Here is a 60,948-nt window from a genome sequence, read left to right as displayed (position 1 = left end):
CGTAACATTGCGCCTTGATCTTGCCTCTTGCTTTTATATTCGTCGCATCCCCGTTTGTTTTCATATGGAGGCTCCGTTGATTTAAAGTCACTTCAGGTTCGCACTGGATTATGGGTCAGAATCGCCCAAATAGGATGCTGTTTTCAGCACTAAAAATCTTGGCTGGATGTATTAGACATCCGGGTCTTTCTAACCATCCTAAATCTGGCCACAAAAATCGGGACATCCTAAATCTTTTTTCTACCATACTAAATCGTAGAACATATGCGATTCGGAATGCAGGGTAAGTATTCTTTCTATATTTGTCAGATGTTTTATAGATTTAGTCTTTATTAGGAACCAGTCGGGGAATCAGGCTGGGAGCCACAAACCACCAGACCTGTGCGACATGAAACATATTGAATAACCCCAAAAACATAAAAAAAGTGTGAATATTTCTATAAAGGTTGATTCATCCCTTTAATATCCTTTTGACCCAGGTTTGTGAGCAATAGTTTCTACCTTGTTTGTTACACGTTTCTACACACATTAAATACATTTATTTCAACTTATTCACAATAATCATAAAGGCCTGAATTGGTTATAATATGTACTATATAAATGAAGTGTTCTTTTCACTACTGTTTTTTTTAGTCATTTTTACACTTCAATAAATGTCATCAGCACGGTCAACATGTTTCCATAAATGTATTCCTGATCCCATTCACTCAGTAAGGAGGGCGTCCACATTCAATCCAGTTTGAAATTGTTTCAATTCTTCTGTTGCACATGTGGCCAAAGCATTCTGATCCTGCTTTGATTTAACAGAGAAGAGCAAGGTGATTGGCACCATCTTGTGGGGAAGAGCGGAACTATGACTGATTCTAAATAGGAATGATAAGTATTTTAACAGGAAAAAGAATTGTTCTTTATTTTCTAATATTATATTGCTCTAGTGTGAGACGAGATCAAACAGTTCAATGTTTAAGAGGATTTCTATTACATAAAGTTTTTTTCAAAATGTGTATGCATTTTTATAATAATGATTTGAAAGGTATAGTAGGCTTTTTGTTGTTTACAACAACATTTCCAGTCCATATATTTTTGAACTTAGCCTAGCCTGAAGTTATTGCTTTTTCCCACTGCGATGTTCATTGTATATTTGCCGACATACTGTATATATTTGAGCATTTCCTTCTGGTGGCCCTAGTAATTGCGATGCTCTTGTCTGGGTAATATTTATGGCTCTTCTTAGGGGGGGGGGGGTTCATTATATGATGTTTAGCTGCTAGTCTATATGTATATTCATTATAATTAATTGTGTTTTTCGGTTTTCCAGTTGCTCAGCAATCAGAGCTGCCCTCCTATTTGGCCTTTGCAAATTGGGACAGCCTCTATACAGTATAATATGTATTTGCATTTTATAAATGTAGCACATATTTTGTATTTAAATTCTGTGGCGTGGTGAAAAAAACTTCATTTGCGCAGAGAATTTTAAGTAAACTTTCCATAATCTGTTTACAAGACTTCAGTTCAATAAACACAGTTTCTGGAATGTGGAATGCCAACTGGTGATGAACCAAAGCCAACCTAGTGAACCTACCCATGTATGAGCTACTTTCACAGGTCATAGCCAGCACAGACCCCGGATACAAGATGCTGCTCTGGAACCCATCAAGGGCTGCCCCCGTCCACTCAGGGAACAAAAAAAACAAGGGACATTTATGTAATGTTTGCTCAGTAATAGTCGTAGTATGTTTGGTCAAATATATATAGAATAAGTATGAAGCTTTGATTCAACATGTTGATGCTTATGATGCAGGGAATGGTTTACACATATCAACTTTTTCTGGGGAACATGAGTTGGTTGTTTGGACTCTATTCATAGGTCATCATCATATTACAGGCTTTGCCAATTGGGTAAAATGCAAGTTGGAATTCCATTTCTGCCTTAACCAGAGTCTCTGTGTGTGTGTGTGTGTGTGTGTGTGTGTGTGTGTGTGTGTGTGTGTGTGTGTGTGTGTTGTTATTATCAAGCTTTAACGACCAATTTTTATTTTTTTATTTTTTTGCAAAAAGTGTTAAGAAATCATTTTAACATTTGTTGTGCTTACGAGCTGCATATTCATTAAACAGTTGTTTTTGACATATAGAAAAAACCTGTAGTCACATAGCACTTTCCCAGCTCAAGACTTTTGTGCTGGCCGTGCATGATAGGAACTTGGAGGTGTCAGAATGCATAGACAAAGGATGGGGGGGGGGGGGGGGGGGGTTAGGTTACCCCAATGAGGACAGGCTAATGCAGCCATGCAAAGTATGTGCCCTGATATACTTCATAATAGATGCAGACAAGGGCAGCAGGGGCAGACCGGGAATGCGTCTCTGTTTATACTGCTTTGGGTGTTGTCATACAGTGCAATAATGGCTGCCCAAATCCATGTCATGCAGAACAACACAGCTATACAGACGCAACCATTATTAACATTACTACAGTAATCTCTCTGTTAGACACAAAGGCATGAATATAAAACTCCTAATAACTGACTCCAAATTAGGGATGTAACGATATGAAATCTTGAGTACGATACGATACGATATTGCGATTGATATCACGATACGATATTAAGCGCGGAATTCATTTCTACCCTCTCAAATTAAATGGTGTACCGCTGATTTAAATAAAACACACACGAATAATTTTCGTATCTTATTATGAAGAGATGTCTGAGAGATTTAAACAACTTATCACCAAAACAAAGACACTGCTTCTCTACTGCTTTTTTAAGAAGAAATAGGAATTTTAAATCTAAACTTAATTTAGGCATTTGTCTGTAACTGTAAAAGTATGCATAAGATAAAATAATTTAACAATAGTGTGATCATTTTCCAATTTTGTAATGTTTTATTTGCCTATCAACTCTATTTTATTCAACACTATTTTTACAAGCCATGCTTTTACCTTTATATGCCTACATTATGACAGGCACAATGAACTAAATAAAATATTAAATTATGATTTTTATTTGTTATTAACTAAAATTGCAGTCTCAAAATCAATGTTTTTGCAGTGCACTCCTCTCCCCCCTCCCTTCCTCACACTTTCGCAACATCACCTATGTTTGACAGTAGTGTCAGCTTGTTTGACCTATAAGGGATTCCATAGTATTGCGCAACCTGCCGGTATAGCTGAGTTCCTATGCTGAATTCACGTGAAGTTGTGGTGAACATATTAAGGATCTTTGGACTTATTTCCTTCATCTGGCTTTCACGGAAGTTCGCCGACTTTACCGGGGATTTAACGCGCGGTCGCGGTGGATGCTTTTATTTTTTATTTTTTTTGTATCTCATTTCCTCCCGTTCGCCTGGATTCATAATGATATAATTCACCCGCGACAACGTTGCTCACCAGACTCTCCACAATGACCGAGTGCATTTACCATGCAAGCTCGCCTCTTTACCGTCACACGGTATTACAAGGAAAAACGTAAGGTTGACATTCGTGGCCTTTTCATATCGCGAACGACCGTTTTGCAGTATATTGTTACATCCCTACTCCAAATGTATGCTTTAGTTTAGATGAATGTACGTCAAACTCATTGATACTGTGCATGATAAAAAAAAATCACATTTTGTTCTTGTTTGTCCAATTATCATAGGCATGGGAACATTGGATGTGTTCGGAAAGCCATACTAACGTCCTCCCTCCTAAATACTCAACATCTATATACTACATTCTGTCTACTTAAAGATTGATTGTGTATGCGAGGTGCGTCGAAACATTCACACTGAAGTATACTCAAGCAATAAAGAATTTATTTTTCTTCTTATAAGATTCCGGCCGTTTAGACGCTGTTTAGCGTATTATCGCCCTCCACAGGTTAGATACAGAACTAGATTTTGACATACAGTCCTGTGTTGTGCAGGAAATTCAGAATTGAAAATAATGAATTTAAAAAAAAACTTCCTTGTCATTTGAAAAGACGCAATGTTGTGGGGCGTTTGAGTAGGAAAAGTATACAATCGATCCATACCCAAAATCTTCCCGGAAGTTAGAACTCATCTGGGCATTTCTCGCCTACCCAAACTCGCATACCCAACTGTCACATACTCAAATTGACGTCAAAATGAGTATGAGTAGGATGTTAGTATGGCCTTCCGAACACAGCCATTGCCAATAGGAGTTCATATCTGAATCTTTCCAGTGACATGGTAGAATTGTTCTCTCTTTCAGCTCTTTCAAACTTCACAGGCAAGATGGAAACAAATGACATGTTATTGGTCAGCACACATCGTGTTGTGTGTATTTTTCCTCTGCTTGTTTGGTCTGCTGGTATCTTTATGACTTGCAGGGCGGTGAAGTAAAGCGCCGCCAAAGTCAACACTGTGGAGGGTTAACAGAGTCACAAACAGCTCAACGTCTCTTATCTCTCCCTATTCAAGTGTGTAGTCCAGACGCACTATAGGTCACGTTCCGAAGAATAAAAAATCAGACTTATTTGCTTATTTTGTCCTTCCGTTTAGGATGAAATGTATTAACGATTGTTCTATTCAACGCGATTTCGGACTCAGATGAATTAGTCATTACACAGAGTTGAACGGGACATGTTCTTAGGTGGATTGGAGCCTCCATAGCAGCCGTTCCTGTCCCCCTTCTCTCCGGCCGCCCGTCCATTGGCCAGCTTGTGGCGTTCCTCTCCTTCGTCCTCCGCCGTGCTGCTCTCTTCATCCTCCTCCTCCTCCTCTTCCTCATTGTCACTTCTCTCGTCTCTGGTCAGCTGTCACATGAAAAAAAACAAAAGGAAAACACAGTCCATGAAGAGAGGTAGAAAGAAAAGCACATATGAGATGAAGGGTGAAAGAGAGAGAGAGGGAAATTGAAGCAGAAGAAGGCTTTTTTAGTAAATACAACAGAACAGCAGCTGGTGGAGCCCAAAGGCAAAACAAAAAGAACTAAACATCCAGCAGAGAGCAGATGAGCTGCAGCAGAAAACAATAGACAATAGACAAACAACCGAGATTTGTAATATTCTGCAAGGAAAAACGGTGAAGCTTTTTCCTTTATGCTTTTGGAGTCATAGTGCTACTGGATTTGTTGTATCACAAACCTATTTCTTCATACAAAAAAAAAAAAAAATGCATATGTCAATGGCAACTGTTAGTCTGAATAGTCTCATAGTCTATTAGGGTGAGTTTGCAAATGAATGTCTGACATCTAGGAATTTGGTGACATCACTGCAATGAAGTCCAACAGGGCAAAAAGCACAATAGAAGCAAGCAGTTGGGATGTGTTACTCTGCTATGATAGAACCGTGTGTGTGATTTGGCATTCTTGAGGCAGCAGCGAGGAAGACGCTGGAGGCAAGATGGTTTTGACTGGTATAGTGAACACGGTTGTTACTTTCAACTATGAAACATGTTTTGTGTATACACTTTTGACTCGAATAACCGAACTGGGGTCAACCTTACACCTACCCCGTCAAACTGGAGAGATTGCAATTGAGGGCTCGTCCGGAACCTGAACCTGGGATATGTCGCACCCGAAAGTGAGAATCATACCCACAATTGGAGCCCACAATTGTTACGCTGCTATGCTTGTCTTACTCGCTCCAACTCGGATCTCCGTATGACATGAACATCAGTACCTGTGCTTCCCTGGATGAGTGCAATCCTACCAGGCCACAGTTTCCAGGAATGCGACCAGCTCTCTTGGGCCCTGCGACTCCTCTTTACCCAACTTTGGGGCAGTTCCATTGGTCCAGTCGTGTGTCATACACAGAAATAGTTTGTATTCAGCCAAAGCTGTCTTGGCGCCCTCCTAGCCTTGACCTTAGCCTCAGAATGCCAAATCCTCTCTCTCTCCACGGGTGATTTTTACATTGCCAAGCAAACAGCTTAAACCAACACAAAAAGATTTGCATATCTTGATATGACGCAGACGATTATCACAGAGCAGACTTACAGTGCCAAATACAAATTTCCGGATCATGCGAAGAATAAGGTAGGCCCAGAATATGTGCAGACAGAGAAGGACCACTAGCATCACATTGAAGAAGTAGTAGCCAAAGAAGGCAGGGTAGTGTTCAAGGGGGTAGACCCATGTACAGTGGATCAGCCTGAAACACAAGAGAACACACACAGATTCGGGTTCAAATGTTTAATATCAATGGTACATTAGATTGGAAGAAATGAATCGATGTTAGAACACTTATGTGAGCAGATGGTGTCGGGATTGGCTAGCTTGGTGTTAACACAACATGAGGTTGGGGACATGCCACAGTTTCTCAGGCGAATAGTTTAATCATGTGTTTTTGGCTAAGGGCTTCTTAAACAAATACCATAAACACTCAGTTAATACATCCACCAGAATTCTGTCAAATCCCTAAAATCCTGAAGGTTCTAATGTTTCCCATTCATTTCTCTCCCACAATCGGTCTGTACTTTCTCCAATCTGTATGGGTCTAATCTCAATGACCTCCGAGTCTAAGGGACAACCTGATCAGGATGGCAGCATATACTCAGAATGTCCTAAATAGTTTGTCCATCCATTTCCATCGATTAGGATAGACAAAATAAGCATCAACATGTAACTCACCATCAACACAAACGAGAGCCTCGGAAATGACAATGAAGCTGTGTCAATAACTTCTTGCAAACCATTCCAGCACAAACTGAACATTAAAACCTTCATTAAACCAGGTTTTTTCACACACGGCTGTTGAATTAGTCTTCATTTGTTTTTGCTCAGTGCCGCTATAATCCGCAGACAACCGAGTGGATGTTTAATACTGCGTTGTATTAGGACAATGCACCAGTAGGGTGGCAATAATGTGCTACGCTCAACAGAAGGTGAATGTCAGAAAGATGTTTCAGAATTTAAAAAAAACAACCACATTTTTCTGTTGATCAAATTGATTTTGTTAAAAAAGTTCAACATAGAACTTTAAACAAAATGTTTCCTTTTGAATATGAGCAGCTGAACTATCTATTCAGTCGTATGCAGAAGTGTTTACAGCACAGTAAAGCAACGATGAATGAAAGAGGCAAATGATGACGTAACATAGCGTCCGCGGTGTGTGATCAACATCAAAAATAGATTTCTCAGTTTATAAGTCCAGGTTTATATAAAGTTTAAATATCAAAATCTAACTGATTTTATGGAAGTTAACTGAATTATACTTCTCAAAGTCAAATATAGACATAAATGCATATGGAATCCTTACACACACCCCCACCCCCACGCCCACGCCCACACCCACACCCACACACACAAACACACACAAACACACCTCACATGAGCTTACCAGAAAGGGAAAATGACGAGTCGGGTTACCATAAAAGTTATGGCAAACAAAACAAAGAGAGTTTTGCAGGCGGTCTCCCATTTGGCATAGTTGAATAATTTGGCAGACTAAAAGAAAAATAAATATGTGTTGTTACTCAACCACATTCAACACAGCACAAGTTTGAACTGAATTACCACTTTTCCATTTCCATTTTTTGCAGCACAACATACACACTACTAGTCATTGTAGAGCCTTATGGTAATCTAAACCAGACAAGTAGCTATTGGAATTACATTAATGTTGGCCACGCAATTTACATCTGATGGCAACATTCATTGCTATAGCTGTGGTCACTTTGGTCTTACCTGGTTGTGTTAACTCACTTAAATAGTGAGTGACTTTTTTTTCTTTTTATAATTGTTGTTGTTCTTTTTAACTCTGCCCTGTAAGGTGACCTGAAAGGCTCCTATAAATAAAATTAATTATTATTATTACTACTAATAATAATAATTACTTTATACACATTAGGAACCATACATTTAGAATTAGTGAGTTACAAAGGGCTACCTTGGGTATATTCTATTAATAATTCTACTACTAGACTTGCTACAATTACTAGTACTACTGCTACTGACAATACAAGAATAATATAAAAATGGATATTGAGGAGCCGCCGCCATTGTTTCCAATGTACTAGTATGTTTTATTAAAGAAGGAGTCAGCGCTTCTGGAGAACACTTGTTGTAAACAGAAAGGCGACTGTGGCTCAGATGTTAGAGCGGGTCGGCCAATGTTCGAAGTTGGTTGGCGGTTAGATCCCCGCCCTGCCACCTGTGTCATGGTTTTTGTGTCCTTGGGCAAGACACTTCACCCACCTTGCCTCGTGTGAATGTCGATAGTTAGCCTGCTATCGGTGTGTGAATGTGTGTGTGAATGGTAACGTGGGAATGGGAACAGGTCTCCCTTGAAAAAGAGTCTCCGGTCTCAATGGGATTTACCTGTATAAATAAAGGTTAAAAAAAAGTGATTTTGACAACAGCATTCCCCAGAATCGCTGACCCGACCTTTAACCTGAACCAGGTACGCTCCCTTAGTTTAATCATACTGCATCGTGTACCATAAACACAATATTTCCCTAACCTTAGCCACAGTTTTCAGTTTCATTGTAGAAAGAAAAATGTTGGCACTGAACATAGTCAAAGGGTTCTACAGGTGTTTCCACTATCAACATGCTATCAGGTGAAAGGGCTGTTTAAAACCTGTGTTTTCTGCGACTGACCTCCAGTAAGACATCGGATGCATCATGGATGAGCATGACCAGTGTTCCTATACGAATGTAGTTGACACACCAGGAGAATGACAAGAGGACCAGCGTGGCCAAATGGTGGATGACTTGTTCTTTAAAATCCTGAAGGAGTGAAAAAGAAATCAAATAAATAACATCAGTCAATTAATTAACATGCTTAACTCATAAAATACTTTACCTGACTATTAAACTATAGTGATTCCCACTTGCACCGCCTTAAATGCTATATTGATATTTCATTTCATTTATATTGATCTTAACAGAAGTGTGGCTAAAACTGTAATGTTGGTAACACTTTACAATAAGGTACACAAAATTGTAGTACCTACTACATAGATATGTGTTACCTTCTAAATAGTTTTTTTTGTGCTACCTAACACATAGGTTTTTTTTTATTGTAAAGGGTTACCGGGATGTTTCTCCTGCGTTGGTTCTAGAGGGCAGGTAAAGGTGAGTGCTGAAATCAAAAGAGCTCATCCCTTCTAGGAAGCTTGAATTTCCCAGCAAACATCACAGCAGTCTACCAATGAGGTGACAAGGTTTCTTGTTTACACATGGGAAACCTTTGGGATAATTAGCATCTCTTTAAAAACCAAAAACCGTAATGTTGGATAAAGCCAGTGTTAAAATCTTCATTTAATTTTGACATATTAGAGTCAAAAGTTTTAACGGAACGGTTTTGGATACGGCCTCATTTCATTTTATGAATAAAAAAATACTAATATACAGATGTGAAAATGCAATTTTTCAGCAGGTTTTTTTAAGAAGAACATTTATCATAAGGGTAGTGGCGGCGGTGGAAACGCAAGCCAGACCTAGCGTAACCGAGCTGTCCCGTGCCATGCTGCTGGAAGCACACCGCTCAGGAGGGAAGCTAGGCATTAGCTGAATGGGACTAGAGAAGAGAGAACCTGAAGAATTGTGCACACCACATCCCTTGCAGTCTAACTTTATTCACTCAAAATAACTCAATAATTGTATGGCAACAAATGCAGTGTGGAAATAGTGGAAACTTGTTTTAGAAAACAATGGAAAACACATTGTAATATGTCTGTAATGCGTCATGACCATGTCAGAGTTGGTCGCCAATTATGTTGCCAAGGTTTCTTTGCAGACTTGGAGAGAATGAGGCAGAGCTGAGATCAGTTGTAATGTGCTGACAGAGGGTCTGGCTGGGATCACCACAGTTCAATCCTAAAGAGATTGAAGACTTAAAAGGTGGTGTGCTGTCATTTATTTTGAGCTGTTACTTGGGCAGGCAGATTTTGTAAAATGATTTAATGAAACAGTCCATGTCACTGGTTAAATGTAACATTGTGTAGGCTTTACATGCCATTCTAACTGTCTTTGCATTTGTGTTGTTTCTGATTCCAAATAATATGGATATGAAAGGTTTTAATGAAAACTTCAAAATATGTGTACATACTGTGTGAAAATGGTATATGTCAATTCTAATGTGGGAATTAAAGAGGAAAATGTTTTAAATTAGAATCACAAATACAAGCAGTGAATGTATACAGCCCTGGAAATAATGAACTTACATTACTTATTGAAAATGCTCTAAATAACAATATTTTCATTCAGATGTTTTGTAGAAATGTTGTCAGTAGTTTATATTATAAAATCAAAATGTTCATTTCCCTTAAATATATGCCTCTTAAGAGTTAAACAAGAGACACTGAACATTTGGAGTGGTCTCTTCATTTTTTCCGGAGCTGTACATCAAAGTTGAAATGTTGGTCCGAAACAGCCACTACACACCTTTCTCTTGACATCAAAGGTAACCACGCTGAATAGCAGTGAGCCATAGAAGCTCATCTCCAGGATATAGTACCAGTACTGAGACTCCAGCATGGACTGAGAGACACAGAGAGACACAGAGAGACAGAGGCAGAGTCATAAAATAGATTGACAACATGTAACACGATAGACAGGTAGAGAAACTGCGCTATATAAACTAAAGGTTTGTCCTTAAGGCAGTGTTCTTTGTCCACACGCCTTTAGCTGCAGGGAAGAAACTGTAGATGTATCTATTGTTCACTCTTAAACATCGGCTCCCATTTTCAATGCCATAGCAAGCTAATATACGAGGCTTGGGATCATATAGACACCCAGCACAGTGTGTTAGATGGAATGACATCACAGCATTTGTAAGGTCCATTTTACATAAAACTGCAGCAAGCACAAGGCCAGAGTATTATTCCTTTCAGTCATGAAAATTGGGCTCTATTTTTTTTAAATAAAGATCTAAGTGTTGCTTCACCTTCAATCAAGGTAACACATCTTTTATGTAATGGAGAAGAATGCTGTTAAATGGCATTTACTTAGCTACTACTTCTAGTATTTTGTAACACCAGAGAAAATGGCGTGTCTAATACGCAACAGGATCAGAGGCCTTTCAGCCGTGAAATAACAATGAGAGACTGAAACAATCCTCTGTATTGATACATGGAGAATGAATTAAGCGCTTTCCTTTCAGCAGCGCTGAGTCGGTTGAATTAATTAATGAGTTATCACCGCAGTTGCAACTTTCAAAGAGGTAAACATGTAACGGAACAGAGCTCTGTCCACGGCACTACAGCTGATCATTCCCTTTGATTTTACAGTCACTGATGTGTTGAACGTAAGAGAAGCACAATATACCGGGAGATACGTTGTCGGACGTAGTGTAGCTGCGCCCGGTCCTAATTTTAGATGCTACAACCGCTGTAAACATTTATCACTAGGCTGGACATAGGTAGGTCCAACGTAGGGCTTACACCAAACAACTTTATTACATCTAGCTGGTGCAACCGGCCCCTGAGGGCTATATACTCTGGTGTCGACAGATGGTCTGTTCCCAGAATCTTCTTACAACACAAAGATTCTGAGTGACAGTGCCGCTGAGTCGTAGGCCTTTGAAAGCAGGTCGTCTGTGACCCTGCACTGAGGCCGGGGACACCTGGCATCTGGCCTCAAAGCCTGATCTGGAGCCCAAATGAGGGGGGCAATGGCAGGCTCAATGGGTGGCATGAGGCCCAGCCCATCCTGCCAAGGTCAGGACATCGGCAGTAGAAGGGCCCTGGTGTCCTTCCAGCACGCATGGAGCTCCTTCAAGTACTGAAGGAGGAACAGAGAAAGAGGTCTGGCCGGGCTGTGCTTGAAGAAGGCACTAGCCTGAGCCTATAGTCTGTCTGTGGAACATGGAGCTGCAGGCTAGCCAGGGCCATACAAATGATGGCCCCATGGAGATATCCTCCACACCCAGCAGAGAGCTCTGAACAGAGGAGTAGGAAGCCTCCCCCAAGGGTGTTCAAGCCTGTGTCCTCTGGTAGATCCTCATTGAATAGAGGTTGAAGCCGTAAGCTACATGGCATCATTCAGGACCAGGAGAGGTATATCTTCCAAGGGAGGGTCAGGCTGTGTGCCGGCCACCCCCACCAAACCCCAGGCTGAAGGCCAGGCTCAGGAACACCCTCATCTTTTCCATATCAGGCGACAAACGATCCACCTTAGAGCATAGCCACCGTTCTATAGCTAGATTCAGTGCCAAGGAGGGGAGGGCGTTGGCTGCCGCCAGACACCACTCAAACTCTAGCTGATCACCTTTGTTTTGTGTCAAAGGCTTAACTACATTCCTCAAAGAAGGTGAGGGATGAAATACATTGAAAAAGCTGCACGCTGTGACACTGTAATACTATCATAGATAGAAGATAGAATAACCCTGGGGCCGGGCCCAGCAGCAGACCCAGGTTCGATTCCCGCCCGGGTCGTTCTCTGCATGTCACTCCCCTCTTTGCCCCATTTCACCTTTGTCTCTTCACACTGTCAATAAAAGCATGAAAAATGCCAAAAAATATCTTCAAAAAAAGCAGCACTGTAATGGAGAAGGTCAAATATACTGTATCACACAGCTTAACACGTTCTTATTTGTTAATACAGCATTCACACTTAAAAAGAAAATCCAAATCAAGATCCATACTAAGGTATACTACTATGTATTATGTAAATGATATCATTCAAATGGTTTATAGAATTAGTATCAAAACTTGAATTCCATTCAAATAGTTCCTCTGATGTTAATATGATGATCATGGTGTATAAGAAGAGCATACAAACCTGCTTTGGAAAGTCTGTCCATACTTCCCGAAAGTCATAAAACCATTCTTTCTGCAAAAAACATGAATTTGTTCAAAATGTAGAAGAGTAATGTTTTTATGAAAGATAAAGTCACACCCATAAGGATTGCTTGTGCCTGTCACAGCTGTTTGCAGTCGCTCTTTACGGTCAAATATTTTCCTCCATAAACTAATTCTAGGTGAAGATGGATCAATAAGCTATACTCACATCGTACAGTGCTAACACTCCTCCAATGGATGCCGACAGATAGAAGACAAACCTCCAACTGCAGGAAGCAAAGGGGAGATTTGTAGATTAGGGCTATTGCATTACTATTATCATCTCCCACACACACACACACAATTGTGGCTCAGGAGGTAGAGCGCGTTGGCCAATGATCGAAGGGTTGGCGGTTCGATTCCCGCCCTGCCCCTTGTGTCATGGTTGTTGTGTCTTTGGGCAAGACACTTCACCCACCTTGCCTTGATAGTTAGCCTGCTATCGGTGTATGAATGTGTGTGTAAATGGGAACAGGTCTCCCTTGAAAAACAGTCTCCGGTCTCAATGGGAATATATCTGTAAAGGTTTAAAAAAACACACACACACACACACAGAGTATTGACCTGGCCTCTCTGAACTTTTTCAGGACTCCAGGACGGTCCTGTTTGTGTCTTCTTCTGAACCAGCGCTCAACTTGTCTCACCGGCAAACTGCTTTTCTTAGATAGCCCATCAATGTCCGCCTTAAAGAGAGTGAACACACACACACACACACACACACACACACACACACACACACACACACACACACACACACACACACACATATATAGAATGCTGCTTTTTGTCGTTTCTCTGAATCAATAAATGCTGTTGTTCATTTAAAAACAGTTAGATTTCTAATTTAACTTAAAGGAATACTTCACCCATACGGAACTGGCGTTCTATCATTATAAAATTGCTATTATAATATAATGAATGCGTTTTTTCTTCCCTCAGTCTTCCCTTGGCCCAGCTGTCCTGTTAATCCTACAGTGAAACCATGAAACACTCTTTCTGCCTTTTCTCAGGCTAAGATGAACCGATTTCTAAATTTTTTTGCACATTTATACTACATAGGATCTCAGAGTTCAAAACAACTTCATATTTCCACCGGTGAAGTAGGTCTTTAAGCAACAGTGTTTTTTTTCCATAGGTGCGCTATAGTGGCTTTCAACTTATTTAAATATATTTGTTCCGAAGCTTTAGGAGTCTTATATTTGCAAGGTTTTTGTGAGGGCAAAGACCAGTTACATGTACTGTTCATAACCAGCATCAAGATGGTGCAAAAGACATAATGGATTGTACTAGGTAATAAGATTAGAGATAATGTGTATACAGGGAGTGGAGCCAGTCCATTGAAAAGCCAAATATTTTGAAATCAGCTCTGGCCTGTATTGTAACCACTGCAAAGACACCAGGACAGGTGAAATGTGATCAGCCTATTAGATCCAAAGTCGACTCTGGTTGCTTCATTATGCCCCTAATGAGAGACCATTGTTGTTGCCTGAGAGAAATCTATTGTATCAATCAATTAGAGGCTACACATGGACAGATCTAAACTATGTAACATACATTTTAAAAGCATATTGGGTAGCATTACGGTTTCTATGCTGTTCACAGCTTTGAGGGGGCTGTGAGTAATGGTGCAGCCATTTAGGGTTAATGTTGAAACTGGCTATCAAAAAGAAACAATCCCTGCATTCCAAATCCCATACTTTTTCTTTTTACTAACCTATATACTAAAGTACAGAAGAGTATTACGGTCACGGGAGAGAAAAGACAATCAGATAAGGCAGATATTGTTTAATTATGTCGAGAAATGTCGAGAATAAAGACAAATACTGCAAAATAAAAATTAAACTAAGTGGGGCATCTAGGTATTCTTGGAATACTGCACTTGACATGCATGTATTGGGACATCCGAAATGTTTTTCTGGCGTACTTAATAGTATGAAAGTATGGGTATTGGAATGCAGGGTAAATGCGGCACCCACAATGTTATTGTATTTTTTTCACGGTTCTGAGCTGCTTGTAAAAAAGCCTGATCCAGTCAGTAGCTCAGTAGCTCTGCTATACTTGGTTACAGAACAGACTGTTTGGGTAATAACAATGATATAAAATATCAATGTTTTTGTTTTGACTTCCTAATATGATCTTGAGATCATTCAGGTATTCAGAGCCAATCAGAGCAGACTGGGCTGTTTTTGGAAGGCGGGGTTTAAAGAGACAGAGGCTCTTAAACGAAGCGTTTCAGACAGAGGCTGAAAATAGGAGATTCATCAATGGCGCTGTGAGAAATATAAAGGTGTTTTTTTTTGGACACTTCTCCATGAAAACAGTTTCTAGTAGAAACCTAAATTAAAATCTTCAACTTTAAAATGAGCATAATATTGGACCTTTAACAGTCAGAAGAGCTGAAGGCCTGCCTGCCTCCATATCCACAACTGAGATATGCACAGTGTAGGCTCACGGTCTCATGAAGTTATTTATTTATTTAATTATTTGTTTATTTGTTTATTTGTTTATTTATTGGTGTTGTCATTTATTTATTTATTTATTTATTTATTTATTTATTTATTTATTTATTTATTTATTTATTTATTTATTTATTTATTTATTTATTTATTTATTTATTTATTTATTTATTTATTTATTTATTTATTCATTTATTTATTTGTTGGTTTGTTTGTTTGTTTACTTATTTTATTTTTTCCGGCTAATTTCCATCTGTAGTCCATTAGGCAGGTTGATGTTACAATAAAGATGACAGAAGATATACAATAGAAACCTTTATCACACACACTCTACACAGCCAGTATTGCCTCTTACCCTCAGGCCACAGATACAGAGCCCCTACAGTGAGAACAAACAGAGCCCTGTCAAGCTTTGTCCCGGCATCCATTAGACTTTTGAAAGGTTAACACCCTTTTTGAACTGTCTCCTCTCTCTTTTTTTTTAACACCTGGACTATTTTTTTAAACTTTTTAAACTTATTTATTACTCCTCCTCTATGGAGGTACTATCTATTCACTAGGCTAAGCAAAGATTGTTTTTATCTGCCATATGTCGAGTATGGGCTGATGCTGTGTGTGTGTGTGTGTGTGTGTGTGTGTGTGTGTGTGTGTGTGTGTGTGTGTGTGTGTGTGTGTGTGTGTGTGTGTGCGTGTGTGTGTTTGTATATTGTATGTAATGTTATACTGTTGTACCCTGATGCTCCTCCACATATGAGGTTCCTAAAGGAAGAATAAAGTTATTTGAATTGAATTTGAATTTGTTATATTCAAATACGGAGAAACAGAAAGAATAAAAGTAAAACAGGATCATTCATTAGTAGGATTAGTAGGTCAAACAAATACACAATTAATACACAACTAATAAGGTACAGCAAGTTAAGTTATGAACTATGAATAGACTGTATTGATATTTGAAGTGTCTTGTTAATCACAATCAGTGCTATTTCAGTGGGACTTTCTCTACCTGAGCAGGGTTCCTACACTGAGTAGTGTAGTAGAGCTCCAGGATGGGGTTGTCCTCTGCTTTCATATGGATTCTCCTCTTGATTCCAGCAGAGAGGGCAAGTGGTGTTGCTATCCACCTGGAACACAGTAAAACACACACGCACGCACGCACGCACGCACGCACACACACACACACACACACACACACACACACACACACACACAATGTTCCTATTTTGCAAAAGATGCTAATAATGAGTTTTTACAAATGTAGATTTTTGTAGTCCATTCCAGAATTATGGATGCAACCGATGTTATCGAATCGCGAAGCCATTTTAAGATTCTCACCTCTACTGTGTGTGTGTCTAGTCTTGTATCGCTTATTTTCTATACAGGTATGATCTGTATGTGTGTAATGTTTCCCTTTAATTGTTATTTATTACAAAAGGGGGAAAAAAAATCTTACAGGCAGTATAATTAACCACGTGGGAAAGTAAAAGAAGTGTGGATCTTACCTTTCAAACAGGAACCTGATGAACAAGAAGGCGAAGGCGTAGGGGACGATGACGTAGAGGTGTGAGGCCTTGGCGTAGACCCGGCCCTCCCTGTCCTCCAGGTCAGCCCAGGTCAGGTTGACAGGCAGCCACAGTCTGTCCCACCAGAAGCACTCACACAGCCGGGCAAACATCCCTCCACCTGAGACAAGACAACAGGTCACACGCACGCACACACGCACACACACGCACACACGCACACATACACGCACACGCACACACACACACACACACACACACACACACACACACACGCACGCACGCAAGAAGAGGCATTTATGAATTAGTATTTTTTCCTCTTCCTCTTTTTTCCATTGTATTGTTGGATTGCTGGATGTTGGATTTGCTTATTGATGGTTAGACTTGAATTGTGATGTGCAGTATGTCATGTCAAAATAAATGCATTTTCTTCTTTTGTTTGCTTTTGTGTTGGTGGAATAAAAAAAACTTATATTTTTTAGATCATTAAAACGAACATGGAAGTTCTTAACTGGCTGAATATAAACATTTTAAAAGTTGAATTTCAATATATACTGTAAATATTTTTTAAACACAATAAGAGGTGACTCCCAAGAGAAATGCAGCACCATCTGTAGCTACAATATTTAAAGGGGCCGGACAATTACACAACAATGCACAGCAAATGTTTTGAGACAAAGAGGTTCCGAAATGATGTCGAATGAAGAAGGCATTATTTGGGCGCTCCGGTGGTGTAGTGGATAGAGCGCGTACCATATTAGCTCTGGCCTTCGTTGCAATGGTCGCGGGTTCGAGTCCGACCCATGGACCTTTACTGCAGGTCATCCCCCCTCTCTCTCTGTCTCCCCATTTCAACTCTGTACTATCTAATAAAGCTTGAAAATGCCAAATAATAATAATAAAAAAAAGAAGGCTTTATTTAGTCTGATTTTATTCCAACACGGTTCACTTCCATCTGAAGAGGCCTTTCAATATTGCCATGGAGCCTGGTGGTCACACAGGACATCTCTGCTTACTTTCTAACAACAGAAAGTTCCATTCCATTCGCATATAAAGGAAAAAGCCAAAGGTCACTTAAATCTAAGTTCCAAAAGGACAATAAAAGTAAAATATGCACAACTACAACTGGTTGGGAACCGAGAGAAACTGTATTGTACGTCCTGGATGAGCAGGTTTCCTTAAAGGTCACATATTATGTTAAATGCACTTTTTAAATGTGTTCTAACATATCCATGGGTCCACGGTGTGCCTAGAGACTGCCAAAATATTTAAAAAAATAACAATCTCTCCTTTTCTCACTCTCCCCCTTTCTGAAACCCCCACCCCTCCCCCCTAATATACTCCAGTCAGAATTCTCCTTGTTTCTGACCTCACAAACTGGAAAGCCAGAAGCTTCCACTGTGCAGCCCACACCCCTATTTCTTATTGGTCCACGGCCCTGACAGACAGAGGGCGAGGCGTATCTGGCTTCGCTTCCGGACAGGGGGCGGGGGGAGCTCAAAGATTGTATACGAGGGGAGCTGCAGCTCTTTTTAAAAAATAGGCCATTGTGAGATTAGCTGAACATCAGCATAGTACAATAAATTATCTGAAAGTTTTTTTCAGCAAACAATTAAAGAAAAACGTATTAGGGACCACTAAGACCTTATAATATGGTGTATAATAGTACCAAAAAGTGTATAATATGGGAGCTTTAAGATGTCAATGCTGCCATTTCTTTTACCCATTGTTTTCTCTTCTGCTGTTCCTTCTCTTTTCTGTTTCAAAATACATTTTAGGTAATGGCAAATTATTACATCATACTGAAAAATTATGAAAGTGTGACGGTTTACCTGTATATGACATTTCTTTCACGACAGAGATGGAGTTAAGCAGGGAGATATTATCACAAGCAGACTGCAGTCACACATGCTACAGTTACTGTAGTGTACATAAAGCTATATCTCCTAAACAAATATTGACCAAGTGATCCCTCCCTTATTCTCATAATACTACCATGCCGTTTTTCAATCGCCCAACCTCTGACACACAGAGAGAGACACAGGGTCAGGTGGGGGCAAAATGCTGACAATGAAAGCCTGGGTTGCAGCCTGGCAACACATCGCAGTACATATAGCAGTTATGCGTGTTTGTGTGTTCTGTAAAACTGACAATTCAGTGTCCCATCAACTTACAGTGGATGCTAAGTTGTTGCGTTTCCCTAAACAGTCCCTTTGGCTGAATACCAAATTTGGGTGATGTTAGGTGGAAAATCCATAAAGAAGATGCCATGATGTGAATGTATTTTAGTTTATTCAAACATTCCCAGCGTTCCAATAGCCATACCTTCTGCTATTTAGTACGGTAGAAAAAATGATTTAAGATGTCCCAATTCATGGGGTCAGATTTAGCATGCTTTAGAAATACCCAGATGCCTACTAAATCTTTTAGTGTTGAAATTAGCATGCTAATTGGGCGACGTGCTGCCCTAAATGGCAGGAACATAATGAAAATAGATTGGAGAAAGCTAGTCATATCATAAGAATGAATGACTACTAAGGAGTGTCTGCATCGGTGTCTCCAATCAGTCCGATCAACGGGGAACAATCCTTTTCTGTGGCTGTAGGTCTTTCCTTATCTTTGTTATCTAAAGTAGGGTGTAAGCATTCCCAGCCACTCTGAAAGCCACACCATAACACAACATGTTTAGCCCGCATGGTGCGATGACCACTCTTGACTGATGTCTCCTCTTGTTGACTAAACACATGAAGAGTCAGCTGCTTTGGGAACACACAATCAGCAGGTGTGTGCACCTTTAAGAAGAAAAAACACTGGGATAGCATACAATGAAAATGGATTGAACATAATAAGTACAGTGTTTCCCTCTGAAATAAAGAACTGAAAAAAAATGAAAGTCTCACAAATATTGAATGTAAAGCACAACTTAAGAAAAATGGCTGTTGTTTGTTTAGAGCCTGGAGATTTGCCTCCAGTCAAAGTTATTTTGAATTCATTCCCACCTTTAGATGGCTGCTGGCCCCTGCAGAGGTTACCCACAGCAGCAAGTCAGGCCCCTTGAAACTGTCAAAATTGAGTTCTCAAACATCTCTATCTAACACCCCACAACTTATCTCAACCTTAAAACCTTTGGATTTCAAGTGGGGCAGACAGACCACACACACACACACACACACACACACACACACACGTCACACACACACACACACACACACACACACACACACACACACCTCACAGGATCAGTGTGTTGATCTCTGTGAGAACAAGGGCCTTTATTCATCCCAACTGAGCCATGACAAAAGCTTGCATTGCCCTACTCAACAAACTTCACTCGTTGTAGAATCTCCTTGGATCAAAGAAGTCCCCCCCCCCCACCTTAGCAGTTAGCCTTGAACCTTTAACCTTAGCACAGCAGATACATGTACACTAGAATACAAAGAAAAATTGGAATAATCCATCCACATTGAAGGTTAAATCACACTCCAAGGTCTAAGGAAAAAACGCAGGCTTACCTTTCCACTGTCCCTAGCAGATAGGGCACTGTAAGGGCTTCTGTTTCCACACTGGCTCACCTGTTGTGTGTGTGTGTGTGCAGTGGGAAATGAGCACGGATGGTCAAATCCTCTATTGGGCAGCTATGACAAGCAGCCTCTCTCTCTCTCTCTCTCTCTCTCTCTCTCTCTCTCTCTCTCTCTCTCTCTCTCTCTCTCTCTCTCTCTCTCTCTTTGTTTGACATTCTTTAAGGTCCCACCCAGCACGGACACAATTACCTGGGAAGGTTTTTTTTTCTTCCCTTCCAGGAAGTAGCCTAGAGGTAAGGTAATGGACTGCCACAAAACACACACACACACACAAACAAACAGACACACACGCACACACACACACACAAGCTCTGCCCTGAAGGGATCTAATAACTTTGTTTGTTCTTATCCACCGACCCTTCAGATTTTAAAACCAGTTGAACTGCTTTGAGCACCTATTGTCTGACTAATTATTTGACGTGACTATTTTTTCATTGACAATTCAACTGCTTTTAAATAAACATTTTAGATTAAAATCTGGATTTATACGATCATGTCACTTCCTCCAGACTTATACTATTAACACACACACATCTGATACACAACGGAGAAGATAGCATTATTTGAAAAGGAACACCACATTTTTAGGCAAGCAAAAGTATTGGAACAGATAGACTTTAAATAAATTAAAGTGAATAAAACGTAATATTTTCTCGCAAATCCTTTGCTTGCAATAACTGCATCAAGCCTGTGACCCATTGACATCACCAAACGTTTGCATTCTTCTTTTGTGGTGCTTTTCCACGCTTTCACCGCAGCCTCATTCAGTTGCTGTTTGTGTTAGGGGTTTACTCCCTTCGGTCTCCTCTTTGGCAGGTAAAATGCATGCTCTATAGCGTTTAAGTCTGGAGATTGACTTGGCCAGTCTAAAACCTTCCACTTCTTGCCCCTGATGAACTCCTTTGTTGTTTTTGCAGTTTTTTTGGATCATAATCTTGCTGCATGAGGGAGCATCTTCCAATCAGTTTGGTTGCATCCTTCTTTAACTTGGCAGACAAAATGTTTCTGTAGACTTATTTTACTGCTGCCATCATGTGTTACTGTGTTGTTGTCAAGATGAACCTTTACCAAAGTGATGGAAAGGCGGAGAAAGAAAGGATCTGCTCATGACCCCAAACATACAAGCTCATCTGTGAAACACGGTGGAGGCAAAGTCATGGCTTGGGCTTGCATGGCTTCTTCTCGGATGGGCTCATTAATCTTCATTGATGATGTAACACATGATGGCAACAGCTAAATTAACTCTAAGTCTACAGAAACATTTTGTCTGACAATTTAAGGAAATATGCAACCAAACTGATTGGAAGATCCTCCATCATGCAGCAAGATAATGACCCAAAACACAACAAAGGAGTTAATAAGGGGCAAGAAGTGGAAGGTTTTAGACTGCCCAAAGTCAATCTCCAGACTTAAACGCTATAGAGCATGAATGAACAACTGAATGAGGCTGCGGTGAAAGCCTGGAAAAGCATCACAAAAGAAGAATGCAAAAGTTTGGTGATGTCAAGGGGTCACAGGCTTGATGCGGTTATTGCAAGAGAAGAATTTGGGACAAAATATTAAGTCTTATTCACTTTAATTTATTTTAAGTCTATCTGTTCCAATACTTTTGCTCACCTAAAAATGTGGTGTTCCTTTACAAATAATGCTATCTTTTCAGTTGTGTATCAGATCCAGATGTAAATACCTGGAAATGAAAGCTGAAATGTTGAGCTATTGTCTCCTAATCATATTTTGGTGTCAAACCCAAATGTTTCCAGTCTACAGCAAAAATAAAGGAATTGGACTCACCGTTCCGATACTTTTGGAGGGGACTAATACATATATACACACACACACACACACACAGGCCTACATATACATTAAGTATTACTGTCTTAAAGTCTGACATCATCATTACTGCCAGCTCCATAACTGGATGGTTATGGATGGGTGTGTGTACTGACAGAGCAAACAGTGCACTGGTACGCAACACCAAGCTAAATCAATAAAGCGCTTCAGAAAAAAATTCTCTCCCAATAAATGATTAGCATGACAGACACAAGGGAAAGTTCCTGTTAGGGTAAACAGAGCCATAACAAAAAAGGTTGAGCTATTCATCGTTCATTTGATCCTCAAATGTCCATACATACAGGATATAGAATTACCAATGGGCGACAACTGAACGCTATCATAATGTGATGTGTATTAATAAACGTTTGTTCCACCTCAAGCCTTTGTTTGTTTTTTATGCCTCCGCCCCGCGATAGACGAATGTATTTGAGTCGTCATACATACGCCTGTATGTACTGTATGCTTGTCCTGGACATTCTCCTGAGCGCAATATCTCATGAACGCTTTGAGGGATGATTTCTTCAAACTTTGCACAAATGTGGACTCTGCCTCTCAGGAAAAGTCTTGTCCTGGAGAATCCTAATGCGTTGACCCCTGTGTGGTCTCCACTATGGCTCAGGGTTATGATGGGCAGCAGTAGCCACTGTCTCAATGGTAGCAGACCCTGTACAGGGAGCCTTGGGCTATGGAGCTCACCTTTCTCCTGGCAAAGGAAGGCCATGATGTAAGTGAGGCAGTACAGTTAGTGGGCTGGCTTCTATTCATGTTGTAGACTGTGGCGAGGGTTCAACAAGCCAGCCTCCGACCACAAGCACCCCAACATATGTATATTTTACAATCCCAGGATGTTAACTTTAAAGTCGTCTTCTTAATTTAGTATGTTTTTTAGTATGTCATCCTCTTGTATTCTGGTACTGCTTGTTGCCGTGTTCATTTTGCACAATTGACTAGGGCTTAGTTAGTTCTGAAGGGGTCATAAGAATATTACAGAGATAAATATATCGAAGTGTACTGTCACTTTCTTTTGGGGAATTATTGAATGATTGGACCTCTTAGCTTAGGAGGGAAAATCTCACTTCTGTAATTCTTTTAATGTCTGGCAATTTGTAAATTTGTATTTTATTATGCTTATCACATTTTAAACTATTTTTTTAATCTGTGACGTGTTGAAAACATCTACAGAGAATTTAACTGACTGTGTTTGGAAACCTCTCTAGGTCAATATAGTGCAGCACATGACTAATAAAAGGACCTGCTGGACTCACAGGAGATGGCCAAAGGAATGTTGAGTGCCAACTGGTGATGAACCAAAGCCAACTTACCCATGCATGTTCTAAAGATCAACTGAGAGCACTTCTAACAGAGATTTTTGGCCAAATGATTAGAACTGCTTATCAAAGTCCATCTGTGTCAGTGGAACAACATTAGTTTTATGGACTAATCATTTTATCGCAATACCTTTCCTTTAGCCACGTGCAGGTCCCAGCATGCACTTGGGGGTAAAGGCAGGTAGAGAAACATTCCAAGTCACGGAGTGTGAATCTTTGTTTGTTTGAGTTATTCTAACATTGGACTGGGCTGATCTGTAGAAGGGAATTAGCACAGAGATGTTTGTTAACCTGCCTTAAATCCATGGGAGAACACACACACACACGAAACAAAACACGTTGCATAATCTTTATTGTTTATTAAAATGTAAAGGGATGTGATTGCTGGGAACATTTCTCAACTTGTTCTAAGAGCCTTAGGAGTGAGGCCGGGTTGTATGGGAAGAGTTTCTTGGTGTGCAGCCTGGTCACCAGCGCTGAGAGCTCGGACAGACACAGCACCGCTCTGGCCCACGGCTCAAGGGTCACCCGTCCTGACTGAGTGTTCCCGTTTGGACATAAGGTTTGCCCACTCCGTAACCCCGGCAGAGATGACCCTTCTGGGCTTCTTGCCAACCTGGACTCGGGTGCTCTCGATACGTTGGATACCTGGTATTGTTTCTCTGGGATAGTTGCTGGTGGTGAACTAATCTCTGAGGCACTCAACACGCTTTTCCCTGCTTCACCCTGAGAAACCTCCATGTTCTCTGGATCAGAGTCGTCCGAACTGCCGTACTCTACGAGGCGAAGCCCGGCGGCCAAGACGGTCACTTCTTCTGTTGAGATGACAGCTGTGGGCCGGGCACAGGCGCTCCATTCAACCGGATCTCGCTCACCTTTACGTCTCACTTTAAACACGTCACCGGAGGCGTTTTGTGACGGCCGCGGTGAAAGACGACGGTCCGACGCATGGCTGATTCCCCCAGCCGCGGCGGTGAAGCCCTGCCAGTCGGCCCTCAGGTACTTGAGGTAGCGCACAAAGTACTCCAGGAAGCAAGTCTCCGTGGAGATGAGGAAGTCCAGGAGGATGCTGTGGTCGAAGGAGATGCTCCGGAGCAGCAGCAGGAAGTGGCAGTGAGGGTTACAGCCGGAGGCGCAGGCCGCCTCCAACACAGCACCAACAGACAAGCCACTACACTGTCTGAGAGAGAGAGAGAGGGAGAGAGAGGTTAGCACCACTAGACAAGCCACTACACTGTCTGAGAGAGAGAGAGAGAGAGATAGAGAGAGAGAGAGAGAGAGAGAGAGAGAGAGAGGTTAGCACCACCAGACAAGCCACTACACTGTCTGAGAGAGAGAGAGAGGGAGAGAGAGGTTAGCACCACTAGACAAGCCACTACACTGTCTGAGAGAGAGAGAGAGAGAGATAGAGAGAGAGAGAGAGAGAGAGAGAGAGAGGTTAGCACCACCAGACAAGCCACTACACTGTCTGAGAGAGAGAGAGAGGGAGAGAGAGGTTAGCACCACTAGACAAGCCACTACACTGTCTGAGAGAGAGAGAGAGAGAGATAGAGAGAGAGAGAGAGAGAGAGAGAGAGAGGTTAGCACCACCAGACAAGCCACTACACTGTCTGAGAGAGAGAGAGAGGGAGAGAGAGGTTAGCACCACTAGACAAGCCACTACACTGTCTGAGAGAGAGAGAGAGAGAGATAGAGAGAGAGAGAGAGAGAGAGAGAGAGGTTAGCACCACCAGACAAGCCACTACACTGTCTGAGAGAGAGAGAGAGAGAGAGAGAGAGAGAGAGAGAGAGAGAGAGAGAGAGAGAGAGAGAGAGAGAGAGGTTAGCTCATTGTGAAGACAGGACTCCTGCTCACCCTCGACTGCACCAGCTGATTGCATGGATTTATTTGCTGAAAAGGTAAAGTCGCGGGGGTCCTTGTGGTGTAGTGGATGGAGCATGCCTTCTTTCTTTAAAACATTTTTTTAAAGATAATTTTTTATTATCTTTCTTTATTCTTTATTAGACAGATTGGAGAGACAGAGTTGAAATGGGGCAAAAAGTAGAGAACAGCAGAGAACTGACCCTGGCGGGATTCGAACCTGGGTCTGCTGCAGGGCCATGGGCCGGGGGGTGGAGCATGCCTTCTGATGTTTGAGTTGAAAGTATTTTGAACATGGTCCCTGTTCATATATATATATATATATATATATATATATATATATATATATATATATATATATATATATATATATATATATAATATATATATATATATATATATAATATATATATATATATATATAATATATATATACAGTATCTCACAAAAGTGAGTACACCCCTCACATTTCTTCAAATATTTCATTATATCTTTCCATGCGACAACACTGAATAAATTACACTTTGATACAATGTCAAGTAGTCAGTGTACAGCTTGTATAACAGTGTAAATTTACTGTCCCCTCAAAATAACTCGACACACAGCCATTAATGTCTAAACTGTTGGCAACAAAAGTGAGTACACCCCTAAGAAAAAATGTCCAAATTGGGCCCAAAGTGTCAATATTTAGTTTAGCCATCATTATTTTCTAGCACTACCTTAACCCTCATGGGCATGTAGTTCACTAGAGCTTCACAGGTTGCAACTGGAACCCTCTTCTACCCATTCATGACGACATCAAGGAGCTGGTGGATATTAGAGTCCTTGCGCTCCTCCATCTCCCGTTTGAGGATGCCCCAAAGATGCTCAATAGGGTTTAAGACTGGAGACATGCTTGGCCAGTCCATAACCTTTACCCTCAGCTTCTTTAGCAAGCCAGTGGTCGTTCGGAGGGGTGTTTGGGGTCGTTATCATGTTGCAGTACTGCCCTGCGGCCCAGTTTATGAAGGGAGGGGATCATGCTCTGCTTCAGTATGTCACAGTACATGTTAGAATTCAATGAACTGTAGATCCCCAGTGCTGGCAGCACTCATGCAGCCCCAGACCATGACACTCCAACCACCATGCTTGACTCTAGGCAAGACACACTTGTCTTTGTACTCCTCACCTGTTTGCCGCTCCACACTCTTAACACCATCTGAACCAAATAAATGTATTTTGGTCTCATCAGACCACAGGACATGGTTACAGTAATCCATGTCCGTAGTCTGTTTGTCTTCAGCAAACTTTTTGTGGGGTTTCTTGTGCATCATCTTTAGAATAGGCTTCCTTCTGGGACGACAGCCATGCAGACCAGTATGATGCAGAGTGCGGCGTATGGTCTGAGCACTGACATGTTGACCCCCCACCCCTTCAAGCCCTTCAGCAATGCTGGCAGCACTCATACGTCTATTTTCCAAAGCCAACCTCTGTGTACGACGCTGACCACGTGCACTCAACCTTCGTAAACTGGGCCGCAGGGTGGTATTGCAACATGATAACGACCCCAAACACACCTCCAAGACGACCAGTGGCTTGCTAAAAAAGCTGAGGGTAAAGGTTATGGCCTGGCCAAGCATGTCTCCAGACCTAAACCCTATTGAGCATCTTTGGGGCATCCTCAAACAGAAGGTGGAGGAGCGCAAGGTCTTTAATATCCACCAGCTCTGTGATGCTGTCATAAATGGGTGGAAGAGGGTTCCAGTTGCAACCTGTGAAGCTCTAGTGAATTACATGCCCAATAGGGTTAAGGCAGTGCTGGAAAATAATGGTGGCCACACAAAATATTTACACTTTGGGCCCAATTTGTAATTTTTTTCTAAGGGGTGTACTCACTTTTGTTGCCAGCAGTTTAGACATTAATGGCTGTGTGTCGAGTTATTTTGAGGGGACAGTAAATTTACACTGTTATACAAGCTGTACACTGACTACTTTACATTGTATCAAAGTGTCATTTATTCAGTGTTGTCCCATGGAAAGATATAAAGAAAAATGTGAAGAAATGTGAGGGGTGTACTCACTTTTGTGAGATACTGTATATGGTAAATGGTAAATGGACTTGACTTATATAGCGCTTTTCTAGCCGATTTTCTCAGCCCCAAAGCGCTTTACATATCTTACCACATTCACCCATTCATACACACACTCATACACCGATGGCAGTAGCTGCCATGCAAGGCGCTGTGTGAACCATCGGGAGCAATTTGGGGTTCAGTGTCTTGCCCAGGGACACTTCGACATGTGGCGGGTAGGCGGGGAATCGAACCTCCGACCCTGCACTCCAGAGGCAATCTTCCTACCCACTTCGCCACTGCCGAAGTATATATATATATAATATATTATATATATAATATATTATATATATATATATATATATATATTAGAGGTGGGCATAGATTAATTTTTTTAATCTAGATTAATCTAGATTAATTTTGGAATTAATCTAGATTAATCTAGATTAAAATGGCTCATTTGAATTCATTCATAATATGTGTGTGCTCCCTAAATAATGACTCAAAGTAAGTCTTTGAGAACGTGTTTCTCAAGCCAGGTGGCTTTCATTTCGTCATCAGAACGAGTGTCTAATTATTGCGAACAAATAATATTCTAACAATTTAATCAGATATAAGGCTAAAAATCACAACATTGCACTGTTTTTTGTGCTTAAAAAAAACGAAAAAACTAATTTGTTGGGTAGGCTATAGGCTATAACAGAAAATAAAGCCATTACTTTTGTGCTTCAAGTGAAACATTAAATATAATTTTTACATAAATAATAAAGTCCTTATAAACTTTTCAAGAAGCTGGACTAGAGTGAATATTGGACAGGCTTTATAGGTCCATGGCTTTTACCTGTGGGACAGCGCTTCACCTAACAGCTGGCTGCAACACCAACCTACAGTCTATTGTGCGACGGAGAGCTAGTTATCATTAGCATCAGCGTTAGCCGACATCACGGCAACAGCTGAATAATGTAACACATTACACAAGTTACACTACATGAAAACAACGGGCTGTAGACGCTAGAGTTATAATTTCGTGTAGGAAACATTGTTGAGACTGGAATTTCGTACCACAGCGGCCGTTCCATAATACAGCACTCCCTTTAGCAATGGCTGAATATAAGACCTCCCTCTGCTGTGTATCTGCGGGAGCGAGTGGCATTAATAACTTAAAAACGGTAAACGTTTAACATGATTACGGGCGTTTAGATGCTTTAATCATATGCCGAATTTATAAACAGACCATATTATTAACAATAAATTAAGTTATGTACATGTCAGAGTTACGTACATGAATACATTCATAAGTAAACATTGAATAGACAGATTTGTGAAGGGGGTTTGGCGCTGAGTGTTACATTAGCGATCCTGCAGCCAGGTGGTGTGTGTCGTGGGCAAGTGATGGAGAGAGAGAGCGGCGGGTGTGTGAGAGAAGCTTCGCTCCTGCAATAAAGGCTCCTCAAGTGTCAACAACGGCCCCCGGCTATTATTACCCGACCAGAGAACACACGGAAGGGGGTTCACCCTGACGGCGAACAGCCATCGGCCCTGGAGGGAACCATCTCCCCTGAGCCGAACAGGAGGTGGAATAAGAGATTAACGGCGATATTTTTTTTATCGCCGATAAGAGTTTTGCGTTAACGCAGCACATTAACGCCGATAACGGCCCACCACTAATATATATATATATATATATATATATTAGAGGTGGGCATAGATTAATTTCTTTAATCTAGATTAATATCGATTAATTTTGGAATTAATCTAGATTAAAATGGCTCATTTGAATTCATTCATAATATGTGTGTGCTCCTAAATAATGACTCAAAGTAAGTCTTTGAGAACGTGTTTCTCAAGCCAGGTGGCGCATCAGACCAGGGGCTCATCTCCTGTGCAGGTGCACACCTAATGCATCAAGTTAACTTGCGTGCAGAAAGAGGATGTCACGGAACTCATGTCCGTTAGCTTTTCAATATAAGACTGTCAAAATAAAAGTCCCGCAAAACAATCGTTATTTTGGGGATTAACTTCTCCACGTGAGAAATTTGAGTTGTAGGCTAGCGTGTGAGAGTGTGAGCTGGTTGATATGAGTGTGTCTCACGGCCAAAAGGGTGAGACTTGGCAGCTCTGTCAGTTGTCAAACAAAGCGGACGGACGTGGTCTCTATAGCAACGAGATCAGCTGAGCTATCACTGATAAAAAAAAATATTGTTTCCATAATGATTTCCATAGCCTTAAGCCATAGGCTAGCCTACATGTTGTGTAATTCAGTGATTTTCAACCTTTAATGAGTCGAGGCTATGCATTGGCTTTGGCGATTTCCCTTGCCTCTTTTTTTTCTCTCCACACAAAGCTCTCCCATTGCACACACGCATGCCCCGGCCGCTTCCGAGAGCACAGACTGTTAGAACTCCTACAGTAAACCAATTCCGCATTGCACAAGGTGCAAACAACCTTAGTCTTGTCGAGGTTTCCATTGGGAAGCTTGATGTGGTAGGCTACACAGGTGCGAAGTCGGACTCGTTCTGACTCGTGCACTACAGTGCAATTCGGCCAGGTATACATCCGCGCTAAAATAAGAGGAACAAGAGATTAACGGCGATATTTTTTTTATCGCCGATAAGAGTCTGGCGTTAACGCAGCATGTTAACGCCGTTATCGGCCCACCACTAATATATATATATATATATATAATATATATATATATATATATAATATATATATATATATAATATATATATATATATATATAATATATATATATATATATATATATATATATATATATATATATATATATATATATATATATATATATATATATATATATATATATATTAGAGGTGGGCATAGATTAATTTTTTTAATCTAGATTAATCTAGATTAATTTTGGAATTAATCTAGATTAATCTAGATTAAAATGGCTCATTTGAATTCATTCATAATATGTGTGTGCTCCCTAAATAATGACTCAAAGTAAGTCTTTGAGAACGTGTTTCTCAAGCCAGGTGGCGCATCAGACCAGGGGCTCATCTCCTGTTTCCAACATGCATCACAAACTGCTTGAGGAAGCTGTTCTACTATGATAATTGGTGATGAAAATAAATAATGTTCAACAAGATGTTACTTAGTAAACGCGTTACCGGCATCGGACCTCTTTTTTCAGTAAGTAATCTAACGCGTTACTATCTCCAAACCAGTAATCAGATTAAAGTTACTCATCAAAGTCACTGTGCGTTACTTTTTCTGTAATTTTCCTTAGTGAAACATTTTACATAACTGCACAAATGACTGCGATTGCGATTTTATGTAAATAAATGTGCACGCATGTGTCTCTAAACGCTCCAACTGCTCCAACCGCTCCTCTCGTCTTTTTGGTAGCGCCCCTCGTCTCTGTCATGCAGCGTGTGTGTGTGCGCCTGTGTCTGTGTCTGTGTGTGTGTGCAGCAGCATTACGGCTGAACTGTGGCGCAAAACAAAGTTTCCCCCCCGATGAAATATAGCGTCTGCTATGGGGATATTTAGGATTCGGGTACGGTGACGTTGACGTTGAAGAGATAGAAGTGTTTAAAACTTGGAAACTTATAGTCACGTGGCGACCGGTGGCCACACACACCCACCCTGCGTTCCAATACCCGATTGTGTCGTGGGCAAGTGATGGAGAGAGAGAGCGGCGGGTGTGTGAGAGAATAAAGGCTCCTCAAGTGTCAACAACGGCCCCCGGCTATTATTATCTCCCCTGAGCCGAACAGGAGGTGGAATAAGAGATTAACGGCGATATTTTTTTTATCGCCGATAAGAGTCTTGCGTTAACGCAGCACGTTAACGCCGATAACGGCCCACCACTAATATATATATATATAATATATTATATATATATATATATATATATAATATATTATATATATATATATATTATATATAATATATTATATATATATATATATATAATATATATATATATATATATAATATATTATATATATATATATATATATAATATATTATATATATTATATATATATATATATATATAATATATATATATATATATATATATATATATATATATATATATATATATATATATAATATATTATATATATATATATATATATATATAATATATTATATATATATATAATATATATATATATATATATATATATATATATATATATAATATATTATATATATATATATATATATATATATACAGTATCTCACAAAAGTGAGTACACCCCTCACATTTCTTCAAATATTTCATTATATCTTTCCATGGGACAACACTGAAGAAATGACACTTTGATATAATGTAAAGTAGTCAGTATACAGCTTGTATAACAGTGTAAATTTACTGTCGCCTCAAAATAACTCGACACACAGCCATTAATGTCTAAACTGAAGGCAACAAAAGTGAGTACACCCTAAGAAAAAATGTCCAAATTGGGCCCAAAGTGTCAATACTTTGTGTGGCCACCATTATTTTCCAGCACTACCTTAACCCTCTTGGGCATGGAGTTCACCAGAGCTTCACAGGTTCCCACTGGAATCCTCTTCCACCCATTCATGACGACATCACAGAGTTGGTCGATATTAGAGACCTTGCGCTCCTCCATCTCCCGTTTTAAGAAGCCCCAAAGATGCTCAATAGGGTTTATGGCTGGAGACATGCTTGGCCAGTCCATAACCTTTACCCTGAGCTTCTTTAGCAAGGCATTGGTCGTCTTGGAGGTGTGTTTAGGGTCATTATCATGTTGCAATACTGCCCTGCGGCCCAGTTTAAGAAGGTTGAGTGCACGTTTTCAGCGTCATACCAAGAGGTTGGCTTTGGAAAATAGACGTATGAATACTGCCAGCATTGCTGCAGGTCTTGAAGGGGTTGGGGGTCAACCTGTCAATGCTCAGACCATACGCCACACTCTGCATCATACTGGTCTGCATGGCTGTCGTCCCAGAAGGAAGCCTATTCTAAAGATGATGCAAAAGAAAGCCCACAAACAGTTTGCTGAAGACAAGCAGACTACGGACATGGATCACTGCAACCATGTCCTGTGGTCTGATGAGACCAAGATAAACTTATTTGGTTCAGATGGTGTCAAGTGTGTGTGGTGGCAACCAGGTGAGGAGTACAAAGACAAGTGTGTATTGCCTATAGTCAAGCATGGTGGTTGGAGTGTCATGGTCTGGGGCTGCATGAGTGCTGCCAGCAGTGGGGAACTACAGTTCATTGAATGCTAACATGTACTGTGACATACTGAAGCAGAACATGATCCCCTCCCTTCATAAACTGAGCCGCAGGGCAGTACTGCAACATGATAATGACCCCAAACACCCCTCCGAACGACCACTGGCTTGCTAAAGAAGCTGAGGGTAAAGGTTATGGACTGGCCAAGCATGTCCCCAGACCTAAACCCTATTGAGCATTTTTGGGGCTTCTTAAAACAGGAGATGGAGGAGCGCAAGGTCTCCAGTATCCACCAGCTCCATGATGTTGTCATGAATGAGTGGAAGAGGATTCCAGTGGCAACCTGTGAAGCTCTGGTGAACTCCATGCCCATGAGGGTTAAGGTAGTGCTGGAAAATAATGGTGGCCACACAAAATATTGACACTTTGGGCCCAATTTGGACATTTTAACTCAGGGGTGTACTCACTTTTGTAACCGGCAGTTTAGACATTAATGGCTGTGTGTCGAGTTATTTTGAGGGGACAGTAAATTTACACTGTTACAGTGGAGGAAATAAGTATTTGATCCCCCACTGATTTTGTAAGTTTGCCCACTTACAATGAAATGAGCGGTCTATAATTTTAATGCTAGGTTTATTTTAACAGTGCAAGACAGAATATCAAAAAGAAAATCCAGAAAATCACGTAAAAAAAAATATATAAATTATTTTGCATTTCATTGAGGGAAATAAGTATTTGATCCCCTATCAAAGCATTGCTTAGTACTTGGTGGAGAAACCCTTGTTGGCAAGTACAGAGGTCAGACGTTTCTTGTAGTTGATGACCAGGTTTGCACACATCTCAGGAGGAATTTTGGACCACTCCTCTTTGCAGATCCTCTCCAAATCTTTGAGGTTTTGAGGCTGTCGCTTGGCAACTCCAAGCTTCAGTTCCCTCCACAGATTTTCGATGGGATTTAGGTCTGGAGACTGGCTAGGCCACTCCATGACCTTAATGTGCTTCTTCTTGAGCCACTCCTGTGTTGCCTTTGCTGTATGTTTTGGGTCATTGTCATGCTGGAAGACCCATCCATGATCCAGTGACCTGGCTGAGGGAAGGAGGTTGTCAGCCAGGATTTCATGGTACATGGCCCCATCCATCTTTCCCTCGATGCGGTGAAGTCGACCTGTCCCCTTAGCACAGAAACACCCCCAAAGCATAATGCTTCCTCCTCCATGCTTGACGGTGGGGATGGTGTTCTTGGGGTTGTACTCAGCATTCCTCTTCCTCCAAACACAGCGTGTTGAATTAATACCAAATAGCTCAATCTTTGCAATCTTTGTTTCATCTGACCACATCACCTTCTCCCAAGCATTCTCTGAGTCGTTCAGGTGTTCATTGGCAAACTTCAGATGTGCCTTCTTGAGCAGGGGGACCTTACGGGCGTTGCAGGATCTTAATCCATTACGGCGCAGTGTGTTACCAATGGTTTTCTTGGTGACTGTGGTCCCAGCTGCCTTGAGATCATTAACAAGCTCCTGCCTTGTAGTTCTGGGCTGATCCCTCACCGTTCTCATTATCATTGAGACCCCACGAGGTGAGATCTTGCCTGGAGCCCCAGACCGAAGGAGATTGATGGTCATTTTGTGCTTCTTCCATTTTCTAATAATCGCACCAACAGTTGTCTCCTTCTTACCCAGCTTCTCACCAATGGTCTTGTAGCCCATTCCGGCCTTGTGCAGGTCTACAATCTTGTCCTTGATGTCCTTAGACAGCTCTTTGGTCTTGCCCATGATTGAGAGGTTGTAGTCTGATTTATTCTGTGGACAGGTGTCTTTTATAGAGTTAACGACAGGTGTCTTTTATACAGGTAACGAGTTGAGATCAGGAGAACTTTCTTAAAGTTAAAGGACTGTTCTGTGGAGGCCAGCATCCTTTATTGTTGGTAGGGGATCAAATACTTATTTCCCTCAATGAAATGCAAAATAATTTATATCTTTTTTTTATGTGATTTTCTGGATTTTCTTTTTGATATTCTGTCTTTGACTGTTAAAATAAACCTAGCATTAAAATTATAGACCGCTCATTTCATTGTAAGTGGGCAAACTTACAAAATCAGTGGGGGATCAAATACTTATTTCCTCCACTGTATATAAGCTGTAAACACGCTACTTTACATTGTATCAAAGTGTCATTTATTCAGTGTTGTCCCATGAAAAGATATAATGAAATATTTGAAGAAATGTGAGGGGTGTACTCACTTTTGTGAGATACTGTATATATATATATATATACAAAAAATATTAATATTAATGAACTCTTTAAAGCTCACATATTATGCACTTTGCTGTCAATTTTATATGGTCTAAGTAGTCCCTAATACTTGTTTTTTTAGATGTTTGCTGAAAAACCCGTTCAGATCATTTATTCTAGCAAGCCTCTATACCCCGATTGTCCTCTGGTCTCAGGATGACCTATATTTGTGCGATCTGGCTGGCCCCTCCCACCTCTCTGCCGGGCTTTCTTTATATGTCCATGGGGCTCTCCCACCGTCTCTGCCGTGCTCTCGCGATTAGGGCTGCAACTAACGATTATTTTGATAATCGATTAATCTGTCGATTATTTTCTCGATTAATCGATCAGTGTTTTGGCCCGTAAAATGTCAGAAAATGGTGAAAAATGTTGATCAATTTTCCAAAGCCCATGTTGACGTTCTCAAATGTATTTTTATGTCCAAAACACAAAGATATTTCAGTTAACTGTCATAATAGGATTAAAGAAACCAGAAAATATTCACATTTGAGAAGCTAAAATCAGAGAATTTGGACATTTTCTTTTAAAAAATTACTTGAAGCGATTAATCGATTATCAAAATAGTTGGCGATTATTTTAATAATCGATTAATAATCGATTCTTCGATTAATCGTTGCAGACTCGCGATACTAGAGAGACACTGCGTGACTGCGAACACAGTGTTTACCCGGCCGGAGCTAAGCCATACTTTGAACAGTTTGACATGACCTGACATGATTAAAACAAGTGAAAACAGTAGCTTCAAAGTTTGATTTCTACAGGAATATCTTCCCATGCTTTGTCATGTTAAAAACGAGTCATTTTCAGACTGCTGTGGGGAATATAAACAGCGTGTTATGAGCAAAACTTGGTGCTACAACCGAAGCTACATGGGCGCTAACGCTAAAAATAAGACTCGGACGATAAAATAAAATAGAAATACCACTAAAATCAGTGAAAAAAATATCTTCAAAGTTGACTTCCAAACTATTAAGTTACAATCCTTTGTCCAGTTAAAAACAAGGCATTTCCAGACTGGTGTGGGGAATAGAATTATGTTTTTATGAGCAAAAGCTGAATGCTTGTCCCAAAGCTAAATAGCTATACACCAGTCAGGCAAAAATACCAATAAAAACATTTCTTTCAGTTTCACTGTTTGAAAAAACCCACAAGTAGCTTCCTATCCGTTGTGTTATTAAAAACGAGGCATAGACTGCTGTGGTTAAGGTAAATTAGTGGAGTATGAGCACAAGCATTCTGTGTTGGTGTATGTAACATTCAGGCTGTAGGCTACTATGGGCATCTTGTCGCTTAGCGGGGAAAGCAACATGGCTGTCGCTCGGAAAATTTTCTAGAGGATCTCGGGGCCGTGGACCAATAAGAAATGGGGGGGGGTGGGGTTATCATAGACTACTGCACGGTGGAAATTTCTGGTTACTAATGTGGGGGGGAAGCATGGACATATAAAGAAAATATGGGGATGTGGCTGTGCAGTTTATGACGTCATAAACCGCGAGAATTATGAACGGAGTATATTGGGGGGGAGGGGTGGGGGTTTCAGAAAGGGGGAGAGTGAGAAAAGGAGAGATTGTTATTTTTTTTGATATGTTGGCAGTCTCTAGGCACACCGTGGACCCATGGATATGTTGGAACACATTTAAAAAGTGCATTTAGCATAATATGTGACCTTTAAAGGTTAGTATATTGTGACAATCTCAATGCAGCTTGAGGTAATATCCCATCCCAAGCCACAGAGCAGTAGCTGGGTTTAAATGTGTGTATGCTGAGCGTGGCCCACTGACCTTAAGGTCAGGACACACCGGTCCGACTACTGACCGTCGCCAGAAAATGGAGTCTGCCGATGCAGGCAGCTTCATTCTCCCCGACGCGGTGAAAAAAATGCGAAGAACACACCGAGCCGACTACCGGCTTGCCGTACGTTCTGCGCTTGCGCCGGATGACATTAAGTAGCTGTTATCATAATGTAGGCTGTCATTACAATGGAGAGAATGCATGCTGCAGACACACACAGACACACACACACACACACACCTGTGGCCGCTCCTCGCCCAAACTACCTTGACTATTTCTGAAAACATGTGAAAACGTCATGCACGGACAATCTAATGCTATGTGCTGATTGTGTTGAGCCTACATAACAATCAGAACATTCTCCGATTTTATCGATAGCTTCCTAAATCATGTTTGACAAAAGTGAAACTAATATCTGCTCCGCTGCCGTGGCAGAGCAGAGACGGGCGAGCCCTCCACCAATCAGATTGCTCTGGCTGAAAAAAAGCCTGACGACATCTACGACGGCCGACATCACCGAACACACCAAACAGATTTGTGTCCCCGCCCCCTTCAGACTCTCCGACCATGTCCGACGCCCGATTATCGGGCCGGTGTGTCCTGGCCTTTAAACTGACAGACATGCTGTGTGCACTGGGACACTTTGAGGAGACACTCCCTGCGTTCCAATCCCCATACTTCCCTACTATTTAGTATGCCAAAAAAAGATTTAGGATGCCCCAATACATGCACATCAATTGTAGTATGCTGAAAATACATAAATGCCCCACTAACTCCAATAGTCTTTATTCTTGACATTTCTCGACATAATGAAAACAAATTTTTCCTTATCTGATTTTTTTCTCTCCTGTGGCCCTAAAACTCTTCTGTACTTAAGTATGTAGTGTAGTAAAAAGAAAAAGTATGTGATTTGGAAGTGGGGACTGTTTATTTGACCTTGTTAGTCAGTGACCTTTTGAATGTGCACCCAACTCTAAGAAGTAACCTGAGAGTAGCCTGCACTAACAGCTCATTGTCCATTTAATCTGCATGACAACAAGATTACACGCACTAAAAACCCTTCTAGACTCCTTTGAAATACATTATTCACAAACCCAATTTTCCAGGCATATATATATTAAAAAAATAACTAAATTACAGGTGAAAATCTGCTCTTTTAACCAGACAATAACATTGCACAATGTACTGTCTGTTTTAATTAAAATTAAAACAATCCAGCTAATGTTTTTGTGAACCAATTATCAATGTGGCAATGAAGAAGCAAAACATGCTGCCTTTCTTTCCAGGGTTATAGTGGAAAGCCTTGAGCCGTGTTAATGCTGTTGGAGAAAGGTGTTCCATCACAATGAGAAAGAAGTCTTGACATTAATAAGTTTGATATAATTTGTTATAAAACCAATAACAGCATTTCAGCCCAACACTTTTCCCTATCAACCTTGTTTGCATGTTGGTGACTGCTAGGGCTGTTTCAAAAATATCGATACGGCAATATACTGTGATATTTACTTTGGTGATCTGTATAGTATCGTCAGCTCCAGTATCCATATTTTAGAGAAACAATCCCTGCGTTCCAAATCACATACTCTTTCTTTTTACTACACTACATACTAAAGTACAGAAGAGTTTTACGGCCACAGGAGAGAGAAAAAAAATCAGATAAGGCAGATTTTTTTTCATTATGTCGAGAAATGTCAAGAATAAAGATGAATACTCCAAAATGCTATTGGAATAAGTGGGGCATTTATGTATTTCCAGCATACTACAATTGACGTGCATGCATTGGGACATCCTAAATCTTTTTCTGGCATACTAAATAGTAGGGAAGTATGGGGATTGGAACGCAGGGACAAATTCAGGTTTAAAACGGGATGTGAAGTACAACCTCCACACAAGTAGATGGCGCAGTACGGCTAATTGCTTTTAAAATGTGCGGTTTTTGAATTTGAATTAAAGTTTTATTATCAATATAATGTGAAGTGATGTATAAGACCACACAGATCTTTAAACAGCAACTTGTTTTTCAGCTCTGTTTTTTTCCTTGAACTATGTGGAATATATGGCGTACACAGCCCTACACCTCTGGGTATGTGCTGTACCTGTGATGGAGGAATATGGAGAGCAGAGCCTTGGCGGCCTCCATCATGTCGTCGTCCTGTTCTCCAAACAGCAGACTGACCCAGGAGCAGAGGTGACTGAGAGAGCTCAGCCGGCCGTTGTGAGCGCGCAGGAAGCTCCACAGACTCTGGAGAAGCCCGTAGACCTTTAAGGCACTGTCCACTCCTGCTGCTGGCAGACAAACAGTGAGGGGGTCAGCATAGTATAGAGTGAAAGGTGTGCACCCCGATGTGGAAATGCTGGAATAATGTCTGCTAAGAGTTCCTATGCTTACAGTACTTCCTATACCCATAAGAAATGCTAGTGTGTTCCTGTGTTGCTGCTTGTGTTGGATCTGTTCTGAAAAGCGTACACTTTAGTCATGAAAAACGGACGGAAATCAAGGCACAAATACTCTTAAGGCGAGATACAGCAGGCAAAAACATTGGCCCTCATTTACTAACAGTGCGTAAACACCGGTTTGTGCTTAAAGCATGAGTACGAACGATTAACGCACAAATCAGTGATTTATCATTTTTTTCGTACCTGAATTTCTTCCTATTCTGAGAACAAATTTAGAACTTCCTCAGACCATGCTTACGCACAAATTATACATATTTGACTGTCTTAGAAAATGTAACTACACACTTTTTAACTAAGTGCATATATTAAAACCACATTCATTTAAAAAAGGCTTATAGAATATGTTTGAACTGTTCATTTAATAATGCATTTGCCAAATGTATTGAATAACCATGAAATTGATGCAATTTCATCTTCATAAATTATTTTATTACCGTTTGTCATAATAAAAATATTCAAATAAAAGCTGTGTTCCCAGTCCAAGATTGCATTACAGCATTATAAGAGTTGCCACATTAATATAACAGTTCAGTTTTGTTTTTTTATTGTTCGCGTCGCTATTTTCAAATAAAATGAAAGTGTACATATTTCCTTGTGTTTTTTTCATTATACAAAGAAAAACAGCAATCGAAAATATATATATACAGTCCATTTATCACTTTCTCGCCTCAAAATGCCACTGATGGACGTTTGTCAAATGATCCCAGTTGGGGGGAGGGGGGGTGCTCGTGGCACCGTGGTTAGAGCGTCCCCCTAGAGGCTCACGCCTTGTAGCAGACCCGGGTTTGAATCCGACCAGTACTGCCATCGGTGTAAGAAAGGTAAAGCGCTTTGGGACTCAGAAATCCGGCTAAAAAGCGCTTTATAAGTCAAGTCCATTTACCATCTAAGAACATCAAATGTGAGCATAATCATTCTTTGGATATTGCCATATTTGCATATCTATTCAGACACAACACGTTTTAATGTAAAAAATGAACTGTCAGTGTCAAAGCTTCATGGTGATATCTATAAGTTGAAATGTTTACCCTATTCACCTGCTGTGCCTTATTATCTTGTCCCATGTATGTCAGATAGTCAGATTTGCAAACCATAGTTCTCATCTTACCTATCAGACAACCAAAGCAGCTTCAATCAAACTCTCGACACTTTACATAAGTTAAAAATCCATTCCCAACTCATTGCTTTGAGGGGAACCAAGACATTCAGACTGTTCTCCTGTGAGATCAGTCCTTCATTAAACACAACAGCTTCCCCGTCCCTGCGTTCCAATCCCCATACTTCCCTACTATTTAGTATGCCAGAAAAAGATTTAGGATGTCCCAATACATGCACGTCAATTGTAGTATGCTGAAAATATAAATGCTCCACTAATTCCAAAAGCATTTTAGAGTATTTGTCTTTATTCTAGATATTTCTTGACTAAATTTGAAAAAACAACTTCCTTATCTGATTTTTTTTTCTCTCCCGTGGCCCTAAAACTCTTCTGTACTTTAGTTTGCAGTGAAGTAAAAAGAAAAAGTATGTGATTTGGAACGCAGAGCATGTTTGGGTATTTTTCCACATGGATTTTCACCTGTTCCCCCAGCTGAGTGGAGCTCTGTGGACTTGAGAAGCAGCAGGCTGACAGCTCGGAGCATCACACAGTCGGCTGTCTGACCCTGGGCCCCTCTGGCGCTCCTGCTCCCCCCGAAGGAAGAGGCAGGCTCCACTACCACGCTCTGCAACCAGTTAGCATCCACCGCCGCTAGCACGCTCTCAGCCAGCGTGTTCATATCCGAGCTGAGGTGCTCATGGTCGGGCCCGGGGGACGGCACCTCTCCCAAAGCCCAGTCCTCTCCTGCCTTCTGGAGCATGGCTCTCTTCAGAAGCAGCAGCGCTCGCTTCCTCACAAAGGCCTGTGAGGAGCGGCTGATTATTGAAAGGAGAGCCGGGGCGTGAACGTGGGTGATTCTCTGACTGTTCAGACACACACCACCACCGGCCCCAAACATGGAGCAGGAAGCAGTGAGAACCTCCAGCAGGTCCAGCACTAGGCACAATGTTGTTCCCCACCGTCTGCTACTGCTGGTGGGGGAACCCTGTGTTAACTCTCCCCTCTCTTCATGGAGAAACTTTGAACAAAGCACAGTCAGGCTGGAGTCAAACGCAGCCACGAGATTCCTGAGGAGATCTGGTGGATGATCAAATACATGCATCAGAATGAGAGGTTAGACACAACAACAGTGAGGAACACACTGCAAGCAACCTGGGTTTGCTCTATCAATTCCAGGCCCGCAATGTTGGTCACAACATACATATACAGATGCTGATACGCAACAATTTTAATAAGTTATTCATCTTTTAGGTATGTAAATAAAAACAATAGGTTTTTTTTTGTTTTCCTTTCCCACGTTACCATTCACACATTCATACACCGATAGCAGGCTAACTATCGACATTCACACGAGGCAAGTTGGGTGAACTGTCTTGCCCAAGGACACAACAACTCTGACACAGGTGGCAGGGCGGGGATCGAACCTCCAACCCTTTGATCATCGGGCGACCCGCTCTACCAACTGAGCCAGTCGCCCCCAAAACATTTTACATTACAAAAAAAGGCTGCTGGTCAGAAATAAACAAAGATGCCTGTTAAGGAATTGAATATCTGCCCATGTACCCATCATTATTATTTAAAGGTCACATATTATGAAAAAAAACTTTTATATTTTTCACAGTGCCATTGCGGAATCTCCTCTTTTAGAGCCTTCTCCTTAAGCCCCGCCTTCCAAAAAGTTAATATATAAATAAATAAAGTTAAATTATAAAGGACCAGAGTCACCAGACACAGACAGTGTTAATCACCAAACTGGATTTACCTGGATGAGCTCCTCTGAGAAGCCTCTTTAGGATCTCAGTCAGTGACCACAGACAGGCATCCAGTTGAGTGCCGGGGCTGGAGCTGTGAAAGGCCTGCACACACCTCTGCTGCCACACTGGGCTGACTAAACCCTGGAGGAAATCAAGTGTTTATTATAGGACGGCACAGTACTTGAGTAAATGTAGGGTAAACCGGGGTAAGAAGCCCTCCTGAGGTATGAAGCCCCCTGTTATTCCCCCCTATGACCACTAGTTGGTGCCAATTTTCATTTCAGCTCTTCAGTATATTACTCACAGATTTGAGTAGATGGTAGAAAACACACGTGGTGACAGTCTTGGCAGCCAGGTGTGAGATGATCTGGTCCTCAGCCTGGAAGTGCTGGACCTATCAGGTGCGATTGGGTTTTTAAGAAGGCAGCACAACATGTATCACTTTGAAATGACTTGGTGCTTTTTGTACTAAGGAAAAGTTTTGCACTCACGAGTTGTTGCATGAGATCCAGGTCTTGAAACAACAGCCCGAGGATCTCCACGCAGCGTGCAGAGACTACTGTGGGGGGGATCTGTGACGTCAGGCTGAGGGGAATCTGTGACGTCAGGCTGGACGCAATCTTCTCCACCAGAGTCACGCTGATGCAGATCAACTCCACACTGTCAACATTGCAACACTGTCTGCCCGAATGCGGACCCAGTCCACTCACCCCGGAGGATATCACAGCCGCCAGCTCCGCAGCGCTGTGGCTGTGACGTGCTCCCGTCACTAAACATCTGTACGCATCTGTGACACGGTCAAAGCGCTCGCGGTGTTCGCAGCTCGCTGTGCGCTCCATCATCATGCGGCCTCCTCTCTTCCGCATGGACCGGGACCATGTGACCCACGCGGAAGCAACACTATACAACAGCTGGCTCAAGATGTCAAGTCTCCGGGAGTTCACAAAATAAGACCAGATGTATGTCACACAATCCTTCACAATAAAATAAATTGCAGCTACTTCCGTTCGAGGGGACTAACTAAGGTTGCGTTCCGAATCGCATACTCTTTCTTTTTTCTATTCTACATACTACATCCGACGATAAAAAGAGTCTAGTTAGGATGCAGTAGACATACTATTGGGACATACTTTTCTCTCTTATTTCATCATAACATTGCGCCTTGATCTTGCCTCTTGCTTTTATATCCGTCGCATCCCCGTTTGTTTTCATAACATGGACCTATAGGCTTCCTCGATGTTACATCACTTCACGTGCGCACTGGATTGTGGGTCAGAATCGCCCAAATAGGATGCACTTTTCAACACTAACAATCTTGGCCGCATGAAGTAGACCATCCGGGTATTCTAACCATCCTAAATCTGGCCACAAGAATCGGGACATCCTAAATCTTTTTTCTACATACTATATAGTAGAAAGTATGCGATTCGGAACGCAACCTAAGTGTAGGCTACATAACGGCTTTCATTAGCCTAGGCTACATTTATTTTTTACTTACAACATTTAAAGAGGAAATGGTAACATTGCATTTTATTTTGATAAAAACATTCGTCAATAGGAATGTATAGTGGTGACCGGATGCCAAAATGTTTCTTGATTTATTTTTGAACAGCACAAAAAGTCCAAAAATAAGTCAATGAGCCACAATAGAGGCTGAGTACATGTTGCCAGTTACCACGTTAGCAGCTTTTATATACAGTCTATGGTTACCATGCTTAAAGAAAATGTCAAACAATAATACAATCCCATACATAGGCTAAAATACTACCCAACATCAAAAGGGGCCCACACTAATTTATGGAAACATCATTTAAACATAATGGTGTCACAGAGTGAACACTGAACATGTCAATATGTGTTGAATCTATATTTTCTATGTATGGTGAATTTTGCAAAATGATCCATCCATTTTTCGAAGAAAATCTAACTGTGGATTTAAAAAAATAAAATTACTTAAAATTACACGCACGCACACACACACACACACACACACACACACACACACACACACACACACACAAACCTAACTGTTGTTTTTAAGTCAGAATGTTTTTGTATGAGTGCAGGTAAAAAAAAGCAGTAAAAACGCAAAAGGTCTGGTAGCGAAAAAGGTTTATAAAAATCACTTACTGGATAACTAAAGTTTTCCTTCACATTTTCTTAAGTTACCTGAGATGAGGTAACATTAGCATTATCTTATTTTTAAAGGAAAAGCCTCCCAGGAAGTCTGGACATCATTGGATTATATAGAACTTTCCAAGGTGCTAAATCAGATGTGGGTAATTTAAGAAATGTAGGCCTATAGCAAAATCCCCTTCAGCTGCAGAATTTTAGAGAATAAATTGGATTATTGAAACATTTGTTTCATTGTTACTGAAAAATAAGTTTACCCCTAACAGCTGTAGGTGTAAGAGGTGTCTTTCACCATTAAACTAATGGTACACAGTGATGTCCAAATACTGTCCTTATGTCGTTAAACAGTGCACTAAACTAAAGGGTGGCAACAATGAGAGGTTGTGCCCTATTGGCTGCCCTTCACATGGGAAAACATAGCAAGAACATTCAATAATGTGTTTTAACGATGGACAAAATGCCACACTACATGGCAGTTTTCCAAAGGGTGCCCTTTCCAGTAAACACATTGGGATGCATTGCTATATAAAGTATATCCCTACATGCGTGAGAATGATTGAAGGATTCCTAATAGATAAGAATGTGATGTGATGCCATACAGTAGGTGCCCTTACAATGTGATAAACACGTGATATGTGATAGAAGCCTACTTTCTGAAGTAGGCTTCTATCTTAGCTGCCCTTCAAAATAAGAGGCAGAACAATTGAGTAAAAATATTAAGTGCCCTCTGTGCCACTTCATGCAATATATTATTATGATGTGCCCTATAAAGCAAGAAAATTTGATAAAGTGTTTTTACAAGTGCACTTCTAATATAGAAAATGTGATGTAAGGTGCCTTAACAGTGGTCCAAACTTTTCCCTAAAAATGAAAAGGAGAAGCAAAGTGTTTACAGGGCCTGCTGGATCGCCAAAATAAGAGAAAGAGCTTCCCGAAAATCTACATAGTTTTTTGTGATGTGATTCGTGTCAGGTTGCTCTATAGCAGTTTTTAACAAGAAATTAAGACCAGAAAAGTAGTATAATAGGATCTCTTTAAGTCTATATGACTCCCTCTGCCCTTAGACCTTAAGCTCTACTGAGGAACTAAGCTACACCAAGCAAAAAACACCTTATATAGTTTTTTAAATAAGCCAAGTAATAATAATAATAATAATAATAATAATAATAATAATAATAATAATAATAATAATAATAAAAATAATAATAATAATAATAATAAAAATAATAATAATACTAATAATAATAATAATAATAATAATAATAATAATAATAATAATAATAATAATAATAATAATAATAATAATAATATATTTTATTTGGAGGCGCCTTTCAAGACTCTCAAGGTCGCCGTACATTTTAAAACATACATTATAAAAAGCAAGGCCAGGACACACCGGCCCGATAATCGGCCATCGGACATGGTCGGAGAGTCTGGAGGGGGCGGGGCAAAACAAATCTGTTTGGTGTGTTCGTTGACGTTGGCCGTCGTAGATGTCGTCGGGCTTCTTTTCAGTCGGGCAGTCTTTCAGTCGGAGCAATTTGATTGGTGGAGGGCTAGCGAATCAGTGAAGCCCGGAAGTGAGGCGGGTAGCACAAACAGCTGACAACAGTATCGCATCGCTAGCCATTGTTTTTATGTGTTTGTTTGTTTGTTTGTTTGTTTGTTTGCGAGTACTCACATGCATCAACACTTCTTGACTGCTCGACACTCTCTGCTAAAAATGGTGCTCTTTATGGTCCATAAATATAAATACGTATTTCTATCTATGTTTATGGTCTAGAGAGCTGTCCCATCATTTCCGGCTTCCGTATTTTTTTGGGCCACAATACAGATTAGCGCCGCCTGCTGTTATGGAGACATTACGTCCCGCGCAAGCGCAGAGCGTACGGAGAGTCAGTAGTCGGCTCGGTGTGTTCTTGGCACTTTTTTGGCCGCGACGGGCAGACTGGAGCTGCCTGAATCGGCAGACTCCATTTTCGGGCGACATTCGGTAGTCGGACCGGTGTGTCCTGGCCTTTATATGATTTAATGAAGACCAAGTATTCCATACAAACTAAAGAAACATTAATGACAATCAAGACAGACAAACACTGCCATGCCTCTTTCTGTGTCAGGACTTGGCTTTTCTGTAGTTCCCAGAGCACTGAATGCAGATACCACCTCCACAGGACAGCTGTTTAGTGCTGGCCAAGGTTAGCTTTCCCTTGCCAGCACATGGTCCTGTCTGGTCAGCTCCAGATAAGGCATGGAACCCTGGTAAGGCTGCAGCCATCCCCTTACCAAGTACATGCACAAGTGCTTCCTGTGAGGTCATCCATTTTTTGAGTGAGGAAGTAGGAGTCCTTGCAGCTGATGGGACCGTCGGATTGCAAGAACAAAGAAATCAGCGTCAGGAGACTCAATAGAGCGTATTGATGCCCGTCTTTGAACACGATCCAGACAGTGCAGGATTATCCACGTATCGGCCTGTTCTTGGGAGCTGTGTAGATGTTGTACCTCCATACAGTTTGAGTGGACATCCTGCCTTGAAGTGATATGAAAGCATTGGGTTTGATCCATTATGGCTTTCCCATTCCCTGTTCTATTACCGTTACATCTATGACTTATGACCATAATTATCTTTTTAGTTGGCAGGGGGAAATGTCAGTGGCAACATTCTGTGGTTGTTGATCAATGTCACCATAGTAATCACCAGTCCTCAGGTTGGGAAGCTCCTTATATGGTCAGGAGCTTGCTCTTGTCTGTGGTGGCAGAAGGTCACTGGTCACTGTGAAGAAGGCATGTGGTTGGGACTGAGGTAAACTGGTTCTGGCCAGTTGCTTCTTTAAGGTATGATCAGCATACCGGTAAACAGAGACCTGTCATCTTTCCAATCCACCACCTGCTCTGCCAGCTTGTGTTTCAAAACTTTCCGTTAACTCTTCCACAACTTCAGTTGAACCTTATTCATTCTGGCCCACCCAATTGACATTATTGTCAATGTGCTCATCCACAAAAGCAACACACTTCTGCTGGCCAATCTTCTTCTTGGCTGCATTTCTGCAAATGGAGTGGGATCACAACCGTTGTGGTGATATTTGGCAGGTCTTGAATTAGTTTTCATTGCGTTTTGCTATGTTAAAGGGAAAATTCGCCCATTTTCATGTGAATGGTATATCAGGGCCGAGTATATTAGTAGTCTATTGAAAAAAGCCCCCCAAAAATTGATCCGAATTGGCAGAGAGCACAATGATTTCGGATTTAAACTGATGACGCGGGGCTGACGTAGCCGTTTTTACAGTTCCTACAGGCCCCAGGATGCATTGCGCGGGGGGGGTACGCTCTGCAGCCTGCCCAGATTCCGAGCTGCTCGCGTTACCATGGTGACATAAACACAGCACGGACCTGACCCGTGTAAGCAGTACAGTAATAGCGCGCTTCGTATTATTTCACTGTTGGACTACTACCACAAAGAAAACATGCCGTCCTATAATGTGCCTAGATGCGCCAACTTTAGGAAACAGAAAAGAAGCAGGAGTAAGCGTAAGCTGAAGATACTAGGCCCTACCTGTTGCCTATTCACCGGCTTGATGCATAGCCCCAGCCCCGGGAAAAAGAATCCGAATAAAGGTAAGCTAACGTGAGCTAAATTGCATAGTAGCCTACTGTAGTTAGTATCAGTGTTTCCCCTACATTAATAACTGTGCTGCCCACACCGCTGTTGAATATTGTGTCCCGGTGTAAGGCTGATAGATGGGGCAAGGAGGAATTAGTCTACCGGTTGTAGCTGTAGCCAAGTTACCTTAGCCGCTAAGCTAAAGTTAGAAGTGAACTCGTGAGGGGGGCAGTAGGCCCCTCTGTGTATCCTTGAGGAAGATTTAGTTGCATTTGCAAGACTGTTTGTGTGTGACTGTGTGTTTGTTTTCCATGTGCATGGTTATTAGCGATGTCGTTAAAATGATCAGCTTTCCAAAACCATAAACAATTGCTATGCTGATGGTGATGGCTGGGTGATTAGCACTGATGTCCCTAGTCTTGTGTCGTCTTGGCTCTTCCTAATGCAAATGCATAGCCACACCCTGGCATACAGTATGCTTGGCTGCTAATATAAACATGATGTCTTCTTAGACAAAAGACTACTATTGTGTTAGTGCACTAACTGACTGACCTATCTATGGTTACATAGTGGTTTGTCTGTTTTATATATTTATTGCAACAGCAACATTATCTTTACAGTATAACACATTGATTTTTCTTTTGTCATCTCTTCAGTGCTGGCCTTGTGATACAATCATAATTTGTCATTTCAGGTGAGGTCCAAAGGAAGATGGTGTATTGTACGAGGACCACGCACTCTGTTGTGAAGACTGTTTACATCCCGCACACACGCACCACTTCAGAGCATCCCTCGTAGAACTCGTCATCACATGAAGAAGGGACTGCTGCCTGCAAAGTGCTGACATCATCACTACAGCTCCCTCAGCCTGCCCTCCCTCACAACATGTCCAAAACCAACTACAGAAGAAGCTGCTGCTAAACATCACTCAATATTTCAACAGTAACTTGACGAAGGAAGCATTATGCTACAATTGTTTTTCCCAACACACTGGAAACTCAAAGCTTTTGAAAATGTTATTTTTCTTTTTTACATTTGTATATGTACATACTTTACAGTTGTGTGTAGAATAATGCACATCGTTTTACTTGCTTGTTATATTAAACTCTATCTATGCCTTATAAAGTGTTTGATTCTCTGAAACTATTTCACTTTTAGTTGATAAGTCAAACCTATGTATTAAAATGGTTACCTATGCAATGACAAAAAACAATCATGTTTATACAAAATTATTTTTATTTGTAAATACAGTCAAGGAGAATTGACACATTTTCACATGATTAAATCTCAATCAGTGTCCATAGTTAGCAGCAGTATTTACAGGTCAAAATATTTGATCATAGCTCATCCGTAGCTTCTACGTAGCGTCTTCTTCAGCCTGTCGCCTGTAGTGACCATTTGGAGATGGATATTTGGCTCTGATGCGCTGTATGACACAATCAGGTAAGACGATGCGGTCCCCTTGCCAAGTATCTCCCCTTTGGAGCACCCACTCAATCAAGAACCGACGTGTGACAAGTCGATTATGTCTAAAGAAATTAAAACACAAAACAAGTGGTTACTCTCCACAAAGCTATAATGTAACAATAGCAGCCAATGTAAGAACAAAAGACTGGTCATTTTATTTGACCTGTTGTAAAGGGTTCTTCTGAAAAGTGCTATAGACATGCTAAGTGCAACATCAGTGCAATGGCTCAGACAACACAATGTGACAAAGATAACATTACAACATGCTAGAAAAAAATAATGTTACTCACTCAATGATCATCTGCCCTCCCGGTCTTGCTGGTATTTGTTGTCTTTTCCAAATTATTTTTGGGATATTGAAAATGTCTCTCGGTTTCTAATGGTGGTCCAGTTGTATTGTCTTACAAGGCTAACCCTAACCAAGGCTGAAACAGCTGCAGCCTCGGCCTCTCTGCATACTGTATTTCCTCGCTGAATTTCTTCAGCAGTGTAGGCTTCTCTGGCCCAACTAAATACCCTGCTGGTTCATTCCAGTCAGCCAACACACTTTTTAAAGTATCCTCATCCATATCGTCTGTGCCCGTGTGAAAAGATGCAATTTTCAATGCAGGAAATGATACAAGTAAACTGTCACGGACCATGGGCATGGACAGACGGTTTGTTTTGGTTCGCACGTGCTTTTAGAGCCCGCCCCCTGGATTCACAGAGAGGGGGGTTGGTGAGCTCGGCTCCAAGAGTCTGTAGTCTGCACGAGCTCTTCCTTGACACGGAAACGTCACAGAAACGTCACCGGTGAATGGATTTTTGAAGCTCGGCCCCCGCGAAACGGACGATGTTGAAAAAATACACGGGGATATAATGCAACCCAAAGGATATTATGGTAGATGAGTTAAGGTTGAAAATCGGCGAATTTTCCCTTTAAACACACGCTCACTGAGAACAAATGCACTGCAAGCAAAGATTGATGTGCTTCAATTGACACGTCTCATTTAGATTGAAGTCCATAGAATAAAAATCTGTGTTCTAGCATACATGCTAGTTCTCAACACCTGTCCACAGGAAGCTATTTGATGCTTCTATGGTCAGATTGGATTAGAATCTTGGAGTGGTAGCCTGACGTCAAGGCAGTGAGCTGCCATTCAAAACACTTTTGGTGCATGTTCAGCCATGTATTACAATAGGCCTACTTCGAAATACCAGCGTCAAATTCCTCAAATGCTATAATAAGACTAATACTTCGTAATATATCTCAGATAGCCTATATAATAATAATATATGTGCTTTTTGGTAAAGATATCGGCCTAACCATAGCCTACTAGTGGAATTCCAATCGGAAGGCAGGATTTGTGGCTAAAACACAATTTCACATCACAGAGACAATCTTTATTTGACTAACTTGGATCCACAAGAATCTAGATATAACAATTTTCAAAAATAAATCTAAATGGACTCATACATTGGATTGGAGACATTGGCTCCTCCAGGGAGAATGACCATGAGAATGGCAGAGGAAGGGATCCCTCTCCCAGGAGTTACCAACAGGAAATAGATGTCACGTCCAGGTCCAGACTCGCTGACTCCACCTTTTATCGAACAACTTTCTGTAGCTATATCCCAATCCAGTCTACGCGGTCTATGAAGGCTATAGCCTGTGAAGGCCGATTCGAAGGCCGAACAAGCGTTGTTAAACAAGACGGTCTCCGCAGGTCTCCGTTTACGAGCATTTCCGGTTTGCGTAACAAGCCGTTACTTTTCGTGATGACTCGCCGCTCCTGTGCTGCCTAGCAACCCTGATTGCTGCCAATGGAGACAGCTTTGTCAACGGAGGAAAAAAGAAAAAGAAGTTGTCTACCAGACGAAAAGAAAAAAAAGTACAAGAAAAAAAGAAAGGAAGATAAAAGTTAAGAAGATGGAGCAACACGTTGCTGTTTTGTTATTTTATTTTCATTTTATGCCATCTCTGAAAAAAATGCAATGAATCTTGGGATATGTTGGGCCGCGAAGGATACATCTGTTGCAGCCTTCAAAACCGTGAAACGAAGGCTGCATTTCTCGGCCGCATATGAAGGAGCCTTGCAAATCGTTGTAAATGGAATAAGCCTTTGCGCACCGCTATGACGCAATCGGTCTTCAAATGCAGCCTACGTAGGCGGCGACCCCTGAATTGAGATCCAGCTCATCTGTTGCAGCCTTCAAAACCCTGAAACGAAGGCTGCATTTCTCGGCCGCATATGAAGGAGCCTTGCAAATGGAGCCGCCGCTATGACGCAATCGGTCTTCAAATGCAGCCTACGTAGGCTGTTACCCCTGAATTGAGATTCACCGGCTGTTTGTGTGCCCTCATATCGCTAGGGGGAAATATGCTTTTATTGTGAAGGATCGAAGGCGGAAGTTGTATTGTTTTCCTGCTGGGGTCAAACTCACTCAGACACTTTGTTGTCAAAACTGATTGTTCAAAAGCGAAATGATGCTCAACATGGCTGAGAGTGACATTTAGTGAACTTTTAATAGATAATACTAGAGTTTAGAGTAGGCTTTAAGTGTAAGGGGACAGAAATATGCTGCTTTGACAACTCACATTCTTCCCGTCTGGAAGCTGATTGGCTCAGTTAACCGTTGGCTTAGCGTCTGTCAAGTAAGTCTTTGTTTTGTATCGTCAAAGCTGTTGTTTTCAGTTTGGTGAATATGTAGAATTATTCTTACTATCGATACACGCAGTTTAACGAAGTGTATTTGTGTGTGTACCCAACTCTTCAAATACAAAAGTCCACACAAGCTAGCAAGCTATCGCTACTGAGTTAATTAGCTTGCTGGCTAACCAGCGTTAGCTAACAGCCTGGGTTAAATAAAGGCTCAAATCAAAGGCTTTTTATCCACTAATCTCGCTTTCTCTACATGTTCTATATGCGTGACACGTATAGTCTTCATTTGCCTCTCTGGCTGCGTTGGGAGTTGTTCGTTAACGTTATTGTTTACTTGTACGGGTGTTGTATTGTTGATAATGTTAGCAAATAAAGCCTCCCTATTGTCCATTGTTTCATCAACCGATTAAGCTAACCAACTCAATGATGAAAAGTTTGTAATGTGACGACCCAGACTATCTTTCTGCTTTGTTTTATTCATTTGCTTTTTAATAATTCGGCGTTAACTCATTTGAAACCTGAGCTATCTGTGTTAGCAAGGTGTGCATTTACCATTCCTCTCATGTGACATTACTGTCATAATTAACCTTTATTTACAGTCTGAATGTAACCTAATTAAAATTATTATTATTAGTCTATTCGACGCACTATATCCCTTAATACAACTTTATCAAACAGCAATATATACAAACGAGTACCGACATTATAATTACATTGAAAACATAAGCTTATCTCAGGACAATACAAGTATTGACAAACAGCAAGCGACACTTTTTAAGTATTGTGTATTTTAGCTATAATTAGGCATATCATATTCAAATAATAGTATGCCTGATTTGAATTTTTTAACATTTGGATTTGTAAATAAATATGCTATTTTCTCAAAGAGAATACACTTGTATTCAATATGAACTTGTTTCGTGGCTTGGCGTTGTATAAAGTCCTCTAAGTCTTTCCAAAACTTCATGGAATAATCACAGCAATTAATGAAGTGTAACACTGTTTCAGTGTCATTCCCCCAACAAAAAAAAACTTGGCATCTATCTGTGTGTTTTTAGATTACTGAATATATCCATAACAAAACCCTAATGTTCTGTGATATAGTCCAATATAAGTATTTGATCATATTGGTATTTACAGGCTCCTGATAATGTTTGTGTGTTGTGTTGGTTGCAGGTTAAACTATTGAGGACGTTGTTCTTTCTCGGTCCTCTCTCTCAGCCTTCCTGAAAGTGCAGCTGTATATCTACAGGTGCAGCTCCGATATGACTAAGAGAAGCACGTCTCTGCAGCTTGTCAAAAGGTAATTTTATTCATTCATTCATTCATTCATTCATTCATTCATTCATTCATTCTGTCTGTCTGTCCCCGAGAGTGGTCATCGAGAGGTTCAAATATTTAAACCAAATAAGTGATTTCTCTCAACAAGAGAAATTCTCTGGTGGTTACATTTGTACGGTGGCCCTGAGAGCTCACAGCACTGCAACTTAAGAAAACACATGCACAAAGATAAGATTGTAATGCAGTGTTGTGTTGTGAACTTTGCAGCGCTGTTTTGTAATGTGTTGTGTTGTGGTCTTTGCAGCGTGTTTTCTAAATGCTGCGCATGTGTTGTCAAATTGATGAAGATGTTTTCTTAATTTGCTTGTGTTTTATCTCTGTGCTTGTGTTTTTTCTTAAGTTGCAGTGCTGTGAGCTCTCAGGGCCACCGTACATTTGGCTCCATTCAGTAATGAACCTGTGTTCTCTTCCCCTCACTACACTGTGGTCTACAGGCTGGATGTACTCTCACACAGTGGACGCTTCAGTTCATACTAAAACTGTCAAAGTGAAAGTGTTGACAACTTGACATAGTCAGGTCCATACTTGGACATTGACACAATTTTCATAATTTTTGGCTGTGTTCACCAGCACAGTGGATTTGAAATGAACCAATCAAAATGCATTTCAAGTGCAGACTTTTAGCTTATATCGTTTTAGGGTTTCAACATCTAAATCAGGTGAACAATAAAGGAATTGCAACTGTCTTTAGACGCGGTTGCCCCCTTTTTAACAGACCAACCGTAATTGAACAAAGTAACATAATCATAAATCAAATCCTCACTTTTTTTCTATTTTGTTGAAAGTCTGCACAACATCGGGTTGAGAGTAAAATATGCCAAACAAAGTAAAGCTAACCTAGCACTACGAGTAGGCTACGATGCGTCAACATAGTCTGTTAGTGAAACCTAAAGAGACTGTGGGGACCGTGTCAGCTGTTTTCAACTGTGATCCGGACCATGCACAACATGGATGATCATTCTAGAGAAGCTGCATTGTTATCCTGGAAACAGATTTGTCTAAAAGTAGATTTTATAAAAAGGAGTACTCGATCAGTCCCCGAGGAATACATTCGATCCCTCGAGGTCTTGGAATACACTACTCCTACGTCCTACCCATCCCTAGATAATGTTCAATTTAGGTTGAAGTAGCATCGACAAGTTTGTAAACATGTATATATTTGGACGGCAAAGCATTTTCCATAGCTGTCAGGTTTGGCAGGCGAGTCAGAAACTTTCACTTCAGATACACTTGAACACACCAGACTCACATAAATGCATTCAGGGGCGAAGTGGGTGAGGAGGTCGCCTTTGGAGTGCAGGGGCGGAGGTTCGATCCCCCGTCTACCTGCCACATGTCGAAGTGTCCCTGGTCAAGACATTGAACCCCAAATTGCTCCCGATAGTTAGCTTGCACCCTGCCTGGTAGCTGCTGCTATCGGTGTATGAATGTGTGTGTGATTTGGTTAATGTGTACAAAACAATGTAAAGCACTTTAAGTCTGTGAAAAACCAGGGAAAAGAGCTTTATAAGTGGAGTCCATTTACCATTTCCATTCCCTTGTCTTGTGTCAGGATGCTGAACCACCACTGCAGAAGGAACCCTGAGCTCCATGAAGAGCTGCAGATCCAGGCGGCGGTGGCAGCGGGGGACGTGTGCACCGTGCGCAGGATGCTGGAGCAGGGATACTCACCCAAGATCAGAGACGCCAACGGCTGGACCCTGCTCCACTTCTCTGCCGCCAAAGGCAAGGAGAGGTGTGTCCGCGTCTTCCTCGAGCACGGAGGTGAGAGCCCTTCATCTCATTTCATTTAACCGTCATTTGTACTCCAAAGATCAATTGTGTGTGTGTGTGTGTGTGTGTGTGTGTGTGTGTGTGTGTGTGTGTGTGTGTGTGTGTGTGTGTGTGTGTGTGTGTGTGTGTGTGTGTGTGTGTGTGTGTGTGTGTGTGTGTGTGTGTGTGTGTGTGTGTGTGTGTGTGTGTGTGTGTGTGTGTCCCTCATTTGCAATGATGTCTAGTCAAACAAGTGCAAAGCAGAAACAAACAACAATATACAGTCCCAGACAAAAGTCTTGTCACTTATCCATTTTGTAGAAACAACAGCTTATAACCTGACTTTTAATTAATCCATTGGTTTTAGAAATGGCTCATATGAAAGATAAAACCCTCCCAAATGATGTTTAATTTACTAAAATACATTTGTTTCACTGAAGAAATATTGATCATTTAATGAACACAGAAAGGTCAGATGTTGGCAGGACAAAAGTTGTCGCCTACAGAGAGTAATGTGAAAATAAAACAAATAATTTACTTCAAATACAAAAATATGTTGCATAACATCAGTGAATTAAAGGTGCTGTAAGCGGAATGGTTCTTTGTAAAAAATATTGAAATCTTTCAAATGATCTGGGCTGGGGGTTATTGTTATTATGCCATGACAGGTCCAAAAACTAGAGGGCATTGTTTCACTACAAGAGACCGCCTTTCAGTCAGTCACTTCTGTGTTGGTTGAAAGCCTTTCAAATTAAAGTACATAGGTTTCAAACAGAGTCTTCACCTGGTAAGGAAGTAGACACATTCTATTTACATACAACAGTCTGACAGATATCCCTGAAAGCACATACTATGCCTTTCAGAAAAAGCGATCCAACTCAACCTTTTATGGTAAATCTATATATGCATACTGGATGAATATAGGTGTATATATGAAACTGTAAAGCATATTACTTTATACAACATTCCGATTTAACCAAAACTGAAATACAACTCACAATGTGATACTAGTTTGTAAAAGGTTGTTCATGTAACTATTAACCAATTTAATATTCATATGAAAAGTCTAGGGAGGGTTTAAGCTTTAAAGCTCCCATATTATACACTTTTCGGTTCTATTATACACCATATTATATGGTCTTAGTGGTCCCTAATACGTTTTTCTTCAATTGTTTGCTGAAAAAAACTTTCAGATAATTTATTGTACTATGCAATATGATGTTCAGCTAATCTCACAATGGCCTATTTTTTTAAAAAGAGCTGCAGCTCCCCTCGTAAATATACAATCTTTGAGCTCCCCCCGCCCCCTGTCCGGAAGCGAAGCCAGATACGCCTCGCCCTCTGTCTGTTTGTAAACAATGATGACGTATAGCCTGTTAGCTCAGTTAGGTTTAGCCTACCCATGAGAAGAACCAAGTCTAGTGCTAGTAACGCACTTTTAACAGTTTGACATGACCTATCCTTGTCTACATGAAAGACTATGTTCATACAGATAGACAGCCACACGCTAATGGAAACGGCATGTTCACAATAAAAATGCTGCAAAAGATGGTGGCTACTGCGAAGCTAGCTCGGGAGCTAGCTGCTAACAGTACCACTAAAATCAGTGAAAAAATTATCTTCAAAGTCAGACTTCTTCAGTATACCTTCCAATCCTTTGTCCTGTTAAAAACGAGGCATTTCCAGACTGGTGTGGGGAATAGAAATATGTTTTTATGAGCAAAAGCTGAATGCTTGTCCCAAAGCTAATAGCTATACACCAGTCAAGCAAAAATACTAATAAAAACATTTATTTCAGTTTCACTGTTTGAAAAAAAGCACAAGTAGCTTCCTATCCGGTGTGTTATTAAAAACGAGGCTGCTGTGGTTAAGATAAATTAGTGGATTATGCAACATTCATCATGTTTTGCCGTACTACAGGCATCTTGTCGCTTAGCAACAAGCAAACAACATGGGAGTGAAGGAATATGTTTCGAGAGGATCTCTGGGCCGTGGACCAATAAGAAATAGGGGGGTGGACTGCACAGTGGAAGCGTCTGGCTTTCCAGTTTTTGACGTCAGAAACGGGGGGAATTCTGACTGTATATTGGGTGGAGAGGTGGAGGGTTTCAGAAAAGGAGAGCGCTTTCTTTTTTTTGATACTTTGGCAGTCTGTAGGCACATCATAGACCCATAATTATGTTCTAAAACATCGGAAAAGTGCATTTGCACAATATGGGAGCTTTAAGGTTTTCATACTGAGGGAATCCGTGTTAGGCAATAATTTGTGCAAAACGGGCCCAAACCAAGTACTTGGTACATATGCATTATTATGCTTTCTAGAGGGCCGACATTTCTGTATTTAAAAGCCTTTTTTTATTGATTTTATGTAATATTCTAATTTTCTGAGATTTTGAATTTGGGGTTTTTATAAACTGTAAGCCATAATAATCACAATTATAACAAATAAAGGCTTCACATATCTCACGTTGCATGTAATGAGTCTGTATAAGATATTATTTTCACCTTTTTAAAGTTGAATTACTGAAATAAATGAACTTTTGCACGATATTCTAATTTTGAGTTTCACCTGTATCTGTCAGAATTGTGAAGTGTAACATAGAATATAAGCACTAGAGGGCACTGTATGTTCATTTGGATGAACTGGTGAAGCGCTTTCTTTGTGGCAGATTAGAGTTTAGGAAGAGACACACAACACAAGCCCTGCTGTATCTGACTCTCTCTCTCTCCACTCATTTCCCTCTCTTTGTACGCAGCCGACCCCACAGTGAAGGACTTTATCGGAGGCTTCACGGCGCTGCACTACGCCGCCATGCACGGCCGAGCGCGCATCGCCCGCCTCATGCTGGAGTCTGAGTTCCGCAGCGACATCATCAACGCCAAGAGCAACGACGGCTGGACGCCCCTGCACGTGGCGGCGCACTATGGCCGTGACTCGTTCGTGAGGCTGCTGCTGGAGTTCCGGGCGGAAGTGGACCCGCTCAGCGACAAGGGCACCACCCCCCTGCAGCTGGCCATCATCAGGGAGCGCTCCAGCTGCGTGCGCATCCTGCTGGACCACAGCGCCAACATAGACATTCAGAACGGCTTCCTGCTGCGCTACGCCGTCATCAAGGGCAACCACTCGTACTGCCGCATGTTCCTGCAGCGCGGCGCAGACACCAACCTGGGCCGGCTGGAGGACGGACAGACCCCCCTGCACCTCTCCGCCCTCAGGGACGACGCGCTGTGTGCCCACATGCTCCACGCCTACGGAGCAGACACCAACACCAGGAACTACGAGGGCCAGACGCCTGTAGCCGTCTCCCTCAGCATGTCGGCCATCAGCAGGCCCTGTCTGGACTTCCTACAGGAGGTCACCAGTGAGTCTCAGCCACACACACACACACACACACACACACACACACACACACACACACACACACACACACACACACACACACACACACACACACACACACACACACTACAGTGTTACATGGAGGGGCCTGTTCACAGTTAAAGGTGGAGTCAGAGATTTTTTGGAGAATACTTGTTGTCAAAATCACTTTTTGGGAAGTAAGCAAATATGTCCTCACAATCCGCCATCCGTCCATACTGTGTGTGCAAGCTCTGAAAACAAATCCAGTGTTAATACACAGCCTAGGCTGTGTAAATGGCCGATTGTCTAGCTACGGTGGGCCCCCTTTGTTATCATGTTGTTTGTTTGCATACACGTTTACAGAGCCTAAGGCTGTGCAACAACTAGTTATTATCATTCAGAAAAAGTATTCAATTGATTCTCTTAATTGATTTGTCTTATAAGTGTGTAACAATAATAGTGACAAAATGAATACTAATAATACATGTTGTTATCTGACAAACATTTAACAAAATCCCAGAGGTTTTCAGATTGACCTTATACAATCAAAATGAAACTCTCTGAAAAGTTTTAACCAGCAAACATCTGCTGAAGAACTTAACTCTTTGGTGTTTTGGAACTAGTTTTAAACCTCGGATAAGGTTCAAAAAATAGTTTGAAACAATTCTGAATGTATTTACGTCTTGTGGACTTATACTTTAATCACTGAAACTTTTCACAGTATTATTTAGCTAGCCAGAGAGATGCTCAAGCGATGGGATACATAGTGCCTGTACTAAGCCGTCATGCAGTTTCCATGGTTCTTTACACATTATGTGATGGTAGAAGAAATAGATAGTATAAAGATAAAGTTGGCTTTTATGCACTTATTTTATTTGAGCTATACTTGAAAGATTTGACTCAATCTGAGTCATTGTGACAATATGACTGATACAAGACATTGAAGTACTGCATTATTATACTGTAGAAACATCTTTGTCATGTTGGGGTGTATTCACACATGCCGTGTTTAGTTCGGTTGAAACAAACTCAGGTGCACTTCCGCCTTCGGTGCGCATCTTTCAGGTAGGTGTGAATACAGCAATCGCACTCGGGGGCGGACCAAACAAGCGCTCCGAGACCCAGCTGAAGAGGTGGTCTTGGTGCGTTTCCAAACGCACTCTGCTGCAGTTCGTTTGTGGTGTGAATTTGTCCGGACTCAATCCGACCCAAATGCAGGAAGCACTGTGCCTTTTCTTTTTTAATAAATTGCAGTCAGCTTCACATTATGGGAAAGTGTTGTTGTCGCCATTGTTAGGACGATAAGTTGTGGTTTGACCGGGAGCCCAGAACAATATATTACATTTGATCGAGAGGACGCGTAAAAATGCTGAATGTGTTAAGCGATCAGATGAAGGAGAGGGGAGCGTCTCCCGCACATTGTGTGTTTTTATTTTGCTTCCCATTCCCATGTACGGGACCGTCAATACCATCCCCGTGTCAGTTTGGAGCTGAACTGCGCCGAACTGACACCCAGCTGATACACAGCTTAATCAGCTGAGTGTCGGCATGAGCCTATAGGCCCCTTATCAGTCTACGTCACAGAGTGTCACTCCCCGCTCTACTGCGCATGTCGGCCGCAGAAAGAGACGAGAGCGACACAAGCCACAATCATGTCTTGTTGTGCTGTTGGATGCACAAACCGTTTATTTTTTGTTTGAATGGTGATAAAGCAAGAAATGCCCAAATGCACCGCTGTATAATTACATAAATGAGTTGTGAAATGTTTACAATAAGGACAGTGACCGGAGACGAGGCTATAGCAATGGAAAACAATGGAGGCTTATTTACAATGACCCAGACGTTATACATCTCCGTCCTCTTCCCTTGTGTTTGACTCTATGGTTTGACTAGGCAGTAGGGGTTTGCACGTGTACACGTGTAGCCGGTAAGTAGGCTAAATCATACCATTTAGGAAAAATCAATAAACGAAAACCGAGTGGGGTCGACATGTGCTAGCCTACTGTAGGCTACTAAAGCAGATAACGCAACACATTATTGTGTTTGGTTACAATATTTATTTAACTATTTAACTGCTCCACCATAAGTTTCACTTTCCTTTTCATCTCCGTCTCAAACAGCTGGTCTGATAAGCTGGTCGGCTCGTGAGCCCAACGGCCCCGAAAGCAGGAGTCAGTCTAAAAACAGATGATCACTATAGGCTAGTTATGATCACTTTTAAATCAAAAAGCAAAATCATGAAATAAAGGCATCTCTGCCTCTCTCTGTCTATCTGTCTGTCGGTCTTTCCCACTGCACACTGTCACTCTCCAACAGCATCTGCAAAAAAAAGTCCGGCCACTGAAGTCGTCGGGGCCATTTCTTCTCATCATTTATCTACTCAACTGCCGGCAACGCGTATGGGTCATTAAGACGTATCTCGTTCAATAGTGTTAATGTTTCCGCATAACCAATGTTATCACTCGCTGATAAACTGTTTTTAGTAAGCTGACAACATCGCTATTTAACACCATGGACCTATAAAGAAACACCGCAACTGCCATATAACCAAACGGGTAACCATGGCAACCAGTCAAACAATTATTCTTTCTGTAGATGGTCTGCGCGCGCATCCGCCGTGTTGGTAAACAAATAAGCCCCCTATTCTTCTCTCACGTCCAGCAGCAAAAATACAGTAAAATGATGTTTCACATCGTAGACTACTAGCCACATAACGTGGCATTGTCATAGGGC

General features: G+C 41.2%; 3 protein-coding genes across 3 annotated transcripts in view; 1 reads left to right on the top strand and 2 right to left on the bottom strand.

Annotated features, from left to right (window-relative positions):
- Positions 1 to 2,285: 2,285 nt before the first annotated feature.
- On the bottom strand, positions 2,286 to 20,344 carry cers3a (ceramide synthase 3a). The gene is made up of 11 exons (XM_080030392.1): positions 20,211 to 20,344; positions 16,681 to 16,861; positions 16,185 to 16,302; positions 13,290 to 13,408; positions 12,895 to 12,952; positions 12,667 to 12,717; positions 10,330 to 10,425; positions 8,542 to 8,670; positions 7,281 to 7,387; positions 5,939 to 6,092; positions 2,286 to 4,754 (listed from the first exon to the last, which is right to left on the bottom strand). Exons 2-11 carry the CDS (start codon positions 16,851 to 16,853, stop codon positions 4,554 to 4,556), a joined length of 1,206 nt encoding a protein of 401 aa, XP_079886518.1. The 5' UTR covers positions 16,854 to 16,861; positions 20,211 to 20,344; the 3' UTR covers positions 2,286 to 4,553.
- Positions 20,345 to 23,800: 3,456 nt separating this feature from the next.
- lins1 (lines homolog 1) lies at positions 23,801 to 42,787 on the bottom strand (the record flags this gene model as incomplete). The annotated part of the gene is made up of 6 exons (XM_080046055.1): positions 23,801 to 24,620; positions 38,711 to 38,900; positions 40,648 to 41,244; positions 41,930 to 42,062; positions 42,226 to 42,315; positions 42,413 to 42,787. 6 exons carry the CDS (start codon positions 42,785 to 42,787, stop codon positions 23,801 to 23,803), a joined length of 2,205 nt encoding a protein of 734 aa, XP_079902181.1.
- An 8,843-nt stretch (positions 42,788 to 51,630) lies between these two features.
- Positions 51,631 to 60,948, top strand: part of asb7 (ankyrin repeat and SOCS box containing 7) — a 14,947-nt gene continuing 5,629 nt past the window's right edge. Inside the window, exons 1-4 of the mRNA XM_080030403.1 lie at positions 51,631 to 51,754; positions 52,938 to 53,064; positions 54,655 to 54,866; positions 57,611 to 58,216. Of these exons, the coding sequence (XP_079886529.1) occupies positions 53,027 to 53,064; positions 54,655 to 54,866; positions 57,611 to 58,216 (856 nt within the window). The 5' untranslated portion in view covers positions 51,631 to 51,754; positions 52,938 to 53,026. The remainder of the gene's footprint in view (positions 51,755 to 52,937; positions 53,065 to 54,654; positions 54,867 to 57,610; positions 58,217 to 60,948) is intronic.

Source organism: Ammodytes marinus (genome assembly GCF_949987685.1).
Source record: "Ammodytes marinus genome assembly, chromosome: 1".
NCBI classification, from domain to species: domain Eukaryota; kingdom Metazoa; phylum Chordata; class Actinopteri; order Uranoscopiformes; family Ammodytidae; genus Ammodytes; species Ammodytes marinus.
Note: the sequence above shows the minus strand (reverse complement) of the source record. Positions and strands in the feature narration are given on the sequence as shown.

Excerpts from the sequence above, each read along its gene's own strand:
- cers3a (XM_080030392.1), bottom strand. The coding sequence starts at position 16,853 with ATGTTTGCCCGGCTGTGTGAGTGCTTCTGGTGGGACAGACTGTGGCTG. Across the intron at positions 13,409-16,184 it reads AGTGTAGGAACCCTGCTCAG|GCGGACATTGATGGGCTATC; the intron begins GTAGAGAAAGTC and ends ACTCTCTTTAAG. Across the intron at positions 4,755-5,938 it reads GGAAATTTGTATTTGGCACT|CTGACCAGAGACGAGAGAAG; the intron begins GTAAGTCTGCTC and ends TTCATGTGACAG.